The 71522-nt window shown below is 48.5% G+C and overlaps 6 protein-coding genes and 2 pseudogenes across 6 annotated transcripts; 1 reads left to right on the top strand and 7 right to left on the bottom strand.

Annotated features, from left to right (window-relative positions):
• Positions 1-2790: 2790 nt before the first annotated feature.
• LOC141161041 (histone H4-like) lies at positions 2791-3102 on the bottom strand. Its single transcript, XM_073645829.1, has one exon. It carries the CDS (start codon positions 3100-3102, stop codon positions 2791-2793), a length of 312 nt encoding a protein of 103 aa, XP_073501930.1.
• Positions 3103-5164: 2062 nt separating this feature from the next.
• Positions 5165-5596, bottom strand: LOC141161040 (histone H3). The gene has a single exon (XM_073645827.1). The coding sequence runs from the start codon at positions 5588-5590 to the stop codon at positions 5180-5182; it is 411 nt and encodes a 136-aa protein (XP_073501928.1). The 5' UTR covers positions 5591-5596; the 3' UTR covers positions 5165-5179.
• A 2463-nt stretch (positions 5597-8059) lies between these two features.
• On the bottom strand, positions 8060-8794 carry LOC141161039 (histone H1.10-like). Its single transcript, XM_073645826.1, has one exon. The coding sequence runs from the start codon at positions 8721-8723 to the stop codon at positions 8067-8069; it is 657 nt and encodes a 218-aa protein (XP_073501927.1). The 5' UTR covers positions 8724-8794; the 3' UTR covers positions 8060-8066.
• Positions 8795-22136: 13342 nt separating this feature from the next.
• On the bottom strand, positions 22137-22518 carry LOC141161038 (histone H2B 1.1-like; annotated as a pseudogene).
• Positions 22519-52089: 29571 nt separating this feature from the next.
• LOC141161037 (histone H2B 1.1-like) lies at positions 52090-52526 on the bottom strand. Its single transcript, XM_073645825.1, has one exon. The coding sequence runs from the start codon at positions 52486-52488 to the stop codon at positions 52108-52110; it is 381 nt and encodes a 126-aa protein (XP_073501926.1). The 5' UTR covers positions 52489-52526; the 3' UTR covers positions 52090-52107.
• Positions 52527-52820: 294 nt separating this feature from the next.
• Positions 52821-53213, top strand: LOC141161036 (histone H2A type 1-like). The gene has a single exon (XM_073645824.1). The coding sequence runs from the start codon at positions 52821-52823 to the stop codon at positions 53211-53213; it is 393 nt and encodes a 130-aa protein (XP_073501925.1).
• Positions 53214-54362: 1149 nt separating this feature from the next.
• Positions 54363-54674, bottom strand: LOC141161035 (histone H4). The gene has a single exon (XM_073645823.1). The coding sequence runs from the start codon at positions 54672-54674 to the stop codon at positions 54363-54365; it is 312 nt and encodes a 103-aa protein (XP_073501924.1).
• Positions 54675-65335: 10661 nt separating this feature from the next.
• LOC141161034 (histone H2B 1.1-like) lies at positions 65336-65718 on the bottom strand (annotated as a pseudogene).
• Between the last annotated feature and the right edge of the window lie 5804 nt (positions 65719-71522).

Below are 71522 nucleotides of genomic sequence, written 5' to 3'. Positions count from 1 at the left end.
CAATTTCTCTCCCCTCTTTTGAAGTGCACTGCGTGCGCATCTACTCCCCCTCCAACTGGCTGTCATCTACCGCCCCCCAGGATCAGCCACCACTTTATTTGACCACTAACCACTTTCTTTGACCACTTCACCACTTGGCTACTTCATTTCCTCTCCGTTGACTTCCCCACTATCCTCATGGGTGACTTCAACATCCCCATTGACACTTCCCTCTCAGCTGCCTCTAAGCTTCACTCCCTCACTTCCTCCTTTGGTCTTACCCAGTGGTCTTCCACACCCACCCACAAAGACGGCCACACGCTGGACCTTATCTTCTCCAGCCTCTGTTCCCCATCTAACCTCTCTAACTCACCTCTCCCTCTCTCTGACCACAACCTACTTACATTCTCTACCCTCTCCTGTCCAGGGCAACAATCCCCACTTCACAAACTTGCATACCCTCGCAGAAATCTCAAACACCTTGACCTACACTCACTCTCTGAATCCCTTCTCCTTCTTACAGACATTTGTTCCTTACATGATGCAGATGTTGCAGCCACTTTATACAACACCACAACAGCTGCAGCTCTCGATTCGGTCGACCCCCTCACACATACCAAAGCCCGCACAATCAACAGACAACCCTTGCACACCAGCCTAACTAAAGAACTGCGACGGGCCTCCAGGGTTGCTGATCGTAGATGGAAAAGGTCCCACTCCAATGAGCACTTCGTCGCATTCAAACAGTCTCTCACTACCTTCAAGTCCACACTCACTGCAGCAAAGCAAACATACTTCACATCTCTCATATCCTACCTGTCTCACAACCCCAAACAACTATTCAACACCTTCAATTCTCTCCTCCGTCCCCCAGTGCCTCCTTCCTCTCCTCTTATTTCAGCCGAAGACTTTGCCTCATTCTTCAAACAGAAGATTGACACCATCAGACAAAGCTTTTGCCTAAAGCCCCCACAGCCCCTCCCCACACCTACTCAACCTTCCTCCTTCAAAACCACACTCTTCACCATTACGGAAGATCAACTTTCCTCTTTGCTTTCCAAATCACACCTCACCACCTGTAAACTTGACCCAATCCCGTCCCACCTCATCCCAAACCTTACCACTATCTTCATCCCAGCGCTATCCCTCCTCTTCAACTTGTCACTAACAACTGGTGTCTTACCCTCATGCTTCAAACATGCCTCAATCACACCCATCCTCAAAAAGCCCTCCCTTGACCCAACCTCTCTGTCTAGCTATCGCCCCATATCACTTCTCCCCTATGCCTCAAAACTACTGGAACAACACGTCCATTCTGAGCTGTCCTCCCACCTCTCCTCCTGCTCCCTCTTCGACCACACCATTCTACTGAAACTGCACTGACCAAAGTTACCAACGACCTACTAACCGCCAAATATAAGCGACACTATTCTGTCCTCCTTTAAGACCTGTCATCTGCCTTCGACACAGTGGACCATTCCCTCTTACTAAAAACTCTCATCTCTCGGCATCACAAACTGGGCCCTATCCTGGATCTCCTCATATCTAACAGACAGGACATTCAGTGTCTCTCACTCACAGACCACCTCCTCATCTCACCCCCTATCTGTCGGTGTCCCCCAAGGTTCAGTTCTAGGACCCCTGCTCATCTCCATCTACACCTTAGGCCTGGGACAGCTCATAGAGTCTCATGGCTTTCATTATCACCTCTATGCTGACGACACACAGATCTGCCTCTTTGGACCTGATATCACCTCCTTACTAACCAAAATCCCACAATGTCTGTCTGCTATTTCATCCTTTTTCTCTGCTAGATTTCTAAAACTTAACATAGACAAAACAGAATTCATCATCTTTCCGCCATCTCATTCAACCCCACCAACTGACCTATCAACGTCAATGGCTGCCCATTGACTAATCCACTTTTCCCCCAGCCTCTCCTCTCTGTCAATCTCTTCACTGGCTCCCCATTGAACAGAGACTCCAGTTAAAATCCCTAACCATGACATACAAAGCCATTCACAACCTGTCTCCTCCACATATATCTTGCCTACTCTCCCGCAACATACCCGCACGCAACCTCCGATCCTCACAAGATCTCCTTCTCTACTCCCCTCTTATCGCCCCTTCCCACAATCACATACAAGATTTCTCCCGTGCGTCTCCCCTACTCTGGAACTCTCTACCCCAACACATCAGACTCTCGTCGACCGTGGAAACCTTCAAAAAGAGCCTGAAGACCCACCTCTTCCGACAAGCCTACAACCTGCAGTAACCACCACTCCACAAATAATGCTGCACGACCAGCTCTACCCTCACCTACTGTATCCTCACCCATTCCTTGTAGACTGAGCCATCGCAGGCAGGGTCCTCGCTCCTCTTGTACCAGTCGCCATCACATGGTGTTCAAGATTATTGTAATTGCTCTTGTATGCATACCCCTTCTTCACATGTAAAGTGCCATGGAATAAATGGCGCTATAATAATAATAATCTGATGTGGAAATATGTAGTAGAGTCACATTCTTATCACCGCAGGACCTAGATCCAATGGTCTGTAGTAACCGCGGATCAGCGTTATCCCACTAGTGTTAGAATTACTGTCCGCCGTTCTCCCCAATATGGGAAGAACAAAACTAACACTGATGAGAACCGGACACCTGAGCGACCCACCAGCCAGAATACAGAGATCACCAGTGCACAGTAGAGATCAGCTCCCGGCACAGCAACAGGAGATTGTAGCCTCTCACTTAGAAGATGTGGTGGCTCTAAAAAGAGCCTTTGGGTTGTCAGGATGGAGCAGAGAATACAATTAACCTCCGAAGCCGTAGAGAGTGCGGCCCTGGCGCTTGAGCGCGTACACCACGTCCATAGAGGTGACGGTCTTCCTCTTGGCGTGCTCGGTGTAGGTGACGGCGTCACGGATCACGTTCTCCAGGAAGACTTTCAGGACACCGCGAGTCTCTTCATAGATGAGGCCGGAGATGCGCTTGACGCCTCCTCTGCGAGCGAGACGGCGGATGGCAGGCTTGGTGATGCCCTGGATGTTATCACGGAGCACCTTCCTGTGCCGCTTGGCACCGCCCTTCCCGAGACCTTTCCCTCCTTTGCCGCGACCAGACATCCTCCAAATAGTCAGTAGAAAAATGACTAAACCGCACCGACTCTTCTTTTATATAGCGTATAGATGGACCAGAGAGAGGACTGCAGAGATGACGCGTTTCCAGGGCGGGTCTTACAGAATCTACATTAGCTCCTCCTTCCTCTGCTGATTGGCTGAACACAGAACTGTTGGGGAGTTTGAATTTCCCGCTTATTGTGCAGTTTCCGCAGCGTCTAATATATATCTTTTCCCTGTGATGAGAAATGTGTCAGATACAGTCTATAAATAAAAGGGCAGACACGACACCAACCTCCTGCAAGTGAGATGAAGCTGAGCAGAAGCATCAGATCACTGCTGAATATACAGATAGCGGCACTGACAGTGATTAACCCCCACTTCCATCATACCAGCATATTCCTAACATGCTATTCACATCTCCATGGTCATTTCCACATCTTACTACTCCCCTCATCATCCCTTGCCATGGCTTCATTCTGTACAATCTACATGTATTAATACATGTGACATTCTGGCTGCTCCCGGTGACTAATCTATAGGATCCTGACTGAGCTCTGTGACGTTTCCAAAACGGGCTTGTCACTTCTGATAGAATTGCTCTTGGGGTGCGGTGATTTGCCAGGAGCAGCAGCATGTGACCATGCCTGGACACGATCAGAGGAGGATTGTGGCAGCCAGGATTATTGCCTCTTCTAAGGACAGTGCAGGGAGGAAGCCGCGGTCAGCAGCACTGCTCAGATACTTAATATTTTGCCACCACTGGGATTTTCCGCTCATCAGAAATGACAATATTTACTTTCTCCTAATAACACTTGTATTGTAATTGACAGAGATCATAAAACTCAGATATCACTTGTTTCTTCATTTGAGGATTTGCATTTAGAGAACATTTGTTATCTTCCTGTAGAAGATAAAGACAACAGCTCAGATTGGGCAAATAAAAAAGGAACCGTATAAATAACAAAATCACTGAGCAGCTGATTGATTCTCATTCCAGTGGTCCCATATCCAATGGAGAATACACTGTGATCTGGAAGGTGATTACATGAATGTGGTCAGTGGAGTTTATCTATAGACCGGACACTTCTCTTCACAGCAGAAGTAGTAACACAATTACATGTAGAAGCTGCGGAAACTACAAGGAGCGGGAAATTCAAACTCCCTAACGTCCTGTGTTCAGCCAATCAGCAGAGGAAGGGGAGGAGCTAATGTTAATAGTTACCGAATAGGAAGTTCCCGCTCAGGGGCTGATGGCTTTTTCTGTTCTTTGTCCTTCTGGATCACGTGGTTTCAGGACGGTCGGATATCAGAAAATTTGCTTGTGTTGAGCGATCAATGGTCTCTTGGTTCCATACAGGAATTTCTATCATTTCCAGGATCCAGGGAACAGTATCCGCTTTCTATAACACAAAGTGCAGAACTGATTCTAACAATGGTGACTCCATCACACCAGCAATATTCCGAGTGCCGGGAATATAAAGAAACGAGATACTGCAGTTTACAGAAAACTTTGAAAGGAGGCGGGGATTTTATAAAATGTAGGTTAATATTATCTAGATAAACCTACTACAGAGCTGCAGAGGATATTAGTCTCTTAACCCTGATGCGTTTCCAGGATCAGACCCGTGCGGCTGATAGGAGTCAGCGAGTGTTCACAGGAGATAGCGCTGGATAATGGACGTCCTATAATGATCGCATCATATACACCAAGAAATCTGCGCATTTATTCCTTCAAAACACAGTCCAGACTCCTAATACATTAAATAAAGCTGATATTATTGGATGTGCGGCAGGATCGGTGCGAAAACTAGTGGGGATACGAATATTAAGTGGTTGAATGAGTAGAATGTACTTCGTGTAGTCATCAGATCATTTCTACACACCCTTATAACGGCATTGGAGGGAATAATCCCCCCAGATACCAACTGCAGACTGAGAAGAGAGCTGAGCGCCCCTGATGTTACTGAGCACAAGTGAACACTCAGCAGAATATGAAGCAGATGAGGGATCAGCTCGTTATTATGGAGGATTTGGTGGCTCTGAAAAGAGCCTTTGTTATAGTCAGACGTGTAGGACGGATCTAAGCTCTCTCCCCACGGATCCGGCGGGCCAGCTGGATGTCTTTGGGCATGATGGTGACCCTCTTAGCGTGGATCGCGCACAGATTTGTGTCCTCAAACAGCCCCACCAGATAAGCCTCGCTGGCCTCCTGCAGCGCCATGACGGCCGAGCTCTGGAAGCGGAGATCGGTCTTGAAGTCCTGGGCGATTTCTCTCACCAGGCGCTGGAAGGGAAGCTTACGGATCAGCAGCTCGGTGGACTTCTGGTAACGGCGGATCTCACGGAGAGCGACTGTCCCTGGCCGGTAGCGGTGAGGCTTCTTCACTCCGCCAGTGGCGGGAGCGCTTTTCCTGGCGGCCTTAGTGGCCAGCTGCTTGCGGGGAGCTTTCCCTCCGGTGGATTTACGAGCGGTCTGCTTAGTTCTGGCCATAGCTCTGTATAGAGGAGAACAGAAGTGATGAGAGGAGCGGAGAGAGCGGGATATTTATACTCCTCTGCTCCTGTTACCGCGTCATGTGAACACGCCCCCTGCACTGCATTGGTAATATAAATTAACATGAGCCGCCAAAACAGGTGTGATATCCGCGACCAATCATTATTCACAAAATCATCGCAACGCCCATTAATCCCGCCCTCAAAAAGAGGGGCATGGTCTCTGTTCTCTCTTTTCTGGCTGCGGATACTGGCACAGGGTCACACCATGTCTACATGCGGCTTCTACAGCAGGAGCCGCCGTCGTCACTGTTCTTCTATGTCACCAGTACACGGAGCTGTACAGGGTCTACTCTATCATCAGTCAAATCACTGGTTCTCCAATTCTCACATCGAAGTAATAACCGCACACTAATCCTTTCACTAATAAAGACGCAGGTTACAAGTGGTGATTGATTAGAATGATGTAAGAATTAGATTTCTGTAGGACATCGGCCCCTTCCCTCCATTGATTACACTGATCGGTCACCTGCACTGGTGTGATCGGGACACAGCGCAGCTCTATGCGGAGATGTGGGGAAAAGCTTATTCATTATAACACTGGAGCAGCTCCCTGTACACACTATAATCTAGAAGCGGCAGGATATACGGGCACTGATCATACAGATCTGCCGGGGACAAGATGATGGCACTGATCATACAGCTCTGCCGGGGACAAGATGATGGCACTGATAATACAGCTCAGCCGGGGACAAGGTGGTGGCACTGATCATACAGCTCTGCAGGGGACAAGGTGGTGGCACTGATCATACAGCTCTGCCGGGGACAAGGTGGTAGCACTGAACATACAGCTCTGCCGGGGACAAGGTGGTGGCACTGATCATACAGCTCTGCAGGGGACAAGGTGGTGGCACTGATCATACAGCTCTGCCGGGGACAAGGTGGTAGCACAGATCATACAGCTCTGCCGGGGACAAGGTGGTGGCACTGATCATACAGCTCTGCCGGGGACAAGGTGGTGGCTCTGATCATACAGCTCTGCCGGGGACAAGGTGGTGGCACTGATCATACAGCTCTGCCGGGGACAAGGTGGTGGCACTGATCATACAGCTCTGCCGGGGACAAGGTGGTGGCACTTATACAGCTCTGCCGGGGACAAGGTGGTGGCACTGATTATACAGCTCTGCAGAGGACAAGGTGGTGGCACTTATACAGCTCTGCCGGGGACAAGGTGGTGGCACTGATTATACAGCTCTGCAGGGGACAAGGTGGTGGCTCTGATCATACAGCTCTGCCGGGGACAAGATGATGGCACTGATTATACAGCTCTGCAGGGGACAAGGTGGTGGCACTGATCATACAGCTCTGCCGGGGACAAGATGATGGCACTGATTATACAGCTCTGCAGGGGACAAGGTGGTGGCTCTGATCATACAGCTCTGCCGGGGACAAGATGATGGCACTGATTATACAGCTCTGCAGGGAGGGGACAAGGTGGTGGCTCTGATCATACAGCTCTGCCGGGGACAAGGTGGTGGCACTGATCATACAGCTCTGCCGGGGACAAGGTGGTGGCACTGAAAATACAGCTCTGCCGGGGACAAGGTGGTGGCACTGAAAATACAGCTCTGCCGGGGACAAGGTGGTGGCACTAATCATACAGCTCTGCCGGGGACAAGGTGGTGGCACTGATCATACAGCTCTGGCGGGGACAAGGTGGTGGCACTGATCATACAGCTCTGGCGGGGACAAGGTGGTGGCACTGAAAATACAGCTCTGCCGGGGACAAGGTGGTGGCACTGATCATACAGCTCTGCCGGGGACAAGGTGGTGGCACTGATCATACAGCTCTGCCGGGGACAAGGTGGTGGCACTGATCATACAGCTCTGCCGGGGACAAGGTGGTGGCACTGATCATACAGCGCTGCCGGGGACAAGGTGGTGGCACTGAAAATACAGCTCTGCCGGGGACAAGGTGGTGGCACTGATCATACAGCTCTGCCGGGGACAAGGTGGTGGCACTGATCATACAGCTCTGCCGGGGACAAGGTGGTGGCACTGATCATACAGCTCTGCCGGGGACAAGGTGGTGGCACTGATCATACAGCTCTGCCGGGGACAAAGTGGTGGCACTGATCATACAGCTCTGCCGGGGACAAGGTGGTGGCACTGATCATACAGCGCTGCCGGGGACAAGGTGGTGGCACTGATCATACAGCGCTGCCGGGGACAAGGTGGTGGCACTGATCATACAGCGCTGCCGGGGACAAGGTGGTGGCACTTATCATACAGCTCTGCAGGGAGGGGACAAGGTGGTGGCTCTGATAATACAGCTCTGCCGGGGACAAGGTGGTGGCACTGATCATACAGCGCTGCCGGGGACAAGGTGGTGGCACTGATCATACAGCTCTGCCGGGGACAAGGTGGTGGCTCTAAAAAGAGCCTTTGTGGGGTAATAACAGGGCGGCTTTGGATTATTTCTTAGCTGCGGGCTTCTTGGCTTTAGCTGCCTTCTTAGCAGGACTCTTGGCAGCTTTGGGTTTAGCAGCTTTCTTAGCCGGACTCTTCGTCACCTTCTTGGGCTTCGGAGCGGCCTTTGGCTTCTTGGGGCTCTTGGCCGCCTTCTTGGCAGCTGCTGCGGGCTTCTTGGCCTTTTTCGGGCTCTTCTTGGCCGCGGTCGGAGCCTTCTTGGGCTTCTTAGGAGACTTGGCGGCTTTCTTGGCTGCAGCGGGTTTCTTGGGCTTGGCCGCAGCTGCTGACTTCTTCTTGGCCGCTTTGTCCTTAGTCTCCTGCTGCTTCTTGTTCAGCTTGAAGGACCCGGAGGCGCCGCTGCCCTTCACCTGGAGGAGGGCGCCCTTGGTGACCAGAGACTTGACGGCCAGCTTCAGGCGGCTGTTGTTCTTCTCTACATCGTATCCTCCGGCAGACAGAGCCTTCTTCAGGGCGACCAGAGACACCCCACTGCGCTCCTTAGAGGCGGACACGGCTTTCACGATCAGATCGGCGACGCTGGGACCGGAGGGATTCTTGCTTTTCTTGGCGTCCCCGGCGGCGGATTTCTTCGGCTGTTTCTTGGATTTGGCGGCCGGTTCTGCAGGAGGGGGAGCGGCGGCTGGTGCGGTCTCGGCCATCGTGTGCTGCGGAACTAGAACACAAATATCTCCTGATAGGAAAACACTGAGGCCGGAGCTGGAGGCGCCTGTTATATGTACAGGCTTACTGCGCACTGATTGGCTGCTGATCTGCACCGTCCTGAGCATCTATTGGCTGACACTGAGCACAGGCCCCGCCTCCTCCCTGCTGAGCCCGAGTGAAGCTCCGCTCTCCCCTTGTGCTTTCCTGCCCGGGATAAAAGCCCTTTACCGGCTAACACCGGACAGCAGAGCGCGCTTTCTCCGTCGCTTCCTCTTCTCCATCATCTCCACTGACCGTTTGTAGCCGTCACCAGCAGAGATGCCGGGAAAGAGCCGAGAGGAGGTCCCGGGATCATCGCCGCCGTCCTCCCGATCTGCGCATCACTGTGTATCCGGGGAGATAAAACTGCTGCGGGAGCTCGTTCCTCCTATTCCCGGCTCTTGTCACCATCACAGGGATCTTTACTACAATATCCATCGTACAGGAAGCGGATTGTACGATGTGGGGACGACCTGGAGCTGCTGAGAGCCCATAAGGGTAACACAGGCGATGGCCTCCGCTGACTGCCACCTCCCTGACCTGTAATATAAGTACACCCCGAATGTGCAGAGTATTGGGGGGTGAACACGTATCCACATAGGGGGCTGATTGCAATCACCTGTGTAATATCGTGTCTGACCCTGTGTGAAGCTGTGACGCTGCGGCTGGTAAAGGAGGGAAGAGCTCTGATAAGGCGCCAGCTTCACAATGCGACTCATCCCCAACACAACATCTGTACAGCCCAGATCAGCAGCCTTATAGATGTCCCAGATAATAGAGCAACGTGTACAGTATATAGTTCAGTGTGTACAGTATATAGAACAGTCTGTACAGTATATAGAGCAGTGTGTACAGTATATAGAGCAGTGTATACAGTATATAGAGCAGTATGTACAGTATATAGAGAAGTCTGTACAGTATATAGTTCTGTGTGTACAGTATATAGAGCAGTGTGTACAGTATATAGTTCAGTGTTTACAGACAGTATATAGAGCAGTGTGTACAGTATATAGAGTAGTATATACAATGTATAGAGCAGTGTGTACAGTATATAGAGCAGTATGTACAGTATATAGAGCAGTATATACAGTGTATAGTGCAGTGTGTACAGTATATAGAGCAGCGTTTACAGTATATAGAGCAGTGTGTACAGTATATAGAGCAGCATTTAAAGTATAAAGAGCAGGCAAATTTTGGCCACACACCAATACACGCCCATTTACGGATTTCTTTCTCCCCTGGTAGGAGGAGTTGTCAAAGGGGAGCTGGTAATGAGGGGCATTCAGCAGACGGCCCTCATCCCCATTCCTGGTATGGATGGCCCACTAATCCCCATTCCTGGTATGCCTGCCCCCCCATCCCCATCCTGGTATACATGGCCCCCTCCTCCCCAATCCTGGTATGCATGGCCCCCTCCTCCCAATCCTGGTATGCTTGGCCCACTTATCCCCATCCTGGTATGCATGGCACACTTATCCCCATTCATGGTATGCATGGCCCCATCACCCCCATCCTGGTATGCATGGCCCCCTCCTCCCAATCCTGGTATGCATGGCCCCCTCCTCCCAATCCTGGTATGCATGGCCCCCTCTTCCCCAATCCTAGTAGGCATGGCCCCCTCCTCCCCAATTCTGATATACATGGCCCCCTTATCCCCAATCCTGGTATGCATGGTCCCCTCCTTCCCATCCTGGTATGCATGGCCCCCTCCTCCCCAATCCTGGTATGCATGAGCCCCTCCTCCCCAATCCTGGTAAGTGTGTACCCCTCTTCCTCAATCCTGGTATGCATAGCCCCCTCATCCCCATTCCTGGTGTTCATGGCCCCCTCATCCCCAATCCTGGTGTGCATGGCCCCCTAACCCCTTATCCTGGTATGTATGGCCCCACTATCCTAGTGTGCATGGCCCCCCATCACTGCACACATGAAAAAAATAAACACTTCTACACGCCTTCCTTCCTCCCCTCTGCTCCAGCGCTGTGTCCTGTGTGTCAGTAGCTGATCTCAGTATCTGAGCAGCGCATGACATCACTGCCATGCTCTATTAGATGCCAAGGTGAGTTGCGGGGATATTCACTCCTCTCCACGCCGGGACTATGAGCGTGGAGAGGAGTGAATAGTCACTCTCCTTAATAGTGCGCACTTTCAGCACGAGAGCAGCTCCTGCTGCGACTCTGCGATCCTCTGTGACCGCTACTAAAGAGAATGAATATTCACTCCTCTCCACTCCCATGGGCATGAAGAAGAGTGAATATTCATTATGTTTAGCATGGGGCACACGTGGTAGTTGTGGCTGCTGTCTACTACCTGTGCCCGCTGCTCCACCACCGCAACACCACCCTCCACAGCCGGGAGAACAGCTGAGCCGTGACGGGAAGCGGGACTGAGCCCTCAAAGCGGGACAGTCCCGCCAAAAACAGGACGGTTGGAAGCTATGTGTACAGTATATACCTGTCAACATACAGTTGAACACACACAAACACAAAGTAACTGTAGGGGTTGCTCAGGCACCTCCTTATTGGGGAGAGTGCCTTTTATACAAGATGCCTGGGCTGGGAGAATCTTTGCAGGTGCGCATGCTGCCCCTTTAAGAGCATGGGAGCAGTGTAGTGTGCTCAGGAGAAGTGGGGAGAGGAGCGTGAGGATGCTACCGTAACCAGGGCAGTGAGTTTGTCAGCGTCCCTCATGAAGAGTGCAGGGGAACTATGCGAGGGCGCCGGCAATGGATAGTACAACCTTCTTGTAGTAATGCCCCATCCTGGTCACCTTCTTGCAATAATGTGCTCATCCTCGTCTTCATCTTGTAGTAATACCCCATTTTTGTCCCTATATTGTAGTAATGTCCCCTATTGTACTGTTGTTCACATACACATAAAAGACAGACAAAAAGCTTGTTCACACCTGTCCTCCGTTCCTTGATGACCTTTTTGGACATGCGGCCTACATGCACTCTAGACCCCTTGATGATCGCGGCGAGGTCCAGGGGTCCGCCGACGTCAGCGCATTGGACACATATTCAATTGAAATGTATTGCCGCGCAGAGACAAGGTCTCTGCACAGCAATACCAATACATTCAGCCCCTCAATGTCCCCACAGCCAGCTCCCTCATATTATCTCCACAGCCAGCTCCAATATCCATGGACCCTTCCCAGCCTATTAATATCAGCCCCCAGATGTGTGCTTTGCCTTAGCTGGTTATTAAAAATAGGGGGACCCCACCTCATTTTTTTAGGTTTACCCCATTTTTAACAACCAGCAGAGGCAAAGAAGACAGCTGGGGGCTGATATTAATAGGCTGGAAAGGTGCATGGAAATTGTCCCCTTACCAACAGCTGTCTGCTGTCACTTGGCTGGTTATTAAAAATAGGGAGGCCCCACGTCATTTTTTTTAGACTATTTTTTATTAAATAGGTTAAATAAGCATAGCCACCCTTTAGTATCATATGAAGGGCACTAAAGAGTGCTACTTTATTATATGTAAGGGGGTTGTGACATTAAATATCTACAGGATATCTATCTATCTATTCTAAGGGTTTTGCTGTGGATTTATTGTACTTGGCTGATGACATTTCCTGTCTTTACTGAGATGTGTGCGAGAAAAAAAGGACGGAGTACGCATGGTCCGTGTGCCGTCCGTTTTTTTTTTCGCACTCATTGACTTGCATTGGTGAGTCTCAGGCGTTCGCATGCTGCAATTTTTTTACTCAACCCATTTCCACCTGACGAAAAAATCTCACAGATGAACACTGCCTTATTGAATCACATTGGTGCAAGTGCAATGCAATTTTTTTTTCTCACATTGGAATCGCCGGATTTACACATAGATGTGAGCGAACCCAAAGGGCTCATAGTCATCTGCATTTAAATCGGACGAGTGCAATCCAATAAAAAATTGGATTGCACTCTCACTAATGTTATTGAATGATTGTGTTCATCTGTGATTTTTTTCTCAGCTCGAATCGGACTGAGAAAAAATCTCAGCATGCTGCGAGTGGCCGCATATATCGGACGAGACTCAGCAATGCAAAGCAGTGGGTGCGAGAAAAAAATCGTCACACAGACCATGAGTGTATATGCACAGTGTGACCCGTCAGAATAGAATAGATAGAATAGATATATGCATAGAATAGATAGAAAGAAGTCAGTGAGATATATAATTAGCGCAGTGCGTGTGTAGCTCACTGTACATGTATTTAACTAGTAAAGAAAGAAAAAATGGCGTGGTGTCCCCCTCATTTTTCTTAATCAGCTTAGGGAAAGCAGACAGCTGGGGTCTGGTGTTATTATGCCGGGAAGGGCTCACTATCCATGAATCTTCCCAGACTATTAATAACAGCTCACTAGTGATGGGCGAGCACTAAAATGCTCGGCTGCTCGTTGTTCGAGTCGAGCACATTGGAATACTTGGGTGCTCGACCCGAGCAACGAGCACAATGTAAGTCTATGGGAAACTCGAGCATTTTTCAGGCGGCTCCCCCCGCAAGTCTGCAGAGGGCCTAAAAATTGCCCACATCGATGGGAACAGTGTTCAAATGTTATGGGAACAGCATTTCGGACTCCCAGGTCACTGGTGTCAACAACGTTGTCAGAGGTATTACGCCACTTTTACGGACTCACAATAAAACATACAAAAACGAAACCAAAATGCATTTTCCTGGGAAATATGTTAAGGAACATCGTTTCCAGGGTAATGACTTGTATATAAGGCAAAATAAATAACCAAAACCAAAAATACTCCTCCACACCTTGGGCTATGATCACACGTAGCGTTTTTCATGTGTTATTGCACTTTTGCATTGCTTTCAAACATGACAAATGCATTCATTGGGAAATGTCATTTTAACATTTTACAACCATATCTGGCCATGTGGTGTGTGAGACATGATCAGACACATCCTGTTTAATTTATGAAGGAGGGACTCTGAAAGTCACAAAGCCTATTTTTATAGGGCCATCAGGCGACCTTTACTATTCTTGAAGGGCCAGAAGTCGGCCCTCACTATTCTTAGAGAGATATCAGCCGGCTATGCTTTGCTGTTCCCATTTCTAAAGAGTGGATCTCCTATACTGTTATTGCATATGCAGTGAGTGGCAGGGCTGCCCAAAATGTGGACCCACCCCAATACCCCTTTGAAAATTTGGACCCACCCCAATACCCCTTTGAAGTGACTTAGAGGAGCGCCTCCTGAAAACAATGTTCCCATTATTAGGAAGTGGGTCTCCCATACTGTTAGCCTATGCAGTGAAAGCAAGGGCTGCCAAAAATTTGGACCTACTACAACGCCCCTTGGTAGAGATGTAGAGGAGGGCCTCCTGAAAACAATGTTCCCATTATTAGGAAGTGAGTCTCCCATTGTGTTTGCCTATGCAGTAAATGCAAGAGTTGCCAAAAATTGGGAGGCACTCCAATGCCTTTGGAAGGAGACGTGGAGGAGGGCCTCATAAAAAAAATGTTCCCATTAGAAAGGAGCTAGTCTCTTATACTTGTAATGCCCATGAACTAAGTGTATGGGATGACAAACATTTACCCCTGGGGGGTATACATGAACATACTGCATAAAAAAAATTTACGGGCATCATAAACACCCTTTAACAAAAATTATGTGGGTGTTGCATAATGGACCACTGTCACCCTGGTGATATGGTGGTGGAGGATGAGGGTGAGGAGAAGGAGGAGGACAAGAGCAAATAGCCAAAATCAGAAGGCATATAACCATGTGTGGGTGTGAAAAGGTGCATGGGAATACAATTCCCAAAAAAGACACTGGATTTGAGTTTATGTTACGCTGCTATCATCCGGCATTGTTGAGAAGTCGGGCCCAATCCAGCCCATGTTCATTTTTATAAGAGTCAGCATGTCAACATTTTCAGTTTCGGTTATAATTCCACCGGCAGAACTAAAAACCCGCTAAGACAAAGCAGCAGCATTTTCAGTTGACAGGCGGATGCGCTTATCAGTTATAATTCCACCAGCGGCACTAAAAACCCGCTCTGATAAAATGCTAGCGGCAGGGTAGCCCAGGACCTCCAAGGCATAGAGAGCCAGTTCATTCTACGTATCCAGCTTGAATACCCAATAATTAAAAGGCACAGAGGAATCACGGAGGACGTTGGTACGGTCGGCAAGGTACTCCCTCAGCATCTTCCCAAACGTTGCACTCCTTGTGAGAGTACCCCACGCCTCAGGGCCTGTGCGATGGGAGGGGCTGTGAAAATTCTCCCAGAACATTGACAGTATTCCCTGGTCTCTGCTGGATTGAAGTTGTGTCTCTCTCGCCTGTATTCCTTGGTTGTCCAACGAACTGTGACCTCTGCCGCAAGCGGTTTCAGATGGGAATTTTTAAAATAGTTCCGCAACAAGGGCCTTCTGGTACAGCCCCATTTTAGTAGACCTGTCCGCCTCAGGAATAAGAGATATAAAGTTCTCCTTGTAGCGTGGGTCTAGAAGTGTCACCAACCAGTAATGACTTTCACCTAAAATTTTGAGAACCTGAGGGTCACGGGAAAGGCAGCGTAACATAAACTCAGCCATGTGTGCCATACTGATAACAGGCAAGACTTCCATGTCCTCTCCAAGATGACAACTGACCAAGCTATCCTCCTCCTCCTCTCTGTCCTCAGGCCATCCAAGCTGAACAGACGGTATGACAGTTGTGTTGGTAGTACCATCTATAGCTCATAAAACTAGCTCCTGTTCTTCCTCCTCCTCCTCTCCCTTATTGCCACCCAGTCCACATTGGGATGAGATGAGGCTGGGCTGTGTATAATCACCCTATATGGTTCCTTGATCCATCTCATCGTGCTCCGCCTGCAATGCATCCTCTCTGATTGTGAGAGAAGACAGAGAAGCGGGATGGTGACGTTAATTATGGCATCATCGGCGCTCACCATCTTGGTGGTGTCCTCAAAGTTTTGGAGGATGGTACATATGTCTGACATCCATGTCCACTGCTGAGGTCTTATGTGTGGAGTCTGAACTGAATACCGACGGCCTTGATGATGCTGGTACTCAACAACTGCCCTTTTCTGCTCACAAATCCTTCCCAACATCTGCAGTGTAGAGTTCCAATGCGTGGGGACATCACACACCAATCTGGGAACCAGAAGCTGCAAACACTGCTGAAGCACGGCAAGGGCGGTGGAAGCTGTAGGTGACTTTCTAAAATGCATACACAGGTGGTGTACTTTAACAAGCAGATCCGGCAGCTCCAGGTAGGATTTGAGAAACTGCTGAACCACGAGGTTAAGCACATGGGCCAGGCATGATATGTGTGTGAGCCGCCACTAGGTTCCGGCCATTTTCATTCACGACCATGATTGGCTGTAGGTTCAACGGTGTGAGCCACTGATCGGCCTGCTCTTTCAGAGCTGTCCGCAACTCTTCAGCATTGTGCGGTTTGTCACCTAAGCATATTAGCTTTAGCACAGCCTGTTGCCGCTTGGCCGAGGCAATGCTGCAGTGCTTCCAGCTTGTGACTGATGTGGTCATTTCTAAGATGGAGGAGGAGGAGGCTGAGGAGGATGAGGTGCAGGAGCTGTAGACTGTGGGGGCAACTCTGATTGACTTAGGGCCCGCAATCCTTGGTGTTGGGAGGACGTGTTGTGTCCGAATGTCCGACTGGCTCCCGACTTCCACTATGTTAACTCAGTGTGCCGTCAGCGAGATGTACCGTCCCTGCCCACAAGCACTTGTCCATGTGTCCGTGGTTATGTGGACTTTCCCGGTAACTACGTTGTTTAGGGCACGGCTAATGTTTTGGGACACGTGCTTGTGTATTGTCCCACATTTCGCGACTGCTTGCGCTAGAAATGTTGTCTTTTAGGCTCGTTGAGACGGAAGCATTCCTCAACCTGATGGCGGCGACCGTTCCTCGGTACTCGGTCCCCAGCTGCCACTATTTCTCCTGGTGTGCCGTCCCCGCATTACACAAGCAAGTATCCCAAAACGTGCTTGTGTAATCCAAAAGCCGTGCCCTCAACAACGCAGTTACCAGGAAAGTCCACCAAACCACGGACACATGGACAAGTGCTTGTGGGCAGGGATGGTACATCTCGCTGACAGCACACTGGGTTTACATAGTGGAAGCCGGGACCCAGTCGGACCTTGGGACGGAACAAGTCCTCCCGACGCCAAGGATCGTGGGTCCTAGATTAATCAGGGTTGCCCCCACAGTCTACAGCTAATGCACCTCAGCCTCCATCTCCGAAATTACCACATCAGTCACAATCACAACCTGGAAGCACTGCAGCACTGCCTCGGCCAAGCGGTAACAGGCTGTGTAGAAGCTAATATGCTTAGGTGAAAAATCGCACAATTCTGAAGAATTGTGGACAGCTCTGAAAGAGCAGGCAGTTCTGTGGCTCACACCGCTAAACCTACAGCCAGGCATGGTCGTGTGTGACATGGGCCGGTACCTGGTTGCTGCTCTGAGGTGAGGCGAACTCACACACGTACCATGTCTGGCCCATGTGCTGAACCTCCTGGTTCAGCGATTTCTCAAATCCTACCCAGAGCTGCCTGATCTGCTTGTCAAAGTATGCTGCCTGTGTTCCCATTTTAGAAAGTCACCTACAGCTTCTGCCGCCCTTATCATGCTTCAGCAGCATTTGCAGCTTCCGGCTCACTGACTGGTGTGTGATGTCCCCACGCATTGGAACTCTATATTGCAGATGTTGGGAAGGATTTGTGAGCAGAAAAGGGCAGCTGTTGAGTACCAGCATCAACAAGGCCATCGGTATTCAGTTCAGACAACACACATAAGACCTCAGGAGTGGACATGGATGTCAGACATATGTACCATTCTCCAAAACTTTGAGGACGCCACCAAGATGGTGAGCGGCGATGACGCCATAATTAGCGTCACCACCCCATTTCTCTGTCTTCTGAAACTCTTTCTGCTCACAATCAAAGGGGATGCATTGCAGGCGGAGCACGAAGAGATGGAGCAAGGAACCATAAAGGGTGATTACACACAGCCAAGCCTCATCTCATCCCAACATGGATTGGGTGACAATGAGGAAGAGGAGGAGGAGGAAGGACAGGAGCTAGTTTCATGCACTATAGACGGTACTACCTGCTCAGCTGTCATACAGTCTGTTCAGCGTGGATGGCCAGAGGACAGAGAGGAGGAGGAGAGCATGGTCAGTCATCCTCTTGGTGAGGACATGGAAGTCTTGCCTGTTAGTAGTCTGGCAAGCATGACTGAGTTTATGTTACGCTGCCTTTCCCATGACCCTCGCGTTCTCAAAATTTTGGGTGACAGTCATTACTGGTTGGTGATACTTCTAGACCCACGCTACAAGGAGAATTTTATATCTCTTATTCCTGAGGCGGTCTACAAAAATAGGGCAGTACCAGAAGGCCCTTGTTGCGGAACTATTAAAAAAATTCCCATCTGAAAACGCTGGCAGCAGAGGGCACACTTCGTTGGATAACCAAGGAGTACAGGCGAGAGAGACACAACTCCAATCCAGCTGAGGCCAGGGAACACTGTCAAAGTTCTGGGAGCGTTTTCTCAGACCCTCCCATCGCACAGGCCCTGAGGTGCGGGGTACTCTCACAAGGAGTGCAAAGTTTGGGAAGATGCTGAGGGAGTACCTTGCCGACCGTACCAATGTCCTCTGTGATTCCGCTGTGCCTTATAATTATTGGGTATCCAAGCAGGATACGTGGAATGAACTGGCTCTCTATGCCTTGGAGGTCCTGGCCTGCCTTGCCGCCAGCGTTTTATCACAGCGGGTTTTTAGTGCCGCTGGTGGAATTATAACTGATAAGCGCTTCTGCCTGTCAACTGAAAATGCTGACATGTTGACTCTTATAAAAATAAACAAGGGATGGATTGGGCAAGACTTCTCTACACCACCGAATGATAGCAGCGTAACATAAACTCAAATCCAGTGTCTTTTCTTGGGAGGTGTATTCCCATGCACCTTTTCACACCCACACATTGGTATACGCTTCCTGATTTGGGCTATTTGCTCTTGTCCTTCTCCTCATCCTCATCCTCCACCACCATATCACCAGGGTGACCGTGGTCCATGATGCATCACCCACATAATTTTTTTAAAGGGTGTTTATGATGCCTATAAAAAAAAAAATTATACAGTATGTTCATGTATACCCCCCAGGGTTAAATGTTTGTCAGCTCATACACTTAGTGCATGGGCATTACAAGTATAGGAGGCCCACTCCTTTTTAATGGGAACATTTTTTTATGAGGCCATCCTCCATGTCTCTTCCAAGGGGTATTGAAGTGCCTCCAAATTTTTGGCAGCCCTTGCATTCACTGCATAGGCCAACACTATGGTAGACTTTCTCCTTTCTAATGGGAATTTGTCGTTACTGTGGCCCTGCTCTATGTGTCTTTAAATTCTTAGTGGGTTTTTTCCTAAAATTGGTCAGCCGTTGGACTCACTGCATACCCTATAACTGTATAGCAGACCCTCTCCTTCCTAATGGGTACATGTCGTACCTTGTTACTGTGGCCCTGCTCTATGTGTCTTTAAATTCTTAGTGGGGTTTTTCCTAAAATTGGTCAGCCATTGGACTCACTGCATAACCTATAACTGTATAGCAGACTGTCTCCTTTCTAAATGGAATGTGTCGTTACTGTGGCCCTGTTCTATGTGTCTTTAAATTCTTAGAGGGGTTTTTCCCAAATTTTGGCAGCTCTTGCAGTCACAGCATGGGCATTACCACTATAGGAGACCCGCTCCTTTATAATGGGAACATTTTTTTACTGAGACCCTCCTCTATGTCTCTTCAAAGGGGTATTGGATTGCGTCCAAATTTTTGGCAGCCCTTGCAGTCACTGGATACGCAATAACAGTATAGGAGACCCACTTGTTAATAATGGGAACAACAACGCATAGCCGCCTGATGGCTCTCTAACAATAGCGAGGGCCAACTGCTGGCCTTTTAAGAATAGTAAGGGCCGTCTGATGTCCCTATAAAAATAGGCTTTATGACTTTCAGAGTCCCTCCTTCATAAATAAAACAGTATGTTTCTGATGATGTGTCACACACCACATTGCCAGATAAGGTTGTAAAATGTTAAAATGACATTTCCCAGTGAATGCATTTATCTTTAAAAATAACGTAAAAAAACCAAACAATAGGATCTTTCTTTAGTATAAATAACAGCGTCACTAATTTAACCTCAATGTAATCACATTGCTCAGCTCCTGCACCTCCTCCTCCATCTCCGAAATGACTACATCAGTCACAAGCTGACAGCACTGCAGCACTGCCCTGGCCAAGTGGCAACAGGCTGTGCTGAAGATAACATGCTTAATGCTTAATTGACAAACCGCCCAGCGCTGCAGAGTTGTTGAAAGCTGTAACACGGCAGCCTGATCTGTGGCTCTCACCACTGAAAATACAGCCAGGCATGGTCGTGTGTGACAATGGGCGGAACCTAGTGGCGGAGAAATGACAGCCGGAGTAGATACGGTTTCCCTCTATGCCAGTACTTTCACCGAGCTAAATACAACTCTCAGCAAAAAAAGCTGTGGACTGGCTCCGTACCATCCCTGGCCACATTCACCTGTCCACGTGTTTGTGGGTAGGCAGTCTTTACCAGTAAGTGCACTGGGGAGGGCACGGGTAATGTTGTGGGACCCGTGCTTGTGGAAGGCGGAGAAGATACCGGGAGAAATAGTGGTGGCTGGGGACCAAGCATGAGCACCCAGCTGACGCCGGCATGAGGTTATGAAAAGCATCCGCCTCCACGACCCTAAAAGGCCACATTTCAAGTGCAAGCAGCTGTCAAAAATTTGGCAGTATAGTATTGCAGCCTGTAGGTGGGTGGGTGGCTGGCTGCATACTTGTGCTTGCATTCCAAGGAATGGGGTAGGGACAACTGAACACTGCACTGGGACAAGGACATGGACGGTGATTGTTGCAAGTCTGCAACGACAGGAGCATGGCGGGAGGCATCTTATTACTTATGATGGGCACACTTTTAGGCAGTGACCTGGGAGTCAGAAATGGTTCCAGAGGTCTTCCCCATGCTGTTCCCATGTCTTTTCAGCACTGTATGCATGTGTCTGATGATGTGTCACACACCACATGGCCAGATAAGATTGTAAAATGTTAAAATGACATTTCCCAGTGAATGCATTTGTCTTTGTTGAAAGCAATGCAAAAGTGCAAAAACGCATAAAAAATGTTATGTTTGAATATAGCCCAAGGTGTGGAGGAGTATTTTTGGTTTTGGTTATTTATTTTGCCTTATATACAAGTCATTACCCTGGAAAGGATGTTCCTTAATATATTTCCCAGGAAAATGCATTTTGCTTTTGTTTTTGTATGTTCTATTGTGAATCCGTAAAAGTGGCGTAATACTCTGACAACGTTGTTGACAGCAGTGACCTGGGAGTCAGAAATGCTTCCAGGGGTCTTCCCCATGCTGTTCCCATGTCATTTGAGCACTGTTCGATTTGGCCAATTTTTAGGCCCTCTGCAAACCACCGGGGGGAGCCGCGTGAAAAATGCTTGAGTTTTCCATAGAATTACATTGGGCTCATTACTCGGGTAAAGCACCCGAGTATTCCAATTTGCTCGACCCGAGCAACGAGTACTCGAGCATTTTAGTGCTCGCTCATCACTACTCCCTAGCTCAGCAGCAGCTCTCCCTACACTGTCTGATTCCGGAGTGACTGTGACAAGCATGGCGGCGCCAGGTCTGATATAGACCTCTGATATAGACCTGATGACGCTGTGCGACCAGCCAGTCACTGTAATGCCACAGCCAACTTGGCTATGACATGACATTGACTGTCACGCAACCCCTGCATGGTAATTGGCTGTATATTATGCGCCAAACATGCGGGGCGGCGATTCAAGCTCCCGAACATTCAAAAAATACTCGCCAGCAACGAGCATCTCGAGCTCGTAACGAATAGTGGTGAGCATGCTGCTCATCACTAATAAACTCCACCGACCACAATCTCATGTAATCACCTTTCATAAAACAGTGAAGTAATTTCATTATTTAGAGAAACTAAACCGAATCAATTCCTAAAATAGGAATGAGACGAAAAGGAGTCAGATCTGAGGAGCAAGGGCTTAAATAAGTCACTGAACTTCCATCTGAAATCACAAGGGCATTGGTGAAAGTGCTGAGCTGTGAAGGAGAACCCAAAAGCAGCCCCAGTTTTTTCGCCATCTTCTTCGTTAGCCCTTAGCCTTCACTTCTACTTGGGCCACCTGCTATTTACCCTGTCATTAGACAGAGACCCGGGCTATGTGGCCAGACAACTCGGGGAGACGGGAGAGAACACAGAAGCAGCCACAGCTCTGATGTAGACGCGGTGGTGGCTCTCAGAAGAGCCTTTGGGGTGATGGCGGAGCAGCAGACGAAGCAGATCACTTGGCGCTGATGTATTTGGTGACGGCCTTGGTGCCCTCGTACACGGCGTGCTTGGCCAGCTTTCCGGGCAGCAGCAGGTGCACGGCGGTCTGGATCTCCCGGGAGGTGATGGTGAAGCGCTTGTTGCAGTGAGCCAGACGGGAGGATTCCCCATGTGATGCGCTCGAAGATGTCGTTGACAGAGTAGTTCATGATGCCCATGGCCTTGGAGGAGATGCCGGTGTCGGGGTGGACCTGCTTCAGCACCTTGTACACGTAGATGGCGTAGCTCTCCTTCCTGCTCTTCCTAAGTTTCTTGCCGTCCTTCTTCTGAGTCTTAGTGACGGCTTTCTTGGAGCCCTTCTTGGGCGCTGGCGCAGACTTGGCGGGATCAGGCATGGTGAGTATACAGAGATCACAACTCAGAGAAGAGAGAACAATGTTCCTGCTCCTCCAGCGCAGCAGTATTTATAGCCACACATGCAAATGAGCAATGCTGTTTGCTCCTCTTCTACTGGGTAAGAAAGTCATGTGACCTTCGTAAGCTGAGCCCGCTGCGTCTTATTGGTGTTTCTACAAGTCTGCTCTCCTTTGGCGGCTTCAGATCCATCCAATGATAAGGCAGGAGGTCGGGGCAGCAGCGGATAAAAAGCGACTGAGGAGACAGAAACGACATTATTGGAGAGTTCAATTCTTCCTCTAATTTTGACTTTTTGTAGAGTATTACAGCGATGTCTGGACGCGGCAAACAAGGAGGCTAAGTCCATGCTAAGGCAAAGACCCGCTCATCCCGGGCAGGACTCCAGTTCCCAGTCGGCCGTGTGCACAGGCTTCTCCGCAAGGGCCATTATGCCGAGAGAGTCGGAGCCGGCGCTCCGGTCTGTATCGTCGGCGTCCCTCCCTCCTGCTAGGCAGAGACGCCGTTCGTCTCACCTCCCTGCTCAGTCCTCGGCGTCCTCTTCCCGCGCTGCTGCCAGCGCTCGCCGCTTCCCGGGCACAGTGCTTAGGGCGCGCGCGCTCCCTCTCTCTTAAAGGGGCCGTGCGCGCCGTCCTAAGGAATCCGCAGCCAATTGCTGGTGGAGCTCCCATATATAAGGCACCTCCTTTGCAAAGTTGTTGCAAAGCCTTTCACCTCTGCTTCAGCCTTCAGGTCCCATTGCCAGTCTGCTTTCCAGCTCTGTCTACCTGCTAGCATTTCTGCGGTCCGACAGTCTGTCTACCTGCATCCACCAGTCTGTCTATGGACCAGTCCACCGGTGGATCAGGAAGCACCTGCCTGATACCTGCCTGATACCTGCCTGAGACCACCTGCCAGCCAGCCGAGAGACTCTTACCCGCTCACCTGGGAGCGCTCACCTGCTGCCCGCCAGTTAGTCTACCTGGAGGTGCTGCCTTCACTTGCCGTGACCACCTGCCAGCCAGCCGAGAGACTCTTACCCACTCACCTGGGAGCGCTGACCTGCTACCCGCCTGCTAGCCTACCTGGAGGCTCTGCCGTCACTTGCCGTGACCACCTGGCTGTCTAGAGACTCTTACCTTGCTGTCACTTGCCGTGACCATCTGCCTGTCTAGAGACTCTTACCCTGCTGTCACTTGCCATGACCACCCGTCTGTCAAGAAACTGTTCCCGTCACTTGCCGTGACCTCCTGCCCTTCTACCCAGAGACTGTTCCTGTCACTTGCCGTGACTACCTGCCCGCCTTCCCTGGGAGCCACCCGCTTCCTTACAAGGACTGCCCCTTTGTATAGTAGCTCAGAGGTTCCACCTCCCAGACCCGTTACACGGTCTATCTGGCCGCTGTGCTGGAGTATCTGACTGCTGAGATCCTGGAATTGGCCGGCAATGATGCCGGGGACAACAAGAAGACCCGCATCATCCCCTGTCACCTGCAGCTGGCGGTGTGCAATGACGAGGAGCTCAACAGGCTGCTGGGTGGGGTGACCATTGCCCAGGGAGGTGTCCTTCCAAAGATCCAGGCCGTGCTGCTGCCCAAGAAGACCTAGAGCAGCAAGGCGAGCAAGAGCAAGTGAGCGCCGCTCCTCCACATCTGTCAGAACAACTAAAGGCTCTTCTAAGAGCCACCACATCCTCCTCATAAGAGCCCGCACCGCAGATAGCAGGCGATGGTCCACACTAGGGTCTGCTGACACCTGTGTACCAGACGGTATATAGATCTATCTGTGTACATGATCCTTGCTCCACTGTATGATTTGCTGCAGAGGACTCATTTAATCTGTGCAGGACCTCTGGCGCTGCTTGATTACCGGCACTTCACCTGACAAGGCTATGCGCAGTGCACTGTGCGGCTGTGTCTGCTAGTAATGACAAGGCAGGGGTGACACTGCGCCTATAATTGTGCTTGTGTATCGCCCCACCACAGCATTACTACCCGACACAGCCGCACAGTGCACTGTGCATGGCCATGTCAGGCGAAGTGACGGCAATCAAGCAGCGCCAGTAGTCCTACACAGATGCCGTGGAAGCGGTCCGGGCCCGATGGCGAGTGGGACCCCTGATGGTCCAGGGTCATATCTGTGACACGCTAGCAGCACTGCACTGACTCATGCCTGAGGAGTTGCTGGACAGGACACAGACCAAGGCAGGTGAGTGAGGTTTGTTGCCGGCTTCCCCAAACCCCATGATAAAAATAATTTTAACGTGTGTGTGTGTATGACTGTGTATACATATTTATGTCTGTTTTATGTGTTTTAAAGAATGTGTTCAAATATGTACGTATGCCTGTATGCACGTGTCTGCTTATTATATGTGTACATATCTGTGTACCATGTGCACGTGTGTGTATGTATGCTTACCGTGTGCTTGCATAACTGCGTACTGTGTGTGTATGTGCATGTCTGCGTACTGTGAGTGTGTGTGTGTGCATGTCTGCGTACTGTGTGTGTGTGTGCATGTCTGCGTACTGTGTGTGTGCAGGCATGTCTGCATATATGAAGGATGAAGAGGCAGGCTGGGTCCTGTGTTGTAAAACTATTTTTCTCTGCGTCATGTGACACTCCCTCTCCGATCATTCCTCCTCCCAAGTCTGACGCAGCGGCATGATGACGCACCACGCTGTGTCAGAGAGTGGAGCTGGCAGCGGCTGAGGTGATGAGAGAGACGTGCTGCAGAGACGGAAGCAGCGGAGAATGAGGAGCGGTAAGTATGTATTTATTTTTTTATTTATTTTAAAATTAATATTATTATTTATTATAGCGCCATTTATTCCATGGCGCATTACATGTGAAAAAAGGGGAATAAATAGCAAAAACAATTACAATAATCTTGAACAAAACGTGACAGCGACTGGTACAGGAGGAGCAAGGACCCTGCCCACGAGGGCTCACAATCTACAAGGGATTGGCGAGGATACAGTAGTTGAGGGTAGGGCTGGTAGTGGAGTGGTATGGTGGAGCGAGGGTTACTGCAGGTTGTAGGCTTGTCGGAAGAGGTGGGTTCAGGTTCCTTTTGAAGGTTTCCATGGTAGGCGAGAGTCTGATATGTTGGGGTAGACAGTTCCAGAGTAGGGTGGATGCACAGGAGAAATCTTGTATGCGATTGAGACAGGAGGAGATAAGAGAGGAGTAGAGAAGGAGATGTTGTGAGGATCGGAGGTTGCGTGCAGGTATGTACCGGGAGACTAGGTCAGAGATATATGGAGGAGACAGACTGTGGATGGCTTTGTATGCCATGGTTAGGGTTTTGAACTGGAGTCTCTGAGCAATGGAGAGCCAGTGAAGAGATTGACAGAGAGGAGAGCCTGTGGAATAGCAGGGGGACAGGTAGATTAGTCGGGGAGCAGAGCTTAGGATAGATTGGAGGGGTGCGAGAGTGTTGGAAGGGAGGCCACAGAGCAGGAGGTTGCAGTAGTCGAGGCAGGAGATGAGGGCATGCACTAGTGTGTTCGCAGATTCATGGTTGAGGAATGTGCGGATCTGAGAGATATTTTTAAGTTGGAGTCGGCAGGAAGTGTAACTGACTTGGATATGTGGTTTGAAGGAGAGATTAGAGTCCAGGGTTACCCCAAGGCAGTGAGCTTGAGGGACTGGGGAGAGTGGACAGCCATTGACATTGATAGATAGTTCAGTTGGGGGGGTTGAGATGGGGAAAGATGATGAATTCTGTTTTGTCCATGTTAAGTTTTAGAAATCTAGCAGAGAATAAGGATGAAATAGCGGACAGACATTGTGGGATTTTGGTTAGTATGGAGGAGATATCGGGTTCAGAGAGGTAGATTTCTGTGTCGTCGGCATAGAGGTGATACTGAAAGCCGTGAGACTCTATGAGCTGTCCCAGGCCTAAGGTGTAGATGGAGAAGAGTAAGGGTCCTAGAACTGAACCTTGAGGGACACCGACAGATAAAGGGTGAGATGAGGAAGTGGCATGTGAGTGGGAGACACTGAATGTCCGGTCTGTTAGGTATGAGGAGATCCAGGATAGGGCCAAGTCTGTGATGCCGAGAGATGAGAGAGTCTGGAATAAGAGGGAATGGTCCACTGTGTCAAAGGCAGATGACAGGTCCAGGAGGAGGAGGACAGAATAGTGTAGCTTGGATTGGCTGTTAGTAGGCCATTGGTGTTATGGTTAATATTTTATATCTAGCTTCATTATTTATTTAGGAAAACTTGCATCATGGAATCTCTGACTAAGATACTGGTTTCCTGTGAATTCCCTGACAAGAAGGTTTACGTTGGGCCAAGGTAAGTGTGTTATCACTGATTGTCTATTTTGGTTTCCTGTTCAGTTGTATGTAACAATTGTAGTTCCGTTTTGTCTAGCTAATAAAGGTGGTGAGTCTTAGCTGCCACACAGAAGACTCTACCTGCTGACAATGCATATCGCATGCATTTTGTCTCTCTCCCTTCATCGATGAAGTATTTTAATTTGAATCTCACTGGCAATGTGAAGACCCTTTGCTGTCTATTCCAAAGTTCTCCCTAATAACAAAGAAGGGTCACCACAACATTGGTGACCTTAGTCAGTGCAGTTTCAGTAAAATTGTGCGATTGGAAACCAGATTGTAGGTGGTCGAAGAGGGAGCAGGAGGAGAGGTGGGAGGACAGTTCAGAATGAACGTGTTGTTCCAGTAGTTTTGAGGCATAGGGGACAAGTGATATGGGTCGATAGCTAGTCAGAGAGGATAGGTCAAGGGAGGGCTTTTTGAGGTTGGGTGTGATCGAGGCATGTTTGAAGTATGAGGGAAAGACGCCAGTTGTTGATGACAAGTTGAAAAGGTGGGCTAAGGTTGGGATGAAGATAGTGGTAAGGTTTGGGATGAGGTGGGACGAGATTGGGTCAAGTTCACAGGTGGTGAGGTGTGATTTGGAAAGTAAATAGGAAAGTTGATCTTCCGTAATGGTAGAGAACGTGGTTATGGAGGAGGATGATTGAGTAGATGTGGGGAGAGGCTGTAGGCAGGGTGGACTGGCCCACCGGAGGATCGGGAAAACCCCGGGTGGGCCCCGGGGTGGGCCCCGAGTCCCGATGGCGACGCCCCCAAGCCCCACAACCTGCCCCCCTGGTTCGCTAATCATATCGGCAGCACTGCCGATATGATTAGTGATGGGCCCTCTGCAACGTCAAAGCAGGGAGAGCGATCTCCCTCCTCTGCCTGCTACGGCAGTGATCCTCTGCCTCCTATGCGCAGTGCAACACTGCCGGTCCGTGCGCAGGAGGTCAGTCTCAGGGCGATGACGTTATCTCCCTAGGACTGCTTCCTGTGCGCACTGTGGAGGTCGGACGCGGCGTCGCCCGAGGCAGCGGCAGCAGAATCTATGGGCTCCTACCAGGAATATATTATTGGAGGCAGGAGAATGTATGGGCTCCTACCAGGTATATATTATTGGAGGCATCAGAATCTATGGGCTCCTGTCAGGTATATATTATTGGAGGCAGGGGAATGTATGGGCTCCTGTCAGGTATATATTAATGAAGGCAGTAGAATCTATGGGCTTCTGTCAGCTATACATTATTGGAGGCAGCAGAATCTATGGGCTCCTGTCAGGTATATATTATTGGAGCAAGCAGAATCTATGGGCTCCTATCAAGTATATATTATTGGAGGCAGCAGAATCTATGGGCTCCTGTCAGGTATATATTATTGGAGGCAGCAGAATCTATGGGCTCCTGTCAGGTATATATTATTGGAGGCAGGGGAATGTATGGGCTCCTGTCAGGTATATATTATTGAAGGCAGTAGAATCTATGGGCTTCTGTCAGGTAAATATTATTGGAGGCAGCAAAATGTATGGGTCCTGTCAGGTATATATTATTGGAGGCAGTAGAATGTATGGGCTCCTGTCAGGTATATATTATTGGAGGCAGCAGAATGTATGGGCTCCTGTCAGGTATATATTATTGGAGGCAGGGGAATGTATGGGCTCCTGTCAGGTATATATTATTGAAGGCAGTAGAATCTATGGGCTTCTGTCAGGTATATATTATTGGAGGCAGCAGAATCTATGGGCTCCTGTCAGGTATATATTATTGGAGCCAGCAGAATCTATGGGCTCCTATCAAGTATATATTATTGGAGGCAGCAGAATCTATGGGCTCCTGTCAGGTATATATTATTGGAGGCAGCAGAATCTATGGGCTCCTGTCAGGTATATATTATTGGAGGCAGGGGAATGTATGGGCTCCTGTCAGGTATATATTATTGAAGGCAGTAGAATCTATGGGCTTCTGTCAGGTATATATTATTGGAGGCAGCAGAATGTATGGGCTCCTGTCAGGTATATATTATTGGAGGCAGCAGAATCTATGGGCTCCTGTCAGGTATATATTATTGGAGGCAGCAGAATCTATGGGCTCCTGTCAGGTATATATTATTGGAGGCAGCAGACTCTATGGGCTCCTGTCAGGTATATATTATTGGAGGCAGCAGAATGTATGGGATCCTGTCAGGTATATATTATTGGAGGCAGCAAAATGTATGGGTCCTGTCAGGTATATATTATTGGAGGGAACAGAATGTATGGGCTACTGTCAGGTATATATTATTGGAGGCAAGAGAATGTATGGGATCCTGTCAGGTATATATTATTGGAGGCAGCAGTATGTATGGGCTCCTGTCAGGTATATATTATTGGAGGCAAGAGAATGTATGGGATCCTGTCAGGTATATATTATTGGAGGCAGCAGACTCTATGGGCTCCTGTCAGGTATATATTATTGGAGGCAGCAGAATGTATGGGTCCTGTCGGGTATATATTATTGGAGGCAGCAGAATCTATGGGCTCCTGTCAGGTATATATTATTGGAGGCAGCAGAATGTATGGGATCCTGTCACGTATATATTATTGGAGGCAGAAGAATGTATTAGACTTGTCAGGTATATATTATTGGAGGCAGTAGAATGTATGGGATCCTGTCAGATATATATTATTGGAGGCAGCAGAATGTATGGGTCCTGTCGGGTATATATTATTGGAGGCAGCAGAATCTATGGGCTCCTGTCAGGTATATATTATTGGAGGCAGCAGAATGTATGGGCTCCCGTCAGGTATATATTATTGGAGGCAGCAGAATGTATGGACTCCTGTCAGGTATATATTATTGGAGGCAGGAGAATGTATGGGCTCCTGTCAGGTATATATTATTGGAGGCAAGAGAATGTATGGACTCCTGTCAGGTATAAATTATTGGAGGCAGAAGAATTTATGGGCTCCTGTCAGGTATATATTATTGGAGCAGCAGAGTGTATGGGCTCCTGTCAGGTATATATTATTGGAGGCAGCAGAATATATGGGCTCCTACCCGGTGTATATTATAGGAGGCAGCAGATTCTATGGGCTCCTGTCAGGTATATTTTATTGGAGGCAGCAGAATCTATGGGCTTCTGTCAGGTATATATTATTGGATCCAGCAGAATCTATGGGCTCCTGTCAGGTATATATTATTGGAGGCAGCAGAATCTATGGGCTCCTGTCAGGTATATATTATTGGAGCCAGCAGAATCTATGGGCTCCTGTCAGGTATATATTATTGGAGGCAGCAGAATCTATGGGCTCCTGTCAGGTATATATTATTGGAGCCAGCAGAATCTATGGGCTCCTGTCAGGTATATATTATTGGATGCAGCAGAATCTATGGGCTCCTGTCAGGTATATATTATTGGAGGCAGGAGAATGCATGGGCTCCTACAAGGTATATATTATTGGAGGCAGAAGAATCTATGGGCTCCTATCAGGTTTATATGATTGTAGCCAGCAGATGTATGGGCTCCTACCAGGTATATATTATTGGAGGCAGGAGAATCTATGGGCTCCTGTCGGTATATTGTCAGGTATATATTATTGGAGGCAGGAGAATGTATTGGCTCCTACCAGGTATATAATATTGGAGGCAGGAGAACGTATGGGCTCCTGTCAGGTATATATTATTGGAGGCAGCAGAATCTTTGGGCTCCTGTCAGGTATATATTATTGGAGACAGCAGAATGTTTGGGCTCCTGTCAGGTATATATTATTGGAGGAAGCAGAATCTATAGGCTCCTGTCAGGTATTTATTTTTTGAGGTAGCAGAGTATATGGGCTCATGTCAGGTATATATTATTGGAGGCAGCAGAATCTATGGGCTCCTGTCAGGTATATATTAGGTATATATTATTGGAGGCAGGAGAATGTATGGGCTCCTGTCAGGTATATATTATTGGAGGCAGTAGAATGTATGGACTCCTTTCAGGTATATATTATTGGAGGCTGGAGAATCTTTGGGCTCCTGTCAGGTATATATTATTGGAGGCAGGAGAATGTATGGACTCCTTTCAGGTATATATTATTGGAGGCTGGAGAATCTTTGGGCTCCTGTCAGGTATATATTATTGGAGGCAGGAGAATGTATGGACTCCTGTCAGGTATATATTATTGGAGGCAGCAGAATGTATGGGCTCCTGTCAGGTATATATTATTGGAGGCAGGAAAATGTATGGGCTCCTGTCAGGTATATATTATTGGAGGCAGCAGAATCTATGGGCTCCTGTCAGGTATATATTATTGGAGGCAGGAGAATGTATGGACTCCTGTCAGGTATATATTATTGGAGGCAGCAGAATGTATGGGCTCCTGTCAGGTATATATTATTGGAGGCAGGAGAATGTATGGACTCCTGTCAGGTATATATTATTGGAGGCAGCAGAATCTATGGGCTCCTGTCAGGTATATATTATTGGAGGTAGGAGAATGTATGGGCTCCTACCAGGTATATATTATTGGAGGCAGCAGAATGTATGGGCTCTTGTCAGGTATATATTATTGGAGGCAGGAGAATCTATGGACTCCTTTCAGGTATATATTATTGAAGGCAGGAGAATGTATGGGCTCCTGCCAGGTATATATTATTGGAAGCAGCAGAATCTATGGGCTCCTGTCAGGTATATATTATTGGAGGCAGGAGAATGTGTGGTCTCCTGTCAGGTATATATTATTGGAGGCAGCAGAATCTATGGGCTCCTGTCAGGTATATATTATTGGAGGCAGGAGAATGTATGGGCTCCTACCAGGTATATATTATTGGAGGCAGCAGAATGTATGGGCTCCTGTCAGGTATATATTATTGGAGGCAGGAGAATGTATGGTCTCCTGTCAGGTATATATTATTGGAGACAGCAGAATCTATAGGCTCCTATCAGGTATATATTATTGGAGGCAGGAGAATGTATGGGCTCCTATCAGGTATATATTATTGGAGGCAGCAGAATCTATGGGCTCCTGTCAGGTATATATTATTGGAGGCAGCAGAATCTATGGGCTCCTGTCAGGTATATATTATTAGAGCCAGCAGAATGTATGGGCTTCTACCAAGTATATATTATTGGAGGCAGGAGAATCTATGGGCTCCTGTCAGGTATATATTATTGTAGGCAGGAGAATGTATGGGCTCCTGTCAGGTATATATTATTGGAGCCTGCAGAATGTTTGGGCTTCTGTCAGGTATTTATTATTGGAGCCAGCAGAATCTATGGGCTCTTGTCAGGTATATATTATTGGAGCCAGAAGAATCTATGGGCTCCTGTCAGGTATATATTCATAGAATGGTAGAGTTGGAGGGGACCTCCTGGGTCATCTGGTCCAACCCCCTGCTCAAAGCAGGATTCGCTAAATCATCTCAGACAGATATCTGTCCAGCCTCTGTTTGAAGACGTCCATTGAAGGGGAACTCACCACCTCTCGTGGCAGCCTGTTCCACTCATTGATCACCCTCACTGTCAAAAAGTTTTTTCGAATATCTAATCTGTGTCTCCTCCCAATCAGTTTCATCCCATTGCTTCTAGTCTTTCCTTGTGCAAATGAGAATAAAGATGATCCTTCTACAATGTGACAGCCCTTGAGATATTTGTAGACAGCTATTAAGTCTCCTCTCAGTCTTCTTTTTTGCAAGCTAAACATTCCCAAATCCTGTAACCATTCCTCATAGGACATGGTTTGCAGACCGGTCATCATTCTGGTCGTTCTTCTCTGAACTTGCTCCAGTTTGTCGATGTCTTTTTTAAAATGTGGTGCCCAAAACTGGACGCAGTATTCCAGATGAGGTCTGACCAAAGAAAAGTAAAGTCCGATAACGACTTCACGTGATCTAGACTGTATGCTTCTGTTAATACATCCCAGAATTGTATTTGACTTTTTTGCTGCTGCATCACACTGTTGACTCATGTTCAGTCTATGATCTATTAGTATACCCAAGTCTTTTTCACATGTACTGTTGCTTAGCTCTATTCCTCCCATTTTGTATATGCTTTTTTCTTTTTTATTGCCCAGATATAGTACTTTGCATTTTTCCCTGTTAAAAACCATACTGTTAGTTACTGCCCAATGCTCCAGTTTATTTAGGTCTTTTTGAATCCCCTCTCTCTCTTTTCAAGTATTAGCTATCCCTCCTAGCTTTGTGTCATCAGCAAATTTAATCAGTTTACCCTCAATTCCTTCATCTAAATCATTGATAAAGATGTTGAACAATACAGGTCCCAGGACAGAACCCTGTGGTACCCCACTTGAGACATTCATCCAACTGGATGTGAAGCCAATTACGACCACTCTTTGAGTCCGATCACTAAGCCAGTTATGAATCCACCTAACAGTTGCCTTGTCCATTCCATACTTGGTAATTTTTTGAATAAGGATGGTGTGAGATACTTTGTCAAATGCTTTGCTGAAGTCAAGATATACTATATTTACAGCATTTCCCTGATCCACCCAGTCAGTGATTCTGTCATAGAAGGAAATTATGTTAGTCTGACATGACTTGTTAGTTACAAACCCATGCTGACTCTGGTTAATCACTTCATTCTTATCCAGGTACTTACATACATATTGTTTAATAATTTGTCAAAGATCTTTCCTGGTATAGAAGTCAGACTTACCGGCCTATAGTTCCCTGGGTCCACCTTCTTCCCTTTTTTGAAGATAGGAACAACATTTGCTCTTCTCCAGTCTTCTGGGACTTCTCCTGTTCTCCAAGAATTTTCAAAGATTATGGAGAGTGGATCTAAAATTTCTTCTACGATCTCCTTCAGTACTCTGGGGTGTAATTCGTCTGGACCTGGAGACTTGAACTCATTTATGTTAGCTAAATATTCCTTCACAATCTCTCTGTTTACAGATAACTTGGATTCTTCTTTTCCTTTAATAGGACAGTGAAGATCAGTTAATGTTACATTTTCTTTCTGAGAGAAAAGAGATGCAAAATAGGAATTAAAAAGTTCGGCCTTCTCAACATCCTTTCTTACCATTTCACCATTTTCATCCTGTAAAAATCCTATAGCATCTTTGACTTTTCTTTTACTTTTGACATACCCCCAAAATCCTTTTTTATTGCTTTTGACATCTCTTGCAAGCCTTAATTCATTGTCACCTTTAGCTAACCTGATACGTGCCCTACAGGATCTGCAGACTGCATTATAATCTTCTATAGATATGCCTCCCTCTTTCCATATGATAAACATTTCTTCCTTTCTTTTTTAGCATGTGTTTAAGTTCTGTGTTCATTCATCCTGGTTTCCTTAAATGCTTCCCATGCTTCCTACTTTTCGGGATTGTTAACGATATTATTGGAGGGAGCAGAACCTATGGGCTCCTGTCAGGTATATATTATTGGAGGCAGCAGAATCTATGGGCTCCTGTCAGGTATATATTATTGGAGGCAGCAGAATCTATGGGCTCCTTTCAGGTATATATTATTGGAGGCAGGAGAATGTATGGGCTCCTGTCAGGTATATATTATTGGAGCCAGCAGAATCTATGGGCTCCCGTCAGGTATATATTATTGGAGCCAGCAGAATCTATGGGCTCCTGTCAGGTATATATTAATGGAGGCAGCAGAATCTATGGGCTCCTGTCAGGTATATATTATTCGAGGCAGCAGAATCTATGGGCTCCTGTAAGTTATATATTATTGGAGCCAACAGAATCTATGGGCTCCTGTCAGGTATATATTATTTGATAATCATGCCCATTGCCCAGCTCCCGACATATGTTGATCACCAGCCAGATAAAACAAGGCAGCTGGGGGCTGGGATTTTCAGCATGGTAAGGCCCAAGCGTTCTTGGCCCCCACGCTGAAAATCGCTGCCTGCAGCCACCCCTGAAAATGGTGCATTCATCATAGCACCATTTCCAGGTGATTTACCCGGCTCTTCCAGCGGCCCTGGTGGTGAGTGGCACCCTGGGTAATAATAGGGTTATTACCAGGCCTGCTTTGTATTATCAGAAAAAAGAAAAAACATATTGTCCATACAGGCTTACAGCCCAAGAGTGGCATATCCAGTGGTAGCATAGCGTAGTTTCCCATCATACGAAGGTGACCTTGTCGTGGTTGATGGGCACACATAAATTGGCCAAATTATGCGCAAAAAACCTTCATTTTTCAAAGTGACATTAGTCTAGATACAATATTTCTTATATTTTCATGTATGGAGTGCCGAAGTTCTTTTTGCTATTGAGATTACTCTTTTCTTCAGAGCACCCGAATAGACCAGTGAGCGACCCCTCTCTTTTTTCTATTAATCATTTTTGGGATCCCGCTCCTGGAGCATTGCAGCAGGTACGTGTTCACACTATTAGAAGTTTGACAGCCTTTTTTCTGACCATGTGTCCCTTCCATTAAGTCACAGGTGGTTTTAACTAGCTCTACCAGCCCATACATTGTAGGTTAAAAGCCCAAGCAGAGACATATTGTCCATACAGGCTTACAGCCCAAGAGTGGCATATCCAGTGGTAGCATAGCGTAGTTTCCCATCATACGAAGGTGACCTTGTCGTGGTTGATGGGCACACATAAATTGGCCAAATTATGCGCAAAAAAACTTCATTTTTCAAAGTGACATTAGTCTAGATACAATATTTCTTATATTTTCATGTATGGAGTGCCGAAGTTCTTTTTGCTATTGCTTTGTATTATCAGCTGGTACTAAGCCCGAAATTCATGGTGTCACGCCAAATTAGACATAGCCACAATGAATTTCTAGTAAACAGAAAAAAAAAAGACAGAATTTTTTTTTTATTAAAAATAAAACTCATTTAGGGACTCCATCTTTAATAAAGAAAAATCCTCACTCCAACGTAATCCATAGGTCCTTTGTCTTCAGCTCTGCTACATCTTTGCCATCAGACAAATATGTCTGCTGACAGAGATGAGCAGGCACAGAATGACACTGGAGCACTGTTACTGTGTAGTGCGGCACTATGTTTTTTTTTTTGTCATTTCATGCAGTGTAGAATGTTACGCTCGCGCCTGGACTGACTGGCGAGAGCGTGATTAGTGATCCCACTGTAACATGAACCGAGGAGCGCCTGGAGGGGCTTAACTAAGTATCAACCCGATCCGACCAAGGTTGCACGGCGGCTTAGTCGACTCTGTGAACCAAGGAGGAACCTAGCAGAGGGACCAGGTGCTACTCCAGGTCAGACCCGGTCACTGTTGTTGACCCACACCGGGGAATGCAGGAACAGGCAGGTTAGACTGGCATACAGGCAGGTGGGTATTGGCAGGCACGGCTGGTATGCAGACAGGTGGATACTGGTAAGCACGGCCGGTATGCAGACAGGTGGGTATTGGCAAGTACGGCTGGTATGCAGACAGGTGGGTACTGGCAAGTACGGCTGGTATGCAGACAGGTGGGCACTGGCAAGCACGGCTGGTATGCAGACAGGTGGGCACTGGCAAGCACGGCTGGTATGCAGACAGGTGGGCACTGGCAAGCACGGCTGGAGTGCAGACAGGGAGGTACTAGCAGGTTGGAGCGCAGGCTGGATAGGGTCCAGTACAGACTGGGAGACAGGTTCAGAGCAGCAGATGGGGTAGTCAAGCAGAGTAAGGCGAAACCGCCGGAGCGGAGGACAAGGCAGAGCAGAGAGGAACAGCTGGTGCGGTGAGCAAGCAGAGCGGAGCAAAAACCGCAGGTGCGGTGGGCAAGGCAGAGCAGAGAGGAACCGCCGGAGCGGTGGACAAGGCAGAGCAGAGCGAAACCGCAGGTGCGGTCGACGAGGTAAAGCAGAGCGAAACCGCAGGTGCGGTGGACAAGGCTGAGCAGAGCGAAACCGCAGGTGCGGTGGACAAGGCAGAGCAGAGAGAAACTGCTGGCGCGGTGAGCAAGTCAGAGCAGAGAGGGCTGAAGGTGCAGGCAGAGAGGACAGGGCTCTCTTCACATGTAACAGACTGGAAAGCACAGGAAGATGGCTAGAACAAATGGAAGAAGATACGGAGGAAGGGAAAAGGGACAAGCCGAACCAGATACACACAATGTACTTACTATGAAGTAGCGAGTGGACACAAAACTCACAAACAGAAGTACAGAGACAACGAGTAGGAGTTAGGTGCAGGTTCAGATACTGCAGGAAAAGGGAAGGTACGGACATAGAGACAAACAGGTAACAGGCTAGGATACAGTTCAGACAGGAACTGCTACTGCAATGAGATACAAGAACGAGCCTGGGTATACAGCCCCCAGAGTGGCGGAAACAGACTAGAAGTCACAGTTAACAGGCCTGGGTATACAGCCCCCAGAGTGGCGGAAACAGACTAGAAGTCAGAGATATCAGGTCTGGGTATGCAGCCCCCAGAGTGGCGGAAACAGACAAGATACAGGACAGGACCTGGCAATTCAGTTGCAAAGACAAACTGAGTGAAGGTGTTGCTCAGGCCCCTCCTTCTGGGTGGAGGGGGTTTAAATATCCAGTGACTCTCAGCAATAGGCTGGAGACGCATTAGGGGTGCGCCCACAGCAGCTATAAGAATCAGGAAGTAACCGGGCCACCGCCCTAAGCAGTCAGTCAAGAGACATGCATACAGCATGAACTGGAGCAAGGTTTGCAGGCTGGACTGACAGGTAAGATTGCGGTCTTGCATAGTGGGAGGTGGTGCACTATGCAAGCACGCCGCCAGGGATGTTACATAGAAATCTTGGGAAAAGTGTGGATTGGGCTCTGGAAGTAATCAGTTATATCTAACTATGTTATTTTCTGCAGAGATAAGTCCTGCATAGAAGATGTGATATATCGGTCTGCAGATAAAGAACTTCAACTGGAGATATCACTGGTGAGTATGTGTATTACCTATACACACACACTGACACTATATACAGAGGTCCTGTGTGTAATGTCACTGGTGATCACTGTATTACCTATACACACACACTGACACTATATACAGAGCTCCTGTGCATAATGTCAATGGTGATCACTGTATTACCTCTACACTCACACTATACACAGAGCTCCTGTGTATAATGTCACTGATAATCTCTACATTATCTGTACACTGACTCTATATACAGAGCTTTTTTACATTTTCATTATCAGTCACTATCTGGTGCCATTATGTGCTATGGTCATGGCGTGGCGGTATTTGTCCCTTGTTTGTGGTATTATTCGGACAGGATGTATGTGGTGGTAGTATGTGGTCTTCTCATGGTGTGGCAGTATATATACCTTGTACTTGGTAGTATTTGATCACTATGTAGTGGTATGTGTTCTGGTCATGGTGTGGTGGTATTTCTCTAGGTATAGTGGATTTTTGTCAGTCATTTGTTTTTTCGGATATTAAGAATGGGAACTTTCTTTATTTGCAATACATATTAAATACTTGGATGTTTAGCCTCTCCCTGTGTGTGACTACTATGACGCGCCCCCTGGGCCGTGAGGTACTTGGTGCCGGGCCGGTCGTTGCTAGGGGAGATGTCACAGTGGCGGCAACCCGGTCCGTGACCCAGGGCAGTCAGTAAAAAGGGGAATATTATTTACAGGGGATTATAGTTTATATATAAAGTTTGTGATGCCACCTGTGGTATGCGGCTAAAGGGAGCCGCCGATGCGGAGCAGGTCCTCTGGAGCTGATGTTAGTGCAGCAAAGCTGGTGTGGCTCTCCAAAGGTAGAGCTTAGGTCCAGGGCAGTGTAGATGTTATAGGTTGTGCCTGAGAGGACCCCTTTCTATGTGCCTTCCTCTGTCATCTTCCTGCACTGGCTCTCGCCCTCCTGCCCTGCGCCTCGCAATCAGTGTCCCAATCCGGTAGCCTCGGGTCTTGTCGGGTGACCTGCAGTCCCCTGGACCCTCTGTGGCCACCTTCTCAGCGATATAATTGTGGATGTGGCCACTGCACCTTACAAGTACAGCAGCTTCCGGTTCCTAGCTGAGCCTTGTAGTTCTCCACGAGTTTAGGAGCAGGTCCCCTCTGCGGCTCGATCCCTTCACCGCCTGGCAGATTCGGGCGTACGGGTGGCCTCCAGCACTGCCCTTACCCCTGGGATCCCTTCTGTTCCTGGAGCCTTTCTCCTGCTCCCTCGCCTCTCTCAGTCCTGGGCCTCTCACTAGGCCCGCCTCCGGAGCAGAGCTCCTGCAGAGCCTCTGCTCCCCTCACTTTCATCCTCTGACTGGCTGAACTCACTTCCCAAGATGGTTCCCTCTTTTATATCACTTCGTTTCCTGTGCTTCCCTGAACTACGTCCTCCACCCACACCCACTACATAGTTCCACCCTTCAGCTAGGGACCAGGGACTGTGCTCTCCTTTAGGAGCAATCTCGCCCTGCCCCCACTGAAGTGGAATGTGTTGGATGCAGCTGTTAGGGTCCCTGGCAGTACTCCATCCTTACCTGAGAGTGAGATACCACACCTCTGGGTGAGATGCAGTACCTCTGTGGCGACTGAACCCGCAGGGGCGCCACAACTACACAGCAGCAGAGATGCACGTCAGCTCTAGACACAAAAATTAAGCTGTCATACAGCCCCAGATCCAAAAAAATGAGAACAATACGGTTTGCAGAACATGGCGCGAAAAGTGTGATTTTTTTTTTCAAACTTGTGAATTTGTTTTCACCACTTAGATACCAGTAAAGGTATATATGTTTGGTATCTACGAACTCGTACTGACCCGAGGCATGACACTGTCATGTCGGTTTTACCATATAGTGAACATGGTGACTAAAAAACCCAATAAACAAATGTGTAATTGCACTTTTTTTGCAGTTTTACTGCACTTGGAACTTTTATTGCCATTTCCCTGTACATTATATGGTAAAATAAATTATTGCATCTGAAAGTACAACTTGTCCCGCAAAAAAACTGTCTTTCCTGCTGCTACAGACTTTTATATGACTGCAATTTACATTCTGCTGCTTACACAAACATTTTTGCAGTTTACAAGACACTTCTTACACTTGCTTACACCCAGGTTTCATGTGAAAGAGTGTTCTCAAAGCTGAAAATAGTAAAAAATCGTCTGAGGTCTTCGATTGGACAGGAGCTTTTAGAGTCACTCCTTCTGTTGAACATTGAGTATGACATTTCAAGGAACTTAGACTATGATACATTATTAATACGCATGCAATGTCATCTTCTGTTCTGAAAAAAATTTTTGTAATTTTGCTGCTGAATGACTGTTAGTGTGTGTTTATTTGTTGTTTTGGGCCTTTCACTAACAATTGAATGGTACTGTATTATAGAGGAGAGGAAAACGTGCAATATAAACTTCCAAAATGCTTACAGAATTCTTTAAGTTTTCCCAGTGGGCCAAGTTTGGTGCTGCTACAATGAAGCTGGCTGCTGGGTTGCTAGATAGATGCAGGTTCAATTTGTGGCACTCATACTTTAAGAGAATGTACCTTGAAAGTATTTATTGTTATTGTTCTGTTATGGCACTTTATCACACACTCATGTGAATAAGATAACAGTGTTCCTCTTTTGCCAGGAGTGTTTCTTTAGTGTGTTATTTATTCATTATATTGGTTATTTATTGGTTAATAAAGTTGAATCAATTTGAAAGAGTTTGTGGACTTATGTTATTCTTATATACGGTAACTGCATGGTGCTGGTGGGCCCCAAGATTGATTTTTTTTCCTGGTGGGCCCCAGGTACTCCAGTCCGGCTCTGGCTGTGGGAACATTAGGCAAAAGCTTTTTCTCATGGTGTCAATCTTCTGCTTGAAGAATGAGGCAAAGTCTTCAGCTGAAATTAGAGGAGAGGGAGGAGACACTGGGGGATGAGGGAGAGAATTGAAGGTGTTGAATAGTTGTTTGGGGTTGTGAGACAGGGAGGATATGAGAGATGAGAAATATGTGTGTTTTGCTACAGTGAGTGTTGACTTGAAGGTAGTGAGGGAATGTTTAATCAGTGCGTACTGATAATACTGGAGGACTGGGGCTGCATTTTACCCTATGGTGGGGGCTGCATTTTTACTCTATGGGGGGCTACATTCTACTGCATACAGGACCATGGGGAGTGCAATATACTGTGTGGAGGACCGTGGGGAGTGCATTATACTGTGTGGAGGACCATGGCGAGTGCACTATACTCTGTGGAGTCTGAAGGTTTGTGCGGGGCCATTATACTGTATATAGGCCCATTATACTGCATGGAGGGCTGTGTGGGGGTCAAAGTTGGGGGATCAAACAGTTTTGGGGTCAGCATACTTTGCCCTGGGAGTAGAGGTGGGTACAGTAGGGTCATTACACTGTGCATGTGGAGGAATTCCCATGGTGGTACCATACTGTTTTTGGAGGCACTTTTGTTGGCATCACACTTTATGGGGCAATGAAAGAGGAATCTAGGACTTCAGCAGGAGAAAAATTACTACGTAATGGCTGGAAAGTTGTGAGATCTGCTCTTCTGTGACCACGACAATTATTTACTTTTTTTTTTTTTGGAGGGGGGGCGCAATTAGAACTTCTGCTGAGCAGGCAGAGTAGGGAAAGCAGCAGCTCTCCCTACTCTGCCTGTTTCCGGGGTAGACTGTGACAAGCATAGCGTCAACGGGTCTTTAATAGACCCGATGACGCTATGCGGCCAGTCAGTCACTTTAATGCCACAACCAACATGGCTACGGCATTACAGTGTGTGGCAAGCAATCCCTGCATGTTGTTTGACCCTCTAAATAGCGCCAAACATGCAGGGAGGTGACCCGAGCTCACGCCCCAGCAACCCGGAAATACTCGCGAGCATGTCGAGCACAGTGATGCTCGGCGAGTACCGAGTAGTGGTGAGCACGTTTGCTCATCATTTGTTAGAACCCTCCTGTTTGTTTTTTCCATCTTGTGTTTTGCAGTCACGTGACCATCTGCCTTTATATTCCAGCTCCGCCCTTTTGGCTGTGCTGGACTTCAGTGTTGTTTGACTGTTTTGCTAGCGAGGTGCTTCGGTGCCTTTCCCTGTCTGTTCGCTTGGTCCTTCTGGGACCTCTAGTACCTTTGGTCAGTTTATCTTTTGTGCTCTGCAACATTTTTGCTCCAGTCCTTAGTTCTTTTAGGGACCCCTCCCCTTATTCTATTGGTCTTCGTTCAGAATAGCCGAGGACTAAGGCGGGTCTGTTCACAAAGAACAGGCAGCCCGTTACATCGTAGGGATTCAGCTTAGTCTTACTGTAGGGATAGCTTTCCCCTTTCTTTCCTTAGTGCTTGTTGCAGATCATAACAGTAAGTTCAGCCCAAAGAAACTAAAGGAAAGAAATTCGGGGATCAGTATGGCTTCCATCCAAGTTTTGGCTCAACGCTTGCAGGGATTGTATCTGGAGGTGGCCGAGCTCCAGCAACACGTGAGTAGCTGTTCTGGAGCGCATTTTGTGGAACCCAAGGTAGGACTGCCTGATGTTTTTAATGGTAAACAGCAAGATTTTTTTTCCTTTAAAAATGCTTGTTTGTTATATTTTCGCTTGAGACCAAGGTCCTCTGGGAATGAATCACAGCGCATTGGTTTTATTATGTCACTTTTGCGCAATGAACCACAGGGGTGGGCCTTTTCTCTCCAACCTAATGATCCATGCTTAAGGTCTGTAGAATAATTTTTTTCTGCTATGGGTCTATTATATGACGATCCTGATCGAATCTCATCTGCTGAGACAGAACTCAGGTGTTTGAATCAGGGGTCAGGTGATGTTGAAAATTATTGCACACACTTTAGAAGATGGGCTTCAGATGTCAAATGGAATGATCCTGCTCTGAAATGTCTATTTCTTGCTGGTCTGAGTGAAAGGGTTAAGGATTTGCTAATTGCATTCCCCGCACCTGAGACTCTGCAGGATGCCATGCAATTAGCTGTTTGTGTGGATAGGAGACTGAGATTTAGGCAGAATGAGGTAAAGACTGCTATAATGCCAGGTCCTAGCCCCCAGAAAATCTGCTCAGACGGCGGAGAAACGATGGAGGTTGGGGCAAAGTCTCTCCCCTCTCAGGAAAGAGACCGGAGGTTCGCCGAGGGATTGTGTCTTTATTGTGGTAAAGCTGACCATTTGATTAAGTATTGTGAGCTTCGTTTAAGTAAAGAAAAAAAAAAAGGTCAGGTACGCCCGTATAGCTTGTTTACGCTCTGCAGGAGTATTTCATTCAGGGAGTACTACTTTGCAGGAAAATTTGATTGAATTTCAGGTATTTGTGGATTGTGGTTCAACACTTAATGTGATTGATAAAGGGTTTTTGGAAAAACATAAATTGAAATCCAAACCTTTGTCATCACCTATTTCTGTGATTGCTATTGATAACACTCCCTTGAAATGTATTACTCACAAGGTTGCTGCATTTCCTCTCACTATCAATGGACTCTCACCAAGAAATTTTGGACTTGGTTGTATTAAATAATTTACCATAAATGTTGTAATGGTCGCATTGCGGCTGTGGAAAAAGGGGAATTACCTGTACCTATTCAAGATTTTTGGAGGGTTTTTTAGGAGGAGGAGACACAAGTTTTACCTCCTCATAGGGATTATGATTGTGCCATTTAGTTTGTTCTGGGAGCTACTCTTCCCAAGAGTCGCTTGTTTAATCTGACTATCCCTGAAAGAAAGGCCTTGGAGGAGTACATACAGACTAGCCTGGCTGCTGGTCAGATTAGACCTTCTAAGTCGCCTGTGGCAGTTGGATTTTTCATGTTAACCCCTTTACCTCCGAGGGTGGTTTGCGCCTTAATGACCAGGCCAATTTTTACAATTCTGACCACTGTCACTTTATGAGGTAATTACTCTGGAATGCTTCAACGGATCCTCCAGGTACGCACTCCTGGGGTCCCTTCAGTCCACTCCTGGAGCCTCCTCCGTTCCTCTCCTCTCCTTCCTTCTCCTCCAGGCCCAGACCTTGTGACTTGGCCTGCCCGTGGAGCAGAGCTCGTACAGAGCCCCTGCTCCCTGTCTTCTCCTCTCTCTTCTCTACTCTCTGTCCTGGCAGAGCCTCATAGGCTAGACACGCCTCCGGAGCAGAGCTCCACAGAGGCCCTGTTCTGTCACTTCTTCCCTCTGACGGAGCACTGTCTCTAAGATGGCTCCCACCTTTTATACCTCTCTCATCAGTGCACCCAGGATCTACTCTCCCACACCCACACACTACCGGGTTCCCCCTTTCTAGGTGTTCCCTCCCCCCATTCCAGCCAGGGACAGGGGCAGTTGTGCTCACACTTGGGAGCATTGTCGCCCTGTCCCCCGGAAATGTGGTGTAGTGCATGCGGGTGTTAGGGTCCTGAGCCACACTCCATCCTTACCTGGAAGTGAGATATCGCACCTCTGGGTGAGATGCAATACCTCTGTAGCGCCCGAACCCTTGGGGCGCTACATATATACTGTACAGACTGCTCTATATACTGTACAGGCAGCTCTATATACTGTACATACTACTCTATATACTGTAAAGGCAGCTCTTTATACTGTGCACACTGCTCTATGTACTGCACACACTGCTCTATATACTATACAGGCAGCTATATATACTGTGCAAACTGCTCTATATACTGTACACACTGCTCTATATACTGTACAGACAGCTCTATATACTGTACACACTGCTCTATATACTGGACAGACTGCTCTATATACTGTACACACTGCTGTACATACTGTACAGGCTGCTCTATATACTGTACAAACTGCTCTATATACTGTGCAAACTGCTCTATATACTGTACACACTGCTCTATATACTGTACAGGCTGCTCTATATACTTTACACATAGGCAGATTATAATGAGGGCAATCTGGGCTACCGCCCGGGGCCCCGCTCCTCAGGGGGGCTCCGGGGTGTCTATGGCTAGATTGCCCTCATTATATGTGCGGCGCCGCGGCACATAACGGCAGACAGTGGCGGGGGGGCCCCCGGACCGCTCCCCCAGCAGCGGCGCACGGCCGCTACTTCTTATTCGGCCGCGCCAACACTGCAGCAGTTAACTTCCCTGTGCTGGTCCGGCCACGTCACAGCTAGGAGACACGGCCCTGTGCGCGGCCGTGTCTCCTAGCTGTGACGTCACGCAGTGCGCTCCCGGCCTGCACTGCTGCATCGGAGAGGAGCAGGAGGACTGGAGCCGAGCCGGGGGATGGTGAGTGTGTGTGAGTGTGTGTGTGTGTGTGTGATTGAGTGTGTGTGTGTGTGTGTGTGCAGAGAGATGTCATTGAGTGATGTCTGTTTATATGTATTTTTGTGTTTCAAATGTGTTTATGCGTGTATGTATGTATATGTCTGTATATGTTTGTGTGTGCGTGACTGCGTGCGGACTCCTGCTGAGTATAAATGGCACCGTGCGGCCTCCTGCTGTCTCTAGGGGTGGGGGCCGTGTGTCCTCCCGCTGTGTATTGATGGCGCTGTGTGGCCTCTCGCTGTGTATAGATGGCGCCGTGCGGCCTCCTGCTGTGTATAGATGGCTATGCGTGGCCTCCTGCTGTGTATAGATGGCTATGTGCGGCCTCCCGCTGTGTATAGATGGCTACGTGCAGCCTCCCGCTGTGTATAGATGGCTATGTGCGGCCTCCTCCTGTATATAGATGGCTATGTGCGGCCTCCGGCTGTGTATAGATGGCTACGTGCGGCCTCCCGCTGTGTATAGATGGCACCGTTCTGCCTCCTGCTGTGTATAGATGGCACCGTGCGGCCTCCTGCTGTGTATAGATAGCTACGTGCGGCCTCCTGCTGTGTATAGATGGCACCGTGTGGCCTCCCGCTGTGTATAGATGGCTACGTGCGGCCTCCCGCTGTGTATAGATGGCACCGTTCTGCCTCCTGCTGTGTATAGATGGCACCGTGCGGCCTCCTGCTGTGTATAGATAGCTACGTGCGGCCTCCTGCTGTGTATAGATGGCACCTTGTGGCCTCCCGCTGAGTATAGATGGCACCGTGCGGCCTCGCGCTGTGTATAGATGGCTACGTGTGCTTCATATTTTGAGCGTTTCTGTATCTCCCTGGCAGAAAAAACGCGTGCGGATTGAACATGCGGATTGTACATGCGTTTTTCCTGCCAGGGACAAGCGGAAGTGAACCGTTCTTCACATGCATTTCTGCATGCGGGTTGACAAGCGCTTTCCAAGCGATTTTAGCATCACTTGGAAAGTGCTTGACAACTTGGTTACACTATATAAATCCATGCAACCAGCATGGATTTATATAGTGTGAACGTAAAAGAATGGTAAAAAATAAAAAATATATACTTACCTTCTGATGGCCTGCCGACGTCAGCGGTCGTGTGACCCGTCACATGACTAAATGACGTCACGGCAGGTCATTTTCAGACCATCGCGAGCTGCCGGCAAGCCAGGACGCATAGGATAAAGACACCGGGGGACGTCATAAGGTAAGTATAATATTTATTTTTTATTTTATTCTTTTTTTACAGGTTCTATGGTACCCGGGTGCGGAGAGACTCCTCTTCTCCAAACCTGGTTACCATCTGCACATTGAAACGCATGGATTCTGCATGTACAAATGCAGTGATGCGGATTCCATGCGTTCCATTGCAAGTCAATGGCGGCGAAAACGCCGCGCTTCCGCAAAATAATTGGTAATGCTGCGGATTTTTCCGCAATGATAATCCGCAGCGGAAATTTCCGCAGCATGTGCAGTGCACATGCGGATTATCATTGGCGAACATGGAAGGCCTTCTACCAAGCGTTTTTTAAGTGTTTCTGCAGTGGAATTGCCGCGGCGGAAACGCATAAAAAACTCATAGTGGGCAAACAGCCTAAAAAAAATTATTATAATTAATATTGTGCCCAATTAATTTCATGTGAACTATCACAGGGGATCATGTGACATGTGATACATCAGGTGTGTGTGTGGGGGGGGCTGCGCTACTCTTAATCCACCCCTGACTATACAGGCTACTCTATATACTGTACAGGCTACTCTATATACTGTACAGGCGGCACTATATATTATACACATTGCTCTATATACTGTACAGGCTGCTCTATATACTATACACACTGCTCTATATACTGTACACACTGCTCTATATACTGTACAGGCTGCTCTATATACTGTACATGCTGCTCTATATACTGTACACGCTGCTCTATATACTGTACACACTGCTCTATATACTGTACACGCTGCTCTATATACTGTACACACTGCTCTATATAATGTACAGGCTGCTCTATATACTGTACACACTGCTCTATATACTGCACACGCTGCTCTATATACTGTACAGGCTGCTCTATATACTGTACACACTGCTCTATATACTGTACAGGCTGCTCTATATACTGCACACACTGCTCTATATACTGTACAGGCTGCTCTATATACTGTACACACTGCTCTATATACTGTACACCCTGCTCTACAAACTGTACAGGCTGCTCTATATACTGTACACACTGCTCTATATACTGTACAGGCGGCTCTATATATTATACACACTGCTCTATATACTGTATAGGCTGCTCTACATACTGTACAGGCAGCTCTATATACTGTACAGGCTGCTCTATATACTGTACAGACTGCTCTATATACTATACACGCTGCTCTATATACTGTACACACTGCTCTATATACTGTACAGGCAGCTCTATATACTGTACAGGCGGCTCTATATATTATACACACTGCTCTATATACTGTACACCCTGCTCTACAAACTGTACAGGCTGCTCTATATACTGTACACACTGCTCTATATACTGTACAGGCGGCTCTATATATTATACACACTGCTCTATATACTGTATAGGCTGCTCTACATACTGTACAGGCAGCTCTATATACTGTACAGGCTGCTCTATATACTGTACAGACTGCTCTATATACTATACACGCTGCTCTATATACTGTACACACTGCTCTACATACTGTACAGGCAGCTCTATATACTGTACAGGCTGCTCTATATACTGTACAGACTGCTCTATATACTATACACGCTGCTCTATATACTGTACACACTGCTCTATATACTGTACAGGCAGCTCTATATACTGTACAGGCAGCTCTATATACTATACACACTGCTGTATATAATTGTTGTGTAGTCTGTGCACTATATACAGCTGTGCTCTGTGTGTAGACGCTGCATTTTGTGTCTTCTCTCAGCAGTTCACCTTTTGCACAATAGTGGGGTGTACTTATATTACAGGTCAGGGAGGTGGCAGTCAGCGGAGGCCATCGCCTGTGTTACCCTTCTGGGGTCTCAGCAGCTCCAGATCGTCTCCACATCGTGCAATCCGCTTTCTGTACGATAGACATTATCCGGGCAGGGAAGCACATCTGGAGCGCGGAGCTTCTCTCTGTTGGGAGGAGACGGGGCCCATGTTCAGTGTCAGTGGATAAAGAGGGAGAGGACAAGAGGAAGAGCTGAAGAGCGATCAGTACCTGAGCAGGAAAGAATCTCCTGAGGAGGATGTGATGACTGAGGATCTAACTGCATGCCTGACCTATACTGCATGCCTGACCTATACTGCATGCCTGACCTATACTGCATGCCTGACCTATACTGCATGCCTGACCTATACTGCATGCCCGACCTATACTGCATGCCCGACCTATACTGCATGCCCGACCTATACTGCATGCCTGACCTATACTGCATGCCTGACCTATACTGCATGCCCGACCTATACTGCATGCCCGACCTATACTGCATGCCCGACCTATACTGCATGCCCGACCTATACTGCATGCCCGACCTATACTGCATGCCTGACCTATACTGCATGCCTGACCTATACTGCATGCCCGACCTATACTGCATGCCCGACCTATACTGCATGCCTGACCTATACTGCATGCCCGACCTATACTGCATGCCTGACCTATACTGCATGTCTGACCTATACTGCATGTCTGACCTATACTGCATGCCTGACCTATACTGCATGCCTGACCTATACTGCATGCCTGACCTATACTGCATGCCCGACCTATACTGCATGCCTGACCTATACTGCATGTCTGACCTATACTGCATGCCTGACCTATACTGCATGCCTGACCTATACTGCATGCCTGACCTATAGGCTCCTGACAGCAGAGTGTAATGTTCTGAGCAATGAACTCTCAGCAATCTGCAATCCACAATCGTACGTGTCCTGTCACAAACCTCCTGCCTTTAGCTGTAGAATTGATCTGTAAATGGATTACTGGAAAACTGCTGAGGAGATGATCGGGGAGACATAATGAGATCTGCATGGGAAAGTAGAATTGATCTTTCTAGAAATGTTTCTTGTAGGATAAATCCCCGATCAGTATATAGTCCTCCACAATAGTGATTGTGATGCAATGTACTGAAGAGAAAGATCTGCTGCCCTAATCCCGAAACTCTACAGACTCCTGTATGTGATGTAAACGAGGAATAATCGCTGCACACATGCAGGTGTTCCCGATATCGGCCCGACATAGGACCACGTGTTATATGAAGACAAAGAACAGAAAATCCATCAAGCACTGAGCGGGAATTCACCCATTGGTAACATTAGCTCCTCCTCTTCCTCTGCGGATTATGAATTTCCCGCTCATTGTAGTTTCCACAACTTCTAAATGTAATGATGTAATTTCTTCCGCTGTGAAAAGAAGTGTCCGGAATTATAGATAAATTCTACACAAATGTCTCATGTTATTCGGAGAAACATGAACTAAACGAATCATGTTATACAGGATGAAGGAGACCCCGGAATATCAGATCTGGGGAGCAAGGGGTGGAGTAAAAAGCCACTGAACACAGGACAACTCGCTCATAAGATTACTGAAAGGATCAGAGCTGTGAAGGACTCATTCATAGGTTTCACTATCAGTCTAGAAAGGGTTAATCAGCTCTACTAGCGCCACCTGTCATTTACCCTGTGAATAGACAGAACACAGGAGCAGCCACAGCTCTGATGTAGACGGGAGAGGACACAGGAGCAGCCACAGCTCTGATGTAGACGGGAGAGGACACAGGAGCAGCCACAGCTCTGATGTAGACGGGAGAGGACACAGGAGCAGCCACCGCTCTGATGTAGACGGGAGAGGACACAGGAGCAGCCACAGCTCTGATGTAGACGGCAGAGGACACAGGAGCAGCCACCGCTCTGATGTACACGGGAGAGGAGACAGGAGCAGCCACAGCTCTGATGTAGACGGGAGAGGACACAGGAGCAGCCACAGCTCTGATGTAGACGGGAGAGGACACAGGAGCAGCCACAGCTCTGATGTAGACGGGAGAGGACACAGGAGCAGCCACAGCTCTGATGTACACGGGAGAGGACACAGGAGCAGCCACAGCTCTGATGTACACGGGAGAGGACACAGGAGCAGCCACAGCTCTGATGTAGACGGGAGAGGACACAGGAGCAGCCACAGCTCTGATGTACACGGGAGAGGACACAGGAGCAGCCACAGCTCTGATGTACACGGGAGAGGACACAGGAGCAGCCACAGCTCTGATGTAGACGGCAGAGGACACAGGAGCAGCCACAGCTCCGATGGAGACGGGAGAGGACACAGGAGCAGCCACAGCTCCGATGTAGACGGGAGAGGACACAGGAGCAGCCACAGCTCCGATGTAGACGGGAGAGGACACAGGAGCAGCCACAGCTCCGATGTAGACGGGAGAGGACACAGGAGCAGCCACAGCTCTGATGTAGACGGGAGAGGACACAGGAGCAGCCACAGCTCTGATGTAGACGGGAGAGGACACAGGAGCAGCCACAGCTCTGATGGAGACGGGAGAGGACACAGGAGCAGCCACAGCTCCGATGTAGACGGGAGAGGACACAGGAGCAGCCACAGCTCCGATGTAGACGGGAGAGGACACAGGAGCAGCCACAGCTCTGATGTAGACGGGAGAGGACACAGGAGCAGCCACAGCTCTGATGTAGACGGGAGAGGACACAGGAGCAGCCACCGCTCCGATGGAGACGGGAGAGGACACAGGAGCAGCCACAGCTCCGATGGAGACGGGAGAGGACACAGGAGCAGCCACAGCTCCGATGTAGACGGGAGAGGACACAGGAGCAGCCACAGCTCCGATGTAGACGGGAGAGGACACAGGAGCAGCCACAGCTCCGATGTAGACGGGAGAGGACACAGGAGCAGCCACAGCTCTGATGTAGACGGGAGAGGACACAGGAGCAGCCACAGCTCTGATGTAGACGGGAGAGGACACAGGAGCAGCCACAGCTCTGATGGAGACGGGAGAGGACACAGGAGCAGCCACAGCTCCGATGTAGACGGGAGAGGACACAGGAGCAGCCACAGCTCCGATGTAGACGGGAGAGGACACAGGAGCAGCCACAGCTCTGATGTAGACGGGAGAGGACACAGGAGCAGCCACAGCTCTGATGTAGACGGGAGAGGACACAGGAGCAGCCACAGCTCTGATGTAGACGGCAGAGGACACAGGAGCAGCCACAGCTCCGATGTAGATGGCAGAGGACACAGGAGCAACCACAGCTCTGATGTAGACGGGAGAGGACACAGGAGCAGCCACAGCTCTGATGTAGACGGGAGAGAACACAGGAGCAGCCACAGCTCTGATGTACACGGGAGAGGACACAGGAGCAGCCACAGCTCCGATGTAGACGGGAGAGGACACAGGAGCAGCCACAGCTCCGATGTAGACGGCAGAGGACACAGGAGCAGCCACAGCTCTGATGGAGACGGGAGAGGACACAGGAGCAGCCACAGCTCCGATGTAGACGGCAGAGGACACAGGAGCAGCCACAGCTCCGATGTAGACGGCAGAGGACACAGGAGCAGCCACAGCTCCGATGTAGACGGCAGAGGACACAGGAGCAGCCACAGCTCCGATGTAGACGGCAGAGGACACAGGAGCAGCCACAGCTCCGATGTAGACGGCAGAGGACACAGGAGCAGCCACAGCTCCGATGTAGACGGCAGAGGACACAGGAGCAGCCACAGCTCTGATGTAGACGGGAGAGGACACAGGAGCAGCCACAGCTCTGATGTAGACGGGAGAGGACACAGGAGCAGCCACAGCTCTGATGTACACGGGAGAGGACACAGGAGCAGCCACAGCTCTGATGTACACGGGAGAGGACACAGGAGCAGCCACAGCTCTGATGGAGACGGGAGAGGACACAGGAGCAGCCACAGCTCCGATGTAGACGGCAGAGGACACAGGAGCAGCCACAGCTCCGATGTAGACGGCAGAGGACACAGGAGCAGCCACAGCTCCGATGTAGATGGCAGAGGACACAGGAGCAGCCACAGCTCTGATGTAGACGGGAGAGGACACAGGAGCAGCCACAGCTCTGATGTAGACGGGGTGGTGGCTCTTAGAAGAGCCTTTGGGGTGATGGCGGAGCAGCAGACGGAGCAGATCACTTGGCGCTGGTGTACTTGGTGACGGCCTTGGTGCCCTCGGACACGGCGTGCTTGGCCAGCTCTCCGGGCAGCAGCAGGCGCACGGCGGTCTGGATCTCCCGGGAGGTGATGGTGGAGCGCTTGTTGTAGTGAGCCAGGCGGGAGGATTCCCCTGCGATGCGCTCGAAGATGTCGTTGACGAAGGAGTTCATGATGCCCATGGCCTTGGAGGAGATGCCGGTGTCGGGGTGGACCTGCTTCAGCACCTTGTACACGTAGATGGCGTAACTCTCCTTCCTGCTCTTCCTACGTTTCTTGCCGTCCTTCTTCTGAGTCTTAGTGACGGCTTTCTTGGAGCCCTTCTTGGGCGCTGGCGCAGACTTGGCGGGATCAGGCATGGTGAGTATACAGCGATCACAACTCCGAGAAGAGAGAACAATGTTCCTGCTCCTGCAGCGCAGCGGTATTTATAGCCACACATGCAAATGAGCACTGCCGCCTGCTCCTCTCCTACTGGGTAAGAAAGTCATGTGACCTGTGTAAGCTTCGCCCGCTGCGTCTTATTGGTGTTTCCACACGTCTGCTCTCCATTGGCGGCTTCAGATCCATCCAATGATAAGGTAGGAGGTCGGGGCAGCAGCGGATAAAAAGCGGCTGAGGAGCCAGAAGGGGCATTATTCTAGAGTTCACTTCTGTCTCTGCTTTTGACTATTTGGAGAAGATTACAGCGATGTCTGGACGCGGCAAACAAGGAGGCAAAGTCCGTGCTAAGGCAAAGACCCGCTCATCCCGGGCAGGACTCCAGTTCCCAGTCGGCCGTGTGCACAGGCTTCTCCGCAAGGGCAATTATGCCGAGAGAGTCGGCGCCGGCGCTCCGGTCTATCTGGCCGCTGTGCTGGAGTATCTGACTGCTGAGATCCTGGAATTGGCCGGCAATGCCGCCCGGGACAACAAGAAGACCCGCATCATCCCCCGTCACCTGCAGCTGGCGGTGCGCAATGACGAGGAGCTCAACAGGCTGCTGGGTGGGGTGACCATTGCCCAGGGAGGCGTCCTGCCCAACATCCAGGCCGTGCTGCTGCCCAAGAAGACCGAGAGCAGCAAGGCGAGCAAGAGCAAGTGAGCGCCGCTCCTCCACATCTGTCCGAACAACCAAAGGCTCTTCTAAGAGCCACCACATCCTCCTCATCAGAGCCGGCACCGCTGGTGGATAAGCGACCCATCGCCTGCAGCGTCAGATAGAACTACACGATACATTGTTTACTATAGAGTAGAAGCATTAAATGCACAGGTAGATCCTGCTACATGTTACTGGTGTGGTGATGGTGCAGTGATCTAGTATATTCAGCAGTGTACAAGGGATGACTGGTAAATATTTCCGTAGGGGAAGATTAAGCATGGAGTCCAGTCATTATGTTTTTTATTCCACAAAACCTATAAATTGGACGATTACTTTGCTTGGGTTTTCTGCGCTCCACACAATCCTCATGTAGGGGGAGAGGAGGTTAATTCCAATCAGTGCCGTTATCTGTATATTCAGCAGTGATCTGATGCTTCTCCGCTCCATCTACACGTGCAGGAGGCTCCTCACTCACCCGCGTATTATTCTTTGCGGATTCCCTGTGGTGTCGGTTCCGATCCCACCACAGACTAAGACAAGTCTCTCATGTTCTACCAGGAGCCTGATGTGAGCGCTGCGGGTCTGTAGTGGGGGAAGGAGCCGCTTGAGTAAATCATGTGTGTGATCAGCAGTCACACGGCCACTAAGGAGTTAAACGGAGGAGGAAACCCCTATATCTGGTTACTACTCATTGCCTAAACAGATCAGCGGTCATCACATTGGAGTCTACATACCGGGTACACAGGGCGGCCATCTATCCAGCTGCCTCATGCAGTGAATATTCGCTGCATCCTACACTGATCTGAAAAAATATCATGTAGCAGAATCAACACATTCATCTCATGGCAAGACTTGGATTTCTGTTCTGTAATAATCGCATCACAGCAGGGTATGAGCTGTGTGCACAGAGCTATATGTATCACCACTCCCCCGCATCCACCGTGTGTAATATTTGTTATAGATCCATAAGAAGACACATCACATCACCCAAACCGGACACCTGAGCGATCTACCAGCCAGAATACAGAGATCACCAGTGCACAGTAGAGATCAGCTCCCGGCACAGCAACAGGAGATTGTAGCCTCTCACTTAGAAGATGTGGTGGCTCTGAAAAGAGCCTTTGGGTTGTCAGGATGGAGCAGAGAATACAATTAACCTCCGAAGCCGTAGAGAGTGCGGCCCTGGCGCTTGAGCGCGTACACCACGTCCATAGCGGTGACGGTCTTCCTCTTGGCGTGCTCGGTGTAGGTGACGGCGTCACGGATCACGTTCTCCAGGAAGACTTTCAGGACACCGCGAGTCTCTTCATAGATGAGGCCGGAGATGCGCTTGACGCCTCCTCTGCGAGCGAGACGGCGGATGGCAGGCTTGGTGATGCCCTGGATGTTATCACGGAGCACCTTCCTGTGCCGCTTGGCACCGCCCTTCCCGAGACCTTTCCCTCCTTTACCGCGACCAGACATCTTCCAAATAATCAGTAGAAAAAATGACTAAACCGCACCGACTCTTCTTTTATATAGCGTATAGATGGACCAGAGAGAGGACTGCAGAGATGCCGCGTTTCCAGGGCGGGTCTTACAGAATCGACATTAGCTCCTCCTTCCTCTGCTGATTGGCTGAACACAGAACTGTTGGGGAGTTTGAATTTCCCGCTCATTGTGCAGTTTCCGCAGCGTCTAATATATATCTTTTCCCTGTGATGAGAAATGTGTCAGATACAGTCCATAAATAAAAGGGCAGACACGACACCAACCTCCTGCAAGTGAGATGAAGCTGAGTAGAAGCATCAGATCACTGCTGAATATACAGATAGCGGCACTGACAGTGATTAACCCCCACTTCCATCATACCAGCATATTCCTAACATGCTATTCACATCTCCATGGTCATTTCCGCATCTTACTACTCCCCTCATCATCCCTTGCCATGGCTTCATTCTGTACAATCTACATGTATTAATACATGTGACATTCTGGCTGCTCCCGGTGACTAATCTATAGGATCCTGACTGAGCTCTGTGACGTTTCCAAAACGGGCTTGTCACTTCTGATAGAATTGCTCTTGGGGTGCGGTGATTTGCCAGGAGCAGCAGCATGTGACCATGCCTGGACAGGACCAGAGGAGGATTGTGGCAGCCAGGATTATTGCCTCTTCTAAGGACAGTGCAGGGAGGAAGCCGCGGTCAGCAGCACTGCTCAGATACTCTTAATATTTTGCCACCACTGGGATTTTCCGCTCATCAGAAATGACAATATTTACTTTCTCCTAATAACACTTGTATTGTAATTGACAGAGATCATAAAACTCAGATATCACTTGTTTCTTCATTTGAGGATTTGCACTTAGAGAACATTTGTTATCTTCCTGTAGAAGATAATGACAACAGCTCAGATTGAGCAAATAAAAAAGGAACCGTATAAATAACATAATCACTGAGCAGCTGATTGATTCTCATTCCAGTGGTCCCATATCCAATGGAGAATACACTGTGATCTGGAAGGTGATTACATGAATGTGGTCAGTGGAGTTTATCTATAGACCGGACACTTCTCTTCACAGCAGAAGTAGTAACACAATTACATGTAGAAGCTGCGGAAACTACAAGGAGCGGGAAATTCAAACTCCCTAACGTCCTGTGTTCAGCCAATCAGCAGAGGAAGGGGAGGAGCTAATGTTAATAGTTACCGAATAGGAAGTTCCCGCTCAGGGGCTGATGGCTTTTTCTGTTCTTTGTCCTTCTGGATCACGTGGTTTCAGGACGGTCGGATATCAGGAAATTTGCTTGTGTTGAGCGATCAATGGTCTCTTGGTTCCATACAGGAATTTCTATCATTTCCAGGATCGAGGGAACAGTATCCGCTTTCTATAACACAAAGTGCAGAACTGATTCTAACAATGGTGACTCCATCACACCAGCAATATTCCGAGTGCCGGGAATATAAAGAAACGAGATACTGCAGTTTACAGAGAACTTTGAAAGAAGGAGGCGGGGATTTTATAAAATGTCGGTTAATATTATCTAGATAAACCTACTACAGAGCTGCAGAGGATATTAGTCTCTTAACCCTGATACGTTTCCAGGATCAGACCCGTGCGGCTGATAGGAGTCAGCGAGTGTTCACAGGAGATAGCGCTGGATAATGGACGTCCTATAATGATCGCATCATATACACCAAGAAATCTGCGCATTTATTCCTTCAAAACACAGTCCAGACTCCTAATACATTATATAAAGCTGATATTATTGGATGTGCGGCAAGATCGGTGCGAAAACTAGTGGGGATACGAATATTAAGTGGTTGAATGAGTAGAATGTACTTCGTGTAGTTATCAGATCATTTCTACACACCCTTATAACTGCATTGGAGGGAATAATCCCCCCAGATACCAATAGCGGACTGAGAAGAGAACTGAGCGCCCCTGATGTTACTGAGCACAAGTGAACACTCAGCAGAATATGAAGCAGATGTGAGGGATCAGCTCGTTATTATGGAGGATTTGGTGGCTCTGAAAAGAGCCTTTGTTATAGTCAGACGTGTAGGACGGATCTAAGCTCTCTCCCCACGGATCCGGCGGGCCAGCTGGATGTCTTTGGGCATGATGGTGATTTCTTTCTCCCCTGGCAGGAAGAGTTGTCAAAGGGGAGCTGGTAATGAGGGGCATTCAGCAGACGGCCCTCATCCCCATTACTGGTATGGATGGCCCACTGATCCCCATTCCTGGTATACATGGCCCCCTCCACCCCAATCCTGGTATGCATGGCCCCCTCCTCCCAATCCTGGTATGCTTGCCCCACTCATCCCCATCCTGGTATGCATGGCCCACTCATCCCCATTCAAGGCATGCATGGCCCCATCACAACCATCCTGGTATGCATGGCCCCCTCTTCCCAATCCTGGTTTGCATGGCCCCCTCCTCCCCAATCCTTGTATGCATGGCCCCCTCCTCCCCAATCCTGGTATGCATGGCCCCCTCCTCCCCAATCCTTGTATGCATGGCCCCCTCCTCCCCAATTCTGGTATACATGGCCCCCTTATCCCCAATCCTGGTATGCATAGTCCCCTCCTTCCCATCCTGGTATGCATGGCCCACTCCTCCCCAATCCTGGTATGCATTACCCCCTCCTCCCCAATCCTGGTGTGCGTGGACCCCTCTTCCTCAATCCTGGTATGCATGGTCCCCTCATCCCCAATCCTGGTATGCATGGCCCCCTCATCCCCAATCCTGGTGTGCATGGCCCCCTCATCCCCATTCCTGGTATGCATGGTCACCTCATCCCCAATCCTGGTGTGCATGGCCCCCTAATCCCCTATCCTGGTATGTATGGCCCCACAATCCTAGTGTGCATGGCCCCCCATCACTGCACACATGAAAAAAATAAACGCTTCTACGCTCCTTCCTTCCTCCCCTCTGCTCCAGCGCTGTGTCCTGTGTGTCAGTAGCTGATCTCAGTATCTGAGCAGCGCATGACATCACTGCCATGCTCTATTAGATGCCAAGGTGAGTTACGGGGATATTCACTCCTCTCCACGCTGGGACTATGGGCGTGGACAGGAGTGAATAGTCACTCTCCTTAATAGTGCGCACTTTCAGCACGAGCGCAGCTCCTGCTGCGACTCCGCGATCCTCTGTGACCGCTACTAAAGAGAATGAATATTCACTCCTCTCCACTCCCATAGACATGGAGAAGAGTGAATATTCATTATGTTTAGCAGGGGGCACACGTGGTAGTTGTGGCTGCTGTCTACTACCTGTGCCCGCTGCTCCACCACCGCAACACCACCCTCCACAGCCGGGAGAACAGCTGAGCCGTGACGGGATGCGGGACTGAGCCCTCAAAGCGGGACAGTCCCACCGAAAACAGGACGGTTGGGAGCTATGTGTACAGTATATATCTGTCAACATACAGTTGAACACACACAAACACAAAGTAACTGTAGGGGTTGCTCAGGCACCTCCTTATTGGGGAGAGTGCCTTTTATACAAGATGCCTCCGAACTGTTGGCTGGGGGAATCTTTGCAGGTGCGCACGCTGCCCCTTTAAGAGCATGGGAGCAGTGTAGTGTGCTCAGGAGAAGTGGGGAGAGGAGCGTGAGGATGCTACCATGACCAGGGTAGTGAGTTTGTCAGTGTCCCTCATGAAGAGTGCAGGGGAACTATGTGAGGGCGCCCGCAATGGATAGTACAACCTTCTTGTAGTAATGCCCCATCCTGGTCACCTTCTTGCAATAATGTGCTCATCCTTGCTTGCTGCGAGTGGCCGCAGATATCGGACGAGAGTCAGCAATGGGTGCGAGAAAAAAATCGTCACACAGACCATGAGTGTATATGCACAGTGTGACCCGTCAGAATAGAATAGATAGAATAGATATATGCATAGAATAGATAGAAAGATGTCAGTGAGATATATAATTAGCGCAGTACGTGTGTAGCTTACTGTACATGTATTTACATAGTAAAGAAAGAAAAAATGGCGTGGTGTCCCCCTCATTTTTCTTAATCAGCTTAGGGAAAGCAGACAGCTGGGGTCTGGTGTTATTATGCCGGGATGGGGTCACTATCCATGGATCTTCCCAGCCTATTAATAACAGCTCACTACTGATGGGATAGGACTAAAATGCTCGGCTGCTTGCTGGTCGGGTCGAGCACATTGGAATACTCGGGTGCTCGACCCGAGCAACGAGCACAATGTAAGTCTATGGGAAACTCGAGCATTTTTCAGGCGGCTCCCCCCGGCAGTCTACAGAGGGCCTAAAAATTGCCCACATCGATGGGAACAGTGTTCAAATGGTATGGGAACAGCATTTCGGACTCCCAGGTCACTGCTGTCAACAACGTTGTCAGAGGTATTACGCAACTTTTACGGACTCACAATAAAACATACAAAAACTAAACCAAAATGGATTTTCCTGGGAAATATGTTAAGGAACATCCTTTCCAGGGTAATGACTTGTATACAAGGCAAAATAAATAACCAAAACCAAAAATACTTCTCCACACCTTGGGCTATGATCACACGTAGCGTTTTTCATGCGTTTTTGCACTTTTGCATTGCTTTCAACCATGACAAATGCATTCATCGGGAAATATCATTTTAACATTTTACAACCTTATCTGGCCATGTGGTGTGTGAGACATGATCAGACACATCCTGTTTCATTTATGAAGGAGGGGGACTCTGAAAGTCATAAAGCCTATTTTTATAGGGCCATCAGTGGACCTTTACTATTCTTAAAGGGCCAGCAGTCGGCCCTCACTATTCTTAGAGAGCCATCAGCCGGCTATGCTTTGCTGTTCCCATTTCTAAAGAGTGGGTCTCCTATACTGTTATTGCATATGCAGTGAGTGGCAGGGCTGCCCAAAATGTGGACGCACCCCAATACCCCTTTGAAAATTTGGACGCACCCCAATACCCCTTTGAAGAGACTTAGAGGAGGGCCTCCTGAAAACAATATTCCCATTATTAGGAAGTGGGTCTCCCATACTGTTTGCCTATGCAGTGAAAGCAAGGGCTGCCAAAAATTTGGACCTACTCCAATGCCCCTTGGTAGAGATGTAGAGGAGGGCCTCCTGAAAACAATGTTCCCATTATTAGGAAGTGGGTCTCCCATTGTGTTTGCCTATGCAGTAAATGCAAGAGTTTCCAAAAATTTGGAGGAACTCCAATGCCCTTGGAAGGAGACGTGGAGGAGGGCCTCATAAAAAAAAATGTTCCCATTAGAAAGGAGCTAGTCTCTTATACTTGTAATGCCCATGAACTAAGTGTATGGGCTGACAAACATTTACCCCTGGGGGGTAAACATGAACATACTGTATAAATTTTTTTTTACGGGCATCATAAACACCCTTTAACAAAAATTATGTGGGTGTTGTGTGATGCTCACAGCCCTCACCCTGGGAAGTGGGATTACTCAGAGCCGGGTCAGATGTTATCAGTATGGCACACATGGCTGAGTTTATGTTACGCTGCCTTTCCCGTGACCCTCAGGTTCTCAAAATTTTGGGTGACAGTCATTACTGGTTGGTGACACTGCTAGACCCACGCTACAAGGAGAACTTTATATCTCTTATTCCTGACACGGACAGGTCTACTAAAATGGGGCTGTACCAGAAGGCCCTTGTTGCGGAGCTATTTCAAAAATTCCCATCTGAAACCGCTGGCGGCAGAGGTCACAGTTTGTTGGACAACCAAGGAATACAGGCGAGAGAGACACAACTTCAATCCAGCAGAGGCCAGGGAACACTGTCAAAGTTCTGAGAGAATTTTCACAGCCCCTCTCATCGCACAGGCCCTGAGGCGTGGGGTACTCTCACAAGGAGTGCAAAGTTTGGCCAGATGCTGAGGGAGTACCTTGCCGACCGTACCAACGTCCTCCATGATTCCGCTGTGCCTTATAATTATTGGGTATTCAAGCTGGATACGTGGAATGAACTGGCTCTCTATGCCTTGGAGGTCCTGGGCTACCCTGCCGCCAGCGTTTTATCAGAGCGGGTTTTTAGTGCCGCTGGTGGAATTATAACTGATAAGTGCATCCGCCTGTCAACTGAAAATGCTGACATGTTGACTCTTATAAAAATAAACAAGGGATGGATTGGGCAAGACTACTCTACACCACCGAATGATAGCAGCGTAACATAAACTCAAATCCAGTGTCTTTCCTTGGGAGGTGTATTCCCATGCACCTTTTCCCACACATTGGTATACGCTTCCTGATTTTGGCTATTTGCTCTTGTCCTTCTCTTCATCCTCATCCTCCACCACCATATCACCAGGGTGACCATGGTCCGTGATGCATCACCCACATAATTTTTTTAAAGTGTGTTTATGATGCCCGTAAAAAAAAAAAAATGTATACAGTATGTTCATGTGTACCCCCCAGGGGTAAATGTTTGTCAGCTCATACACTTAGCGCATGGGCATTATAAGTATAGGAGGCCCACTTCATTTTAAAGGGACAATTTTTTTCATGAGGCCCTCCTCCACGTCTCTTCCAAGGGGCATTGAAGTGCCTCCAAATTTTTGGCAGCCCTTGCATTCACTGCATAGGCCAACACTATGGGAGACTCTCTCCTTTCTAATGAGAATTTGTCATTACTGTGGCCCTGCTCTATGTGTCTTTAAATTCTTAGTGGGTTTTTTCTTAAAATTGGTCAGCCGTTGGACTCACTGCATACCCTATAACTGTATAGCACACCCTCTCCTTTCTAATGGATACATGTCGTACCTTGTTACTGTGGCCCTGCTCTATGTGTCTTTAAATTCTTAGTGGGGTTTATCCTAAAATTGGTCAGCCATTGGACTCACTGCATAACCTATAACTGTATAGCAGACTCTCTCCTTTCTAAATGGAATGTGTCGTTACTGTGGCCCTGTTCTATGTGTCTTTAAATTCTTAGAGGGTTTTTTCCCAAATTTTGGCAGCCCTTGCAGTCACAGCATGGGCATTACCACTATAGGAGACCCGCTCCTTTATAATGGGAACATTTTTTTACTGAGACCCTCCTCTATGTCTCTTCAAAGGGATATTGGATTGCGTCCAAATTTTTGGCAGCCCTTGCAGTCACTGGATACGCAATAACAGTATAGGAGACCCACTTGGTAATAATGGGAACAACAACGCATAGCCACCTGACGGCTCTCTAACAATAGCGAGGGCCAACTGCTGGCCTTTTAAGAATAGTAAGGGCGGTCTGATGTCCCTCTAAAAATAGGCTTTATGACTTTCGGAGTCCCTCCATCATAAATAAAACAGTATGTTTCTGATGATGTGTCACACACCACATTGCCAGATAAGGTTGTAAAATGTTAAAATGACATTTCTCGGTGAATGCATTTGTCTTAAAAAATAACGTAAAAAAACAAAACAATAGGATCTTTCTTTAGTATAAAAAACAGCATCACCAATTTAACCTCAATGTAATCACAATGTTCAGCTCCTGCACCTCTTCCTCCATCTCCGAAATGACCACATCAGTCACAAGCTAACAGCACTGCAGCACTGCCTTGGCCAAGCGGCAACAGGCTGTGCTGAAGATAACATGCTTAATGCTTAATTGACAAACCGCCCAGCGATGCAGAGTTGTTGAAAGCTGTAACACAGCAGCCTGATCTGTGGCTCTCACCGCTGAAAATACAGCCAGGCATGGTCGTGTGTGACAATGGGCGGAACCTGGTGACGGAGAAATGACAGCCAGGGTAGATACGGATTCCCTCTATGCCAGTACTTTCACCGAGCTAAATACAACTCTCAGCAAAAAAAGATGTGGACTGTCTCTGTACCGTTCCTGGCCACATTCACCTGTCCACGTGTTTGTCGGTAGGCAGTCCTTACCAGTAAGTGCACTGGGGAGGGCACGGGTAATGTTGTGGGACCCGTGCTTGTGGAAGGCGGAGACGATACCGGGAGAAATAGTGGCGGCTGGGGACCAAGCATGGACACCCAGCTGCCGCCGGCATGAGGTTATGAAAAGCATCCGCCTCCACGAGCCTAAAAGGCCACATTTCAAGTGCAAGCAGCTGTCAAAAATTTGGCAGTATAGTATTGCAGCCTGTAGGTGGGTGGGTGGGTGGCTGGCTGCATACTTGTGCTTGCATTCCAAGGAATGGGGTAGGGACAACTTGACTCACCCCATGGGCCGTGGGGCACTCGGGACCGGGCTTCAGGGCAATGCTGGGAGTAGTAGTGGCGACCCGGTCCCGTGGCTCAGGGTGGTCAGACCAGTGGCAGTCCTTTTATATGTTTTAGGTAATGTCCGACTATGCCACCCGTGGATTGAGGTCAGGGAGGACCGCCGCTGCAAGGCAGACCGCTGAGGCTGGTGTTGGGGATGCAGCAGGGAATAGTACAACTCCCCACGGGAGGAGTGTAGCCTCAGGGCAGTATAATAGGATCCTGGGGGTGATGGTGCAGGCGCAGCAGTAACCACACAGAGTCCAATAATGCAGTCCAGGGTCTTTTACTGATCTTATCACAGACCCACCAGGAGTACAGTGTAGGAATGGACCTGGGTGTCTGAGGGCATTCGGGCGAGCTCCACTGGTCAGGGAGAGTGGGTAGGCCTACCGTTCTCTCTCTGCCCTTGCTTACTATCTCCCCCTTTAGTGGTATGATAGCCCACGTCCCTGAGCTTGCCGTGTACTACGCCTGTATGGCTTGCGACTCGGGCCTTAGGTACCTGTAGCTTCTCCGTGCTGTACCGGTGCCTCTGTGTGGTGGAGCCTCCAGGCTTCTTGGCCAAGGGACCTGAAATCCCTTGCGGGTTGGTTATCTGCTGCAGGGCTTGCAACCCTGACAGCCTCGGACCCCAGTGTCCGGTTGTGTAGTCTCTCTCTGCCAGCATCGGCTCTCATCGCCTCTGTCCCTGGCTTTCAGTTCCTCCTTTGCCTCGTGGATTCCTCCGCTGCGGCTGACCTGTCTCTCTCTTCTGGGGAACCCGTCTGGATGCTTCAGAAGTGGGTCCTGGTCTCCCTAACCCTGCCCTCAGTACCAGTTTTTATAGGGGCAGCCTGCTCCCCCTACTGGCCTGGGACAGGAGGTGCTGCATGCAAATGGTCCATGACAAGAGAACCTCCCTCCTGCTCTCAGACATAGCCTTACAAGTTTGTGGCATCCAGGCCTGGGGTGACACAAACTGAACGCTGCACTGGGACAAGGACATGGACGGTGATTGTTGCAAGTCTGCAACGACAGGTGCATGGCGGGAGGCATCTTATCACTTATGATGGGCACACTTTTAGGCAGTGACCTGGGAGTCAGAAATGGTTCCAAAGGTCTTCCCCATGCTGTTCCCATGTCTTTTCAGCACTGTATGCATGTGTCTGATGATGTGTCACACACCACATGGCCAAATAAGGTTGTAAAATGTTAAAATGACATTTCCCAGTGAATGTATTTGTCTTTGCTGAAAGCAATGCAAAAGTGCAAAAACGCATAAAAAATGCTACGTTTGAATATAGCCCAAGGTGTGGCGGAGTATTTTTGGTTTTGGTTATTTATTTTGCCTTATATACAAGTCATTACCCTGGAAAGAATGTTCCTTAATATATTTCCCAGGAAAATCCATTTTGCTTTTGTATGTTTTATTGTGACTCCGTAAAAGTGGCGTAATACTCTGAAAACGTTGTTGACAGCAGTGACCTGGGAGTCAGAAATGCTTCCAGGGGTCTTCCCCATGCTGTTCCCATGTCATTTGAGCACTGTTCGATTTGGGCAATTTTTAGGCCCTCTGCAAACCACCGGGGGGAGCAGCCTGAAAAATGCTCGAGTTTTCTATAGAATTACATTGGGCTCATTGCTCGGGTCAAGCACCCGAGTATTCCAATTTGCTCAACCCGAGCAACGAGTACTCGAGCATTTTAGTGCTCACTCATCACTACTCCTTAGCTCAGCAACAGCTCTCCCTACACTGTCTGATTCCGTAGTGACTGTGACGAGCATGGCAGCGCCAGGTCTGATATAAACCTGATGACACTGTGCGGCCAGCCAGTCACTGTAATGCCACAACCAACTTGGCTATGGCATGACATTGACTGTCACGCAACCCTTGCATGGTAATTGGCTGTATAATATGCACCAAACATGCGGGGCGGCGATTCAAGCTCCCGAACATTCAAAAAATACTCGCCAGCAACGAGCATCTCGAGCTCGTAACGAATAATGGTGAGCATGCTGCTCATCACTAAGAAACTCCACCGACCACAATCTCATGTAATCATCACCTTTCATAAAACAGTGAAGTAATTTCATTATTTAGAGAAACTAAACCGAATCAATTCCTAAAATAGGAATGAGACGAAAAGGAGTCAGATCTGAGGAGCAAGGGCTTAAATAAGTCACTGAACTTCCATCTGAAATCACAAGGGCATTGGTGAAAGTGCTGAGCTGTGAAGGAGAACCCAGAAGCAGCCCCAGTTTTCTCGTCATCTTCTTCGTTAGCCCTTAGCCTTCACTTCTACTTGCGCCACCTGCTATTTACCCTGTCACTAGACAGAGACCCGGGCTATGTGGTCAGACCCCTCGGGGAGACGGGAGAGAACACAGAAGCAGCAACAGCTCTGATGTAGACGGGGTGGTGGCTCTCAGAAGAGCCTTTGGGGTGATGGCGGAGCAGCAGACGAAGCAGATCACTTGGCGCTGGTGTATTTGGTGACGGCCTTGGTGCCCTCGGACACGGCGTGCTTGGCCAGCTTTCCGGACAGCAGCAGGTGCACGGCTGTCTGGATCTCCCGGGAGGTGATGGTGGAGCGCTTGTTGTAGTGAGCCAGGCGGGAGGATTCCCCCTTGCGATGCGCTCGAAGATGTCGTTGACAGAGGAGTTCATGATGCCCATGGCCTTGTAGGAGATGCCAGTGTCGGGGTGGACCTGCTTCCGCACCTTGTACACGTAGATGGCGTAGCTCTCCTTCCTGCTCTTCCTACATTTCTTGCCGTCCTTCTTCTGAGTCTTAGTGACGGCTTTCTTGGAGCCGTTCTTGGGCGCTGGCGCAGACTTGGCGGGATCAGGCATGGTGAGTATACAGAGATCACAACTCGGAGAAGAGAGAACAATGTTCCTGCTCCTCCAGCGCAGCGGTATTTATAGCCACACATGCAAATGAGCAATGCTGTTTGCTCCTCTTCTACTGGGTAAGAAAGTCATGTGACCTTTGTAAGCTGAGCCCACTGCGTCTTATTGGTGTTTCCACAAGTCTACTCTCCATTGGCGGCTTCAGATCCATCCAATGATAAGGTAAGAGGTTGGGGCAGCAGCGGATTATTATTGGAGAGTTCAATTCTTCCTCTAATTTTGACTTTTCGGAGACTTACAGTGATGTCTGGACGCGGCAAACAAGGAGGCAAAGTCCTTGCTAAGGCAAAGACCCGCTCATCCCGGGCAGGACTCCAGTTCCCAGTCGGCCGTGTGCACAGGCTTCTCCGCAAAGGCAATTATGCCGAGAGAGTCGGAGCCGGCGCTCTGGTCTATCTGGCCTCTGTGCTGGAGTATCTGACTGCTGAGATCCTGGAATTGGCCGGCAATGCTGCCCGGGACAACAAGAAGACATCATCCCCCGTCACCTGCAGCTGGTGGTGCGCAATGACGAGGAGCTCAACAGGCTGCTGGGTGGGGTGACCATTGCCCAGGGAGGCGTCCTGCCCAACATCCAGGCCGTGCTGCTGCTCAAGAAGACCGAGAGTAGCAAGGCGCGCAAGAGCAAGTGAGCGCCGCTCCTCCACATCTGTCAGAACAACCAAAGGCTCTTCTAAGAGCCACCACATTCTCCTCATAGGAGCCCACACCGCAGATAGCAGGCGATGGTCCACACTAGGGTATGCTGACACCTGTGTACCAGACAGTATATAGATCTATCTGTGTACACGATCCTTGCTCCACTGTATGATTTGCTGCAGAGGACTCATTTAATCTGTGCAGGACCTCTGGCGTTGCTTGATTACCGGCACTTCACCTGACAAGGCTATGCACAGTGCACTGTGCGGCTGTGTCTGCCAGTAATGACACGGCAGGGGCGACACTGCGCCTATAATTGTGCTTGTGCATCGCCCCACCACATCATTACTACCAGACACAGCCGCACAGTGCACTGCGCATGGCCATGTCAGGTGAACTGCCGGCAATCAAGCAGTGCCAGTAGTCCTACACAGATGCCGTGGAAGCGGTCCGGGCCAGATGGCGAGTGGGCGCCCCTGATGGTCCAGGGTCATATCTGTGACACGCCAGCAGCATTGCACTGACACATGCCTGAGGAGTTGCTGGACAGGACTCAGACCGAGGCAGGTGAGTGAGGTTAGTTGCCGGCTTCCCCAAACCCCATAATAAAAATAATTTTAACGTGTGTGTGTGTGTATGACTGTGTATAAATATTTATGTCTGTTTTATGTGTTTTTAAGAATGTGTTCAAATATGTACGTATGCCTGTATGCACGTGTCTGTTTATTGTATGTGTACATATCTGTGTACCATGTGCATGTGTGTGTATGTATGCTTACCGTGTGATTGCATATCTGTGTACTGTGTGTGTATGTGTATGTCTGCGTACTGTGTGTGTGTGTCTGCATGTCTGCGTACTGTGTGTGTGCGCACCTATTTTTCTCTGAGTCATGTGACACTCCCTCTCCCATCATTCCTCCTCTACGTCTTACACAGCGGCATGATGACGCACCACGCTGTGTCAGAGAGTGGAGCTGGCAGCCGCTGAGGTGATGAGAGAGACGTGCTGCAGAGACGGAAGCAGCAGAGAATGAGGAGCGGCATATATGTATTTATTTTTTATTTATTTTAAATTAATATTATTATTTATTATATTGCCATTTATTCCATGGCGCATTACATGTGAAGAAATGGGAATAAATAGCAAAAACAATTACAATAATCTTGAACAAAACGTGACAGCGACTGGTACAGGAGGAGCAAGGACCCTGCCCACGAGGGCTCACAATCTACAAGGGATGGGTGAGGATACAGTAGGTGAGGGTAGGGCTGGTAGAGGAGTGGTATGGTGGAGCGAGGGTTACTGTAGGCTGTAGGCTTGTTGAGGGGTTGAGATGGGGTAAGATGATGAATTCTGTTTTGTCCATGTTAAGTTTTTGAAATCTAGCAGAGAATAAGGATGAAATAGCGGACAGACATTGTTGGATTCTGGTTAGTAGGGAGGAGATATCGTGTCCAGAGAGGTAGATTTGTGTGTCGTCGGCATAGAGGTGAAAGTTGTGAGACTCTATAAACTGTCCCAGGCATAAGGTGTAGATGGAGAAGAGTAAATGTCCTAAAACTGAACCTTGGGGGACACCGACAGATAAAGAGTGAGATGAGGAAGTGGCGTGTGAGTGGGAGACACTGAATGTCCTGTCTGTTAGGTATGAGGAGATCCAAGATGGGGCCAAGTCTGTGGTGCCGAGAGATGAGAGAGTCTGGAGTAAGAGGGAATGGTCCACTGTGTCAAAGGCAGATGACAGGTCCAGGAGGAGGAGGACAAAGTAGTGTAGCTTGGATTGGCTGTTAGTAGGTCATTGGTGTTATGGTTAATATTTTATATCTAGCTTCATTATTTATTTAGGAAAACAATTTATATTTTTGCTATGTCTGAAGCCTCTGCTTTAAACTTGCATCATGGAATGTCTGACTAAGATATTGGTTTCCTGTGAATTCCCTGACAAGAAGGCTTACATTGGGCCAAGGTAAGTGTGTTATCACTGATTGTCTATTTTGGTTTCCTGTTCTGTTGTATGTAACAATTGTAGTTCCGTTTTGTCTAGCTAATAAAGGTGGTGAGTCTTAGCTGCCACACAGAAGACTCTACCTGCTGACAATGTATATTGCATGCATTTTGTCTCTCTCCCTTCATCGATGAAGTATTTTAATTTGAATCTCACTGGCAATGTGAAGACCCTTTGCTGTCTACTTCAACGTTCTCCCTAATAACAAAGAAGAGTCACCACAACATTGGTGACTTTAGTCAGTGCAGTTTCAGTAAAATTGTCCGATCAGAAACCAGATTGTAGGTGGTCGAAGAGGGAGCAGGAGGAGAGGTGGGAGGACAGTTCAGAAAGAACGTGTTGTTCCAGTAGTTTTGAGGCATAGGGGACAAGTGTTATGGGTCGATAGCTAGTCAGAGAGGATAGGTCAAGGGAGGGCTTTTTGAGGTTGGGTGTGATCGAGGCATGTTTGAAGTATTAGGGAAAGACACCAGTTGTTGATGACAAGTTGAAAAGGTAGGCTAAGGTTGGGATGAAGATAGTGGTAAGGTTTGGGATGAGGTGGGACGAGATTGGGTCAAGTTCACAGGTGGTGAGGTGTGATTTGGAAAGTAAATAGGAAAGTTGATCTTCCGTAAAGGTAGAGAACGTGGTTATGGAGGAGGATGATTGAGTAGATGTGGGGAGAGGCTGAGGGCAGAGGTGGACTGGCCCACCGGAGGATCAAGAAAACCCCTGGTGGGCCCCCGATCGCGATGGCCACGCCCCCAAGCCCCACACCCTAAACCCCTGGGCCTTGTAAAGAGAACAGATGGCCACCCTGGTTCGCTAATCATATCGGCAGCACTGCCGATATGATTAGTGATGGGCCCTCTGCAACGGCAAAGCAGGGAGAGCGATCTCCCTGCTCTGCATGCTGCCGCAGTGAACCTCTGCCTCCTATGTGCAGTGCAACACTGCCGGTCCGTGCGCAGGAGGTCAGTCTCAGGGCGATGACGTCATCTCCCTGGGACTGCTTCCTGTGCGCACTGTGGAGGTCGGACCAGCGTCGCCCGAGGCAGCAGCAGCAGAATCTATGGGCTCCTACCAGGAATATATTATTGGAGGCAGGAGAATATATGGGCTCCTGTCAGGTATATATTATTGGAAGCAGCAGAATCTATGGGCTCCTGTCAGGTATATATTATTGGAGGCAGCAGAATCTATGGGCTCCTGTCAGGTATATATTATTGGAGGCAGTAGAATCTATGGGCTCCAACCAGGTATATATTATTGGAGGCAGCAGTATGTATGGGCTCCTACTAGGTATATAATATTGGAGCCAGCAGAATCTATGGGCTCCTGTCAGGTATATATTATTGGAGGCAAGAGAATCTATGGGCTCCTGTCAGATATTGATTAGTGGAGGCAGGAGAATGTATGGGCTCCTGTCAGGTATATATTATTGGAGGCAGGAGAATGTATGGGCTCCTGTCAGGTATATATTATTGGAGCCAGCAGAATGTATGGGCTCCTGTCGGGTATATATTATTGGAGCCCGCAGAATGTATGGGCTCCTGTCATGTATATATTATTGGAGGCAGCAGAATTTATGGGCTCCGGTCAGGTATATATTATTGGAGGCAGCAGAATCTATGGGCTCCTGTCAGGTATATATTATTGGAGCCAGCAGAATCTATGGGCTCCTGTCAGGTATATATTATTGGAGGCAGGAGAATGTATGGGCTCCTGTCAGGTATATATTATTGGAGGCAGGAGAATGTATGGGCTCCTGTCAGGTATATATTTTTGGAGCCAGCAGAATCGTTGGGCTCCTGTCAGGTATATATTATTGGAGGAAGCTGAATCAATGGGCTACTACAAGGTAAATATTTTTGGAGGCAGGAGAATGTATGGGCTCCTGTCAGGTATATATTATTGGAGGCAGCAGAATCTATGGGCTCCAGTTAGGTATATATTATTGGAGCCAGCAGAATGTTTGGGCTCCTGTCAGGTATATATTATTGGAGACAGCAGAATCTATATGAGCTCCTGTCAGGTATATATTATTGGAGGCAGCAGAATGTATGGGTTCCTGTCAGGTATATATTATTGGAGGCAGCAGAATCTATGGGCTCCTGTCAGGTATATATTATTGGAGGCAGCAGAATCTATGGGCTCCTGTCAGGTATATATTATTCGAGGCAGGAGAATGTATGGGCTCCTGTCACGTATATATTATTGGAGGCAGCAGAATCTATGGGCTCCTGTCAGGTATATATTATTGGAGGCAGCAGAATCTATGGGCTCCTGTCAGGTATATATTATTGGAGGCAGCAGAATCTATGGGCTCCTGTCAGGTATATATTATTGGAGGCAGCAGAATCTATGGGCTCCTGTCAGGTATATATTATTCGAGGCAGCAGAATGTCTGGGCTCCTGTCAGGTATATATTATTGGAGCCAGCAGAATCTATGGGCTCCTGTCAGGTATATATTATTGGAGCCAGCAGAATCTATGGGCTCCTGTCAGGTATATATTATTGGAGGCAGCAGAATCTATGGGCTCCTGTCAGGTATATATTATTGGAGCCAGCAGAATCTATGGGCTCCTGTCAGGTATATATTATTGGAGGCAGGAGAATGTATGGGCTCCTGTCAGGTATATATTATTTGAGGCAGCTGAATCAATGGGCTACTACAAGGTAAATATTTTTGGAGGAAGGAGAATGTATGGGCTCCTGTCAGGTATATATTATTGGAGCCAGCAGAATCTATGGGCTCCTGTCAGGTATATATTATTGGAGGCAGCAGAATCTATGGGCTCCTGTCAGGTATATATTATTAGAGCCAGCAGAATCTATGGGCTCCTGTCAGGTATATATTATTGGAGCCAGCAGAATCTATGGGCTCCTGTCAGGTATATATTATTGGAGCCAGCAGAATCTATGGGCTCCTGTCAGGTATATATTATTGGAGGCAGCAGAATGTATGGGCTCCCGTCAGGTATATATTATTGGAGTCAGCAGAATCTATGGGCTCCTGTCAGGTATATATTATTGGAGGCAGGAGAATGTATGGGCTCCTGTCAGGTATATATTATTGGAGGCAGGAGAATGTATGGGCTCCTGTCAGGTATATA

The sequence above is a fragment of the Phyllobates terribilis genome, unplaced genomic scaffold (assembly GCF_046119375.1).
Source record: "Phyllobates terribilis strain yellow unplaced genomic scaffold, ASM4611937v1 Scaffold_9__5_contigs__length_417890890, whole genome shotgun sequence".
Taxonomy (NCBI): domain Eukaryota; kingdom Metazoa; phylum Chordata; class Amphibia; order Anura; family Dendrobatidae; genus Phyllobates; species Phyllobates terribilis.
This window is presented reverse-complemented; position numbering and strand designations above follow the sequence as displayed.

Excerpts from the sequence above, each read along its gene's own strand:
- LOC141161039 (XM_073645826.1), bottom strand. The coding sequence starts at position 8,723 with ATGGCCGAGACCGCACCAGCCGCCGCTCCCCCTCCTGCAGAACCGGCC.
- LOC141161040 (XM_073645827.1), bottom strand. The coding sequence starts at position 5,590 with ATGGCCAGAACTAAGCAGACCGCTCGTAAATCCACCGGAGGGAAAGCT.
- LOC141161037 (XM_073645825.1), bottom strand. The coding sequence starts at position 52,488 with ATGCCTGATCCCGCCAAGTCTGCGCCAGCGCCCAAGAAGGGCTCCAAG.
- LOC141161041 (XM_073645829.1), bottom strand. The coding sequence starts at position 3,102 with ATGTCTGGTCGCGGCAAAGGAGGGAAAGGTCTCGGGAAGGGCGGTGCC.
- LOC141161036 (XM_073645824.1), top strand. The coding sequence starts at position 52,821 with ATGTCTGGACGCGGCAAACAAGGAGGCAAAGTCCGTGCTAAGGCAAAG.
- LOC141161035 (XM_073645823.1), bottom strand. The coding sequence starts at position 54,674 with ATGTCTGGTCGCGGTAAAGGAGGGAAAGGTCTCGGGAAGGGCGGTGCC.